At 42.4% G+C, this 72,089-nt stretch overlaps 2 protein-coding genes across 10 annotated transcripts; both read right to left on the bottom strand.

Moving 5' to 3' along the window:
* Positions 1-20,878: 20,878 nt before the first annotated feature.
* Positions 20,879-25,260, bottom strand: PHLDA1 (pleckstrin homology like domain family A member 1). Its single transcript, XM_056482157.1, has one exon. The coding sequence runs from the start codon at positions 25,082-25,084 to the stop codon at positions 24,632-24,634; it is 453 nt and encodes a 150-aa protein (XP_056338132.1). The 5' UTR covers positions 25,085-25,260; the 3' UTR covers positions 20,879-24,631.
* Positions 25,261-29,980: 4,720 nt separating this feature from the next.
* Positions 29,981-58,374, bottom strand: NAP1L1 (nucleosome assembly protein 1 like 1). 9 transcript variants are annotated; one of them, XM_056508929.1, is made up of 16 exons: positions 58,294-58,374; positions 44,543-44,577; positions 43,797-43,885; positions 42,585-42,687; positions 41,427-41,568; positions 40,882-40,962; positions 40,502-40,630; positions 39,934-40,005; positions 39,176-39,315; positions 37,428-37,573; positions 37,323-37,342; positions 36,056-36,178; positions 34,967-34,999; positions 34,480-34,530; positions 30,809-32,748; positions 29,981-30,708 (listed from the first exon to the last, which is right to left on the bottom strand). In XM_056508929.1, exons 2-15 carry the CDS (start codon positions 44,557-44,559, stop codon positions 32,713-32,715), a joined length of 1,182 nt encoding a protein of 393 aa, XP_056364904.1. In that variant the 5' UTR covers positions 44,560-44,577; positions 58,294-58,374; the 3' UTR covers positions 29,981-30,708; positions 30,809-32,712. The 9 variants fall into 9 exon arrangements, with proteins under 9 accessions (XP_056364904.1, XP_056364909.1, XP_056364938.1 ...); XM_056508934.1 differs by having other exon boundaries at positions 40,502-40,627; XM_056508963.1 differs by lacking the exon at positions 58,294-58,374 and adding an exon at positions 57,748-57,930.
* Between the last annotated feature and the right edge of the window lie 13,715 nt (positions 58,375-72,089).

Here is a 72,089-nt window from a genome sequence, read left to right as displayed (position 1 = left end):
AAAAATTAACTGTGGTCAATTAGAGATCCCTTTAAACAAAACCTGGGCAGGAATGGTAACCCTCAGTGAAAGCTGGGTGCAGGAGAAATGTTGGCAGGAGAGGCTAAGTTCTCACCACTGGACTTGGGTAAGCAGAGACAGGCTACCCATCAGCTTTGTTCAATCCCACTGAATCAAATTCAATCCTCATTACGGGCAGTCGTGCACAAATAAACCCAGCTGAAAGACAGCAGGCAGCAGATCTTTCCTGGAAACAAACACATCCTATTTTAGTGGGCCACTGTAGACACTGATGCCTGATGTACAAGGAAATGAGCATGAGATAACATTTTCAAAATAGCCCGTGACACTCCTGCATGGGGTCCGTGGCATTCTGATGAGTAACGTCCGTCCTTATCGAGGGGCGGCTCGCGGCCAGGAGCGGAGTGGGCTCCAAATGCCAGCCCCAGGGCTCCTAACACCAGCTCCAGTGCTCCAAACACCAGCTCCAGTGCTCCAAACACCAGCCCCAGGGCTCCAAACACTAGCCCCAGGGCTCCAAATGCCAGCTCCAGGGCTCCAAACACCAGCTCCAGTGCTCCAAACACCAGCTCCAGTGCTCCAAATGCCAGCTCCAGTGCTCCAAACACCAGCTCCATGGCTCCAAACACCAGCTCCAGTGCTCCAAACACCAGCTCCAGGGCTCCAAACACCAGCCCCAGGGCTCCAAACACCAGCTCCAGTGCTCCAAACACCAGCTCCAGGGCTCCAAACACCAGCTCCAGTGCTCCAAACACCAGCTCCAGGGCTCCAAACACCAGCCCCAGGGCTCCAAACACCAGCTCCAGTGCTCCAAACACCAGCTCCATGGCTCCAAACACCAGCTCCATGGCTCCAAACACCAGCTCCAGTGCTCCAAACACCAGCTCCAGTGCTCCAAACACCAGCTCCAGGGCTCCAAACACCACCTCCAGTGCTCCAAACACCAGCTCCAGTGCTCCAAACACCAGCTCCATGGCTCCAAACACCAGCCCCAGGGCTCCAAACACCAGCTCCAGGGCTCCAAACACCAGCTCCAGGGCTCCAAACACCAGCTCCATGGCTCCAAACACCAGCCCCAGGGCTCCAAACACCAGCCCCAGGGCTCCAAACACCAGCTCCATGGCTCCAAACACCAGCTCCAGGGCTCCAAACACCAGCTCCATGGCTCCAAACACCAGCTCCAGTGCTCCAAACACCAGCTCCAGGGCTCCAAATGCCAGCTCCAGGGCTCCAAACACCAGCTCCAGGGCTCCAAACACCATCCCCAGGGCTCCAAACACCACCTCCAGTGCTCCAAACACCAGTTCCAGTGCTCCATACACCAGCTCCATGGCTCCAAACACCAACTCCAGGGCTCCAAACACCAGCTCCATGGCTCCAAACACCAGCTCCAGGGCTCCAAACACCAGCTCCATGGCTCCAAACACCAGCTCCATGGCTCCAAACACCAGCTCCAGTGCTCCAAACACCAGCTCCAGTGCTCCAAACACCAGCTCCATGGCTCCAAACACCAGCTCCATGGCTCCAAACACCAGCTCCATGGCTCCAAACACCAGCTCCAGTGCTCCAAACACCAGCTCCAGTGCTCCAAACGCCAGCCCCAGGCTCCAAACACCAGCTCCATGGCTCCAAACACCACCTCCAGTGCTCCAAACACCAGCTCCAGTACTCCAAACACCACCTCCAGTGCTCCAAACACCAGCTCCAGGGCTCCAAACACCAGCTCCAGTGCTCCAAATGCCAGCTCCAGGGCTCCAAACGCCACCTCCAGTGCTCCAAACACCAGCTCCAGGGCTCCAAACACCAGCTCCATGGCTCCAAACACCAGCCCCAGGGCTCCAAACACCAGCTCCAGTGCTCCAAATGCCAGCTCCAGGGCTCCAAACACCACCTCCAGTGCTCCAAACACCAGCTCCAGGGCTCCAAACACCAGCTCCATGGCTCCAAACACCAGCTCCAGTGCTCCAAACACCAGCCCCAGGGCTCCAAACACCAGCTCCAGGGCTCCAAACACCAGCTCCAGTGCTCCAAATGCCAGCTCCAGGGCTCCAAACACCAGCTCCAGTGCTCCAAACACCAGCTCCATGGCTCCAAACACCAGCTCCAGGGCTCCAAACACCAGCTCCAGTGCTCCAAACACCAGCCCCAGGGCTCCAAACACCAGCCCCAGGGCTCCAAACACCAGCTCCATGGCTCCAAACACCAGCTCCAGTGCTCCAAACACCACCTCCAGTGCTCCAAACACCAGCCCCAGGGCTCCAAATGCCAGCTCCAGTGCTCCAAACACCAGCTCCAGTGCTCCAAACACCAGCTCCAGGGCTCCAAACACCAGCTCCAGTGCTCCAAACACCAGCTCCAGTGCTCCAAATGCCAGCTCCAGGGCTCCAAACACCACCTCCAGTGCTCCATACACCAGCTCCATGGCTCCAAACACCAACTCCAGGGCTCCAAACACCAGCTCCAGGGCTCCAAACACCAGCTCCAGTGCTCCAAACACCAACTCCAGGGCTCCAAACACCAGCTCCAGGGCTCCAAACACCAGCTCCAGGGCTCCAAACACCAGCTCCAGTGCTCCAAACACCAGCCCCAGGGCTCCAAACACCAGCTCCAGTGCTCCAAACACCAACTCCAGTGCTCCAAACACCAGCTCCAGTGCTCCAAACACCAGCTCCAGGGCTCCAAACACCAGCTCCAGTGCTCCAAACACCAGCTCCATGGCTCCAAACACCAGCCCCAGGGCTCCAAACACCAGCTCCATGGCTCCAAACACCACCTCCAGTGCTCCAAACACCAGCTCCAGTGCTCCAAACACCAGCTCCATGGCTCCAAACACCAGCCCCAGGGCTCCAAACACCAGCTCCAGTGCTCCAAACACCAGCTCCAGTGCTCCAAACACCAGCTCCAGTGCTCCAAACACCAGCTCCAGGGCTCCAAACACCAGCTCCAGTGCTCCAAACACCAGCTCCAGGGCTCCAAATGCCAGCCCCAGGGCTCCAAACACCAGCTCCATGGCTCCAAACACCAGCTCCAGTGCTCCAAACACCAGCTCCAGGGCTCCAAACACCAGCCCCAGGGCTCCAAACACCAGCTCCATGGCTCCAAACACCACCTCCAGTGCTCCAAACACCACCTCCAGTGCTCCAAACACCAGCTCCATGGCTCCAAACACCAGCTCCAGGGCTCCAAACACCAGCTCCAGTGCTCCAAACACCAGCTCCAGGGCTCCAAACACCAGCTCCAGTGCTCCAAATGCCAGCTCCAGGGCTCCAAACACCACCTCCAGTGCTCCAAACACCAGCTCCAGTGCTCCAAACACCAGCTCCAGTGCTCCAAACACCAGCTCCATGGCTCCAAACACCAGCTCCATGGCTCCAAACACCAGCTCCAGTGCTCCAAACACCAGCTCCAGTGCTCCAAACACCAGCTCCAGGGCTCCAAACACCAGCTCCAGTGCTCCAAACACCAGCTCCAGGGCTCCAAACACCAGCTCCAGGGCTCCAAACACCAGCTCCATGGCTCCAAACACCAGCTCCAGGGCTCCAAACACCAGCTCCAGTGCTCCAAACACCAGCCCCAGGGCTCCAAACACCAGCTCCATGGCTCCAAACACCAGCTCCAGGGCTCCAAACACCAGCTCCAGTGCTCCAAACACCAGCCCCAGGGCTCCAAACACCAGCTCCAGTGCTCCAAACACCACCTCCAGTGCTCCAAACACCACCTCCAGTGCTCCAAACACCAGCTCCATGGCTCCAAACACCAGCTCCATGGCTCCAAACACCAGCCCCAGTGCTCCAAACACCAGCTCCATGGCTCCAAACACCAGCCCCAGGGCTCCAAACACCAGCTCCAGGGCTCCAAACACCAGCTCCAGTGCTCCAAACACCAGCTCCAGGGCTCCAAACACCAGCTCCAGGGCTCCAAACACCAGCTCCATGGCTCCAAACACCAGCTCCAGTGCTCCAAACACCAGCTCCAGGGCTCCAAACACCAGCTCCAGGGCTCCAAACACCAGCTCCAGGGCTCCAAACACCAGCTCCATGGCTCCAAACACCAGCTCCATGGCTCCAAACACCAGCTCCAGGGCTCCAAACACCAGCAGAGCAGTGCCCATCCCTTCACACGGAGCAGCACTGGGGTCCCTTCATGGCTCCCCTGCCCCAGAGCTGTGTGCCCCTCCAGAGGGATGGATCCCCACACCACAGCTGTTGCTGCACAGGGACCAGGAGGGCACTCTTGTGCCAATGTAAAACCCTCTTCTTCTGGAGACACATCAGCTCTTCCACATTGCCAGGATGGTATGAGAGTATTGCTGCAGGGAGGGCACAGAGCAGAGGCCTGAGGAGAAGGGGAGCACAGCTGGAAGGGTGGAGGCCATACTCAGCAGGATTTTGTCATCTTTGCACTGATAAACTCCCTGAAAGGTCTGACACCAAACCCAGCTGGCCTGGTATGAAATAAGTCTTCACGGAAGGCAGAGTGATGCTGAAATACTCATAGCCACCCATAATCCATGTCACGAGGGGAAAGAAAATAAGATATGAGAAAAATCATGGCATCTTCTCATTAGAAAGACATGATTCATGTTTTCAGTGCCATAGTATAGGTGTTCTTATCAACAAAGTTTACAGTAGCAATAGCAAACTTTTTGGCACCAAAAAAAAATTAATAGCTTACATCAAAATAGTTATTTATTTTCTTATTAATTTCTTATTGATTTAATTTCTTATTAATTAATTTCTTATTAAATTAATTGATTATACACAACAGGAAAAAATCAACATCTTTTTTCTAAAAAAACCCTCAATTTTTCCTCACACAATCCTAGCCTTCTCTTCTTCCATTTCCCTCTAATTTTCCTATCCTCACAATAAAAAAATAATGTGAAAAGTAAGGAAAAAACAGATAATGTATCTAAAAAGATGGAAAATGGCTCAGGCCCTTTCACAACCCAGTCAGGATTTTGGAGTAGGGTGGAGGGGGATGGAAGCAATTCAGGTTACTTGTGTCACATTATGCTCAGGAATTATTATTTTTTACTTGAAAACATTTACTAGGTAAAAGGAATTTTAGGGTATACCCACAGCCTTTACAACCATATACTGTTCTTCATGAATCATTTCCTCTGAAGTTAAGGAGATGAGGTACACAATCGTATCATTGCACACGCTTGTATAAAAGGTACAAAAGGCCTTTTCTTTTGAAGTTAATAGCAGGAGAATGAAATAATCTCTTCTTTTTTTACAAGAGAATAGTTCCATTGTTCGGCCCACATACTTTATTTGTTGATCTGACATCTGTAATAGTGAAGTGGAAGAGGAAAGGGAAGCGGATGAGAGAAATAAGTGAATTAAAATATTTGGGATAAGCTTTTGGAGAACACTATACGACTATGCTTGAGTAAACTTGACGTGATCTAAGTAATAGCACAAATAATCAAACACTGAAGAAAAAAGTCCACTCTGATCTGGTTGCAAACATTGACCTCTCTCATACCATCATCCTTCCTACAGTGTGATTCTAATTTGCTTCTAGAGCTGTTCCCTGAAGACCTAATTCCCCTTTGTGCGTAGACAGAATTTCCACTGCTGCCTCTGAGAGTTGTTTCTTACTAAAATGTGTTTGTTTCTGACAGCAGCTCCTTGTGCTGAGTTAACTCTTTCAACTTCAATTTGGTTCCTCGGTTTGAGATGCCCCATGGGGTTCACACCATACTGCTGTGGATGGTGCTGAAAATATCAACTCCTTGGCAGGGCTAGGGAGTCTTGTCCTTATCTCCAGCCCAGAGTCCAGGTGAGGGGCAGCCCCATGGCCTTGCAAGGTGTGAACTAAAATGTGGCTGGAGGGAGCCTTTACATGTCACTTCTGCCAGAGAACAACAGTGCTGGCATCTCCAAACCACCACAGCCAGGGGCTGAGCACCTTCCTTCAGGGGAATAACTCACACAGAATGGGGCTGTCTGGAGGGCTAGCAGCCACCTGGCTTAGTGGCCCTACTCCTGTCACCAGGCAGTGGAATTTGTGCTGGAGAGGAGGAGGAGACTGAACTACATAGGAAAAAGCATACCCCAAGATTTGCAAAGTTCTGCTGATGAAGGCAACACTCCTAGCATTCTTTCCTTCTGCCAGGGACTTGTTGCTGAACCAACAAGACTTAGGACCTTGAATAGCAAGTTAGAAGAATTTGGCACCATGCAAGGAAGCCCCTCAAATTTTGCCAGTATTCCTCAGCAATGTCTCTGCTTGTTAAATATTTTCTGGGTGTCATGCAAGGGATAGGTTAATTACCATGTACATTTTTATGTGGACCAGCTGTCTACTCTGACTGCTGTCAGAAATGAAACATCCTCTGGGAATCCCTCTGAGAAAACACATTTTGTCTTCTAGGAATAGAATAGTTTTCTTTTAATATCCCCTTCAAATATAACTCATTTAGCTTATAAATCTTGACAACAGATTCTGGCCACTGATGTACTGTTTTCTTATCCTAAGCCTTTTTTTCTCTTCTTCCTCCTTGGACACCTTATACTCTAATGTGAGACACAGCTGTCTCTGCCAGCAGGAGTTCACATTCTAAAAATCACCAAGATTTATGCAACAGGTGTTCTGCTAACCCACTGTGATAACATTTTCTTCATGCAATGAAACAATATATTGGTCTGGGATAAAAAACAAATCAAAATAAAAGAAGAAAAGATTTGCTGGCTGGATATTGGCGCAACTTCAGCTTAAGAGCCGAGTTTTTATTTTTGTTTTACAGGAAACCTAAATAGCTTCCATATAAGTGGATGGGTGAAAATAGGCAGGTAGAGTATGAGTAAAGGATTGACAACCATGGGACAAGGCTTAGTAGCAGGAGGACAATTGGGAAGAATCTTCTTTTAAATATATGTGCCAGTTGCCCCAGCTCCACTCATTGAATACTCCTGGTACATTTACTAACAGAAACAAAGCCACAGACCAATGCACTTCAACATCTTGCAACTTTCAGTCCCATCATATTTTTCCAGTCCATGATATGTAGAGCCATGTGTAGAAACTTTTAAGTTTAGTTTAAGTTTGAAACTAAGTTTAGTTTACTTTTGCTTTTTTCTTGTAGTCTCATTTTGAAGATCCTTCTCATGGACCACGAGTTTAAAACCATTGCTTGAGTCAAACAAGCTTTGTGGCTGACAGAAGCTCCTCACATTGCCAAAAAGCTGAAAACAGCAACAAGTAGTTTTAAAATACATGCTCTATGTGTACAGTATGTGTATATATAATGTAGAATATCATTATATTTTGACATGTGATAAATATTATTATAGCAAAAATGCCCCTGCTGTTGCAAAGAGAGGAGCACTTTGAGTGTTTTATTCAGTGCTGTAAAAAAGCATTCAGAATTTCATTCAGTATGTATGTAAGAGACAGAATGGCACTTGGTACTCAAGCTTTTGAATGGATCAGATTAGCTGTCCCTCAGGAGGCAGAATTATGAGCTCAGGAAACGCTGGAGCACTTATCTGTGTGCTTTCTCCTGACAATGTGTTGGAAGGCAGAAAGTGGGGACAGCAAGTAAAGCAAGCATTTCACAAGGGGAAATACACAGTACAGAAAATGGCACTCGAGTTCTGGGAGTGGGATTCTGCTCTTCATACCTAAAAGAAAGACAGATTTGATAGCTCAAAACCCTTTGCAAAGAGGACTTTCAGTCTGGGCACATCTACCCATCTCCTGCCTCCCCCCAAGGCAAATGCCAAGTGTTTGAATGGCCTTAATTCACACTCGGGGTAATGACCATGCATGTGTCTCCTCAATGCTAGTAACATATTTGAGTACAAAGTCTTGAATAATTTGTTTAAATCACAGGATTCACTATCAAGGCATGTAAAGAAAAATGTGCCAAAAAGCTGTGACTAGGGCAAAAATGAAGGAAAGATTTTTGAAGTCCTGGCACTTCATGTTTCTGCCTTGTGGATACCCAGTGCAAGACTGTGGTGCCAAGAAACTGAGCACAGCCCAACCTGGAAAAGCACTGTGCAACTTCAAAATTATCTCATATCCCTTCCTTGATTACAGCTGATCAGTCAGTAAGACAAACCTGCTGCCTTTCAGGAGGCACAAAGGAAGCAAAACCTCCAAAGGTCACTGTGTACCTGTACAACAGTATCAATAAGCTCCTGAGGGACATAAAAAGAGCCAGCCAAATGTTGACTGTGAGGATTTAAAACTCTGCTGAAACATGTGTTTCACATTCAGGCTTTTCCTGTGAATTAGCTAGCTGTTCTGGGGGTACTGAAGACACATGAGAAAGACTTCAAGTCCTGAACTGAATGGAGGGATTGTATTTGTTGATACTGTTCCACAGTGCCCTGAATCCCTGAGAAAGAACAATACCTGCCTGCATATGTGACAATTAATTACCGTGTCCATTTGGGATTGACAGCTGACAATTCCTGTGCCTCTCTGCTAATCACGGTGCAGCCAGCAGCACTAAAAGCATTCAGCACTGCATGTTGCATTGTTAAGACAGCCTCTGTGTTTCTGTGATGATCAGAGGTGGCTGTGGATTGCTCTCAGGGAAAACTGGCCTTCAGATGTGTGAAATGCTGAGATCTTGTGCTGCCAGTGTCAGTCACAACCAGCACGGTGGCAGCAAGACCAGCGCAGCTGCCCCAGCCACAGCAGCATCACTTGCCACAGGTGGGCACTGAATTTTGTGCTTTCTGTTCTTAGATAAAGCCCCCTTTCCCACTACATGCCAGACTCTGGCACAGGCAAGGCTGCAGTGCCAACAGCCCTGTGGCCATGCTGGGTCGGTGGGCACTGTCCCTGCACAGGGATGTGCTGCAGAGGACACAGCCAAGCCCTGCTGCAGTGGGAAGGCCATGATTCACAAGCACAGCTGTTTCCTGGCAGCCTTCAGCACTGCCAGCCAAGGCAGAGAGGATGCCCAAGCAGGTTCAGCTCATGGCATCCCATCAGTAGCAGCGCAGACCCTCAGCTGTCAGGGTCCTCCCCCTGCCTGAGAGCACTCAGGGTCCTGTAAATGGAAGCTCTTTGGCCAAAGATAAGTAATTCCTGCAAGGAATGTGTTCCTTCCCTGTGCAAGGGCAGCCAAGGTGCCAGAGGTTCTTTATGCTCAATGCAGCAAGCACTGTGCTTGGAAATAGCTTGGCAGGAGGTCAGAGCCTCCCAGCCCTTCCTCACCTCAGACCAAGCCATCCCCTGGCCTGCCTGTTCTGCCTTCAGAGAGGGACCACACCATATGTAGCTCATCTCCCTTCTAATTAGATTTCCTGTCTTCAGCTAACAATTATTGCTGTAGGGCCATGGCCTTATAGTGGCAGTGCAAAATGCTGAGCAGAAAGTCCCATGTGGCTCCAGGATGATGTTCAGATGGATGCCCTGTCAGGGAAACAGCTGGGAATATTATTTGGAAGTGGCTCACCCAGGAACTACCACCAGCTGACATGCTCCCCTTCTACTTTTAGCTCCTCAAACCTCTGCCCTCTGAATGGACAAGCAGGGAGATACTGATTGCAGCTTCTGCAGGAGCACTCCCACACCAGGGTGGGGATGGCATGGACATGCTTCCCTCTCAGATGTCTGACAGCCAAGAGGGACCAGAAGGGACAGTTCTAGCACAGGCCAGACTCTGTTCCACCAAATGTGTCTAGGCTCTGATGGACACTGGAGAAAACTCAGCCCTGCCCTCTCCACCTGTCCTGGCACTGCCAGTCCCAAGTGCCAAGACAAAAGGGCAGGCTGGAAATCTCTAAAGGATCTGGTAAAAAAGGAGCCTGACTCACCACTGCAGCTCCTAATAGCCTTAATGGCAGCAATAGAGAGCATGGGGGAAACAGGGCAGCAAAAATAAATAGCTCTACTCTGGAGGAAGTTCTGAACATTTAGAGCTTGCAGCTGGGCAGCTCTTCTGGAAAAAAAATTTATTACAGGGAACTAAATGTTTTCCCTGGAAGTCTGCACTAAAACTGGATCTCTTGAGTGAGAGGATGCATCCTTTTGCTGGTAATTTGCTGATGCTATTTCAAAAGTGTTGAGGTGGATCATGTACAACTTCTCTCAGCATCTCAGTCATTTTAGTTTTTATGCTCTGCATTGTAGGGATGGGCTTGTTCCAAGTTTTTGCAGCTCATAACACAGCCGTACTACACTGGTTTCTCAATGTTAATACAAAGACAAAGTCCTTCAGCAGAATCACTTCTGCACTAACCTGGAAACTTCATTCCAAGGGGTAATCAATCCAGCCTCAACTACTCAGTTTTATCAGATCATTTCCCTTTGGGAAGCCTCTCTGTCTCCATAACAAACAGGCATTTCAAACACAAGTCCATAACACATAGGCTTCCTAAATGATAGGCTTCCCTCTGTCTTTTTGCCATGTGATAATTGATTAGCCATCAGGCTGTCGTATCTTTGAGTCCTTGCAGTACTTCTGGAAGTACTCACAGACATGATAGATGATACCTACAGAGCCTACAGTTTCAAGTAACTAAAGATCTTTGTGACTGGGGATGTGAACTGATGATGGTCACTTGGCTGCAATGTCCAAGGGTCACTAAGGATATGAAGGTCTTTTGCTTGGAGATTGTTGCCTCTCCAGGCTGCTCTTCCATGACTCACTCCACAAACCAACCTCACTGCCACAGCCAGGAGGAAATGATTCATAAACAGTGACCTTTCCCCTTGCCACCCCTGCAAAATGAGGTCTGTGTATAAGCACTCAGAGCTGGAGCCATGGGAATTACAACTAGATAAACCATCCCCTGACGGCAACATCACGCAACCACTTCCCTGCCTGTGCTAATGGTGGAGATGTTTGCTGTAAGCCAGGCACACCCAGAACACAACTGGGGCAAAACAGACAAATTAGGCAAGGAGAAGGTGAGTCAGAATAGGGGAGTTGAAAAGGAAGGGTCAGAACTGGATGAAATCCCTTGGTCTCCTGTTTGCAGATATGTGAAGTCAATGTCTCACAGAGTTAATAAAACTGATATCCTTCATGCCACACACAGTCTATGGGATTCATAGTGTCAGGTCAGCAGTCATTAAAGAATAATATTGCTTTGTTATTATTTGCAGCTTCCTCAGGACACGGGATGCCCAGCCTTGGGTTTGCAGCCTGTCATCAACACGCTGCACAACCATGAGGTGATGAGGGGCTGGGAAACAATGCACTGTAAGCTCAAACTCCTGTCTCAAGTGTAAGTACAGCAGATGGGAGACAAATGCAAGAGGGAAGGATAGATACCTCTTTGTCTCCCTTGTGAATCATCCTCATGACCTAGTAGGTCCTCCCCATTTCTAGGCAAACTTCTCATTGAAAGACCAGTTTAAGCATCCCAGAATTTATTTCAGTCCAAATACAAAGACAACCAAAAGGACCAAGGCTTTTTATTTCTTTATCACACAATTTTGGGCTTCAAATCTATTCAGCAGAGCAGTATTCCGAGGTCTTGCAGCATTCCTCATACAGCTATCACTAGAAATGCCTAATTAAACTAGCAGGAATGTCACCAGGACCTGGCAGAAGAGACTTGCTCCTTAATTTTAAGCCCATACTTCTGTGAGGAGTCGCCACAGAAGAAGAGAGTAATGGCAAACTGTTCACTCTCCTTTAGTGAGAGTTGCCTCTAATGATTTGGCATCTAGGTACAAGCTGCTCTTCAGGTACCAGATACACCAGATCCTCCAGCTTTGGACACAGTGAGTGTGGATAGAGGATCTAACAGCCTGTGTGTACTCACAGGGAAAGCCACAGTCTCTAGAGGTGGGACTTTTCTCCAAGTTGAAGCACTAGGGTGGCCCAGCTGCAGCACACAGCTGTGGGTCAGCAGCCAGTCCCCAGTGTGGCAGGCTGCCATGGGCACTGCTCTGCTGGAATTTGGGGTGGCAGCCCCCCAGCATTGCCCTGGCTTGCCCCCAGGCAGCCAGCTCCCTGACCAGCCAGTCCTACAGGTGACAGCATGAGGGCACAGCCAGGGTAGGGCATGTAGGACCATGCAAAGGCAGATTAAGGACCTGCCCCTGCTCCCAGCACCCTGTGACAAATTTGGACTTCCATGTTTTTCCCCCAGCAGCGACAAGGTTTTTGCAAAGGAGGCAGCAGCTGTGAATCCAAGTGTGGGGTGCACAGGGTGCTGGCTGCCAGGAGCAGGCAGAGCATCCTCAGGCAGCCATGCAGGTGGGACAGTGCCACCTCCTCCTGTCCCTCCTCCCTGGCCAGCAGCCCCTGCACAGCTTTCCTCACAGCGTGTCAGGGCTCTCAGGCACACTCAGCAACAGCACAAACACAGCCCTGGCTGCAAGGCTGCCTCAGAGGCAGGGTGAGCAACTCAGGGGAAGACAGCTCAGTAATTAATGATGCTGCACAGAGGAAAGAATTATTAGGCAGCTGTTGGCAAGCAGGCAGAGGTACAGAGATAAGCCAGGCTTCATGCTCTAAGGGTTCTGGGGAATTAGTGACCAAGAGCAGCTTTTCAGCCACTTGGTGCCATACAGACCCATCTCTGCCAGCATGACAGAGGTTTAGCTTCCTTCTGATGTCCTCAAAGCACATTCTCAACTCCAGCATCCTGCAGAGAAATGTAAGCAAATAGAAAAGTAGCAAACTTTCATCATTATTGAACAATACCATTTTGTTGCAAGTGATAAATTTTGAATTCCCAGAGACAATTGGGAAAGTGGAACTGTGTTGAAATGGTTGCTAAACACTTAGACCCTCTTACACTTAGGCCCTCTTCAAGGGTGCACAGCTGGGTACCATGTGCCAATGAAACTCTTTCTTCATTATCTAAACAGGCACTGGAGCTTCTTCTGGGACCAAGAGGACTAATTCCTCAGAAATCAGCCTATCAGAGGGTGAAAACCCAAATATCTGGTACTTTTCCCTTTGGGCGCCTAAATCTCCTCCCAGTAAATGAGCAGCTAAAGCAAACAATGACAAATGTGACTGATGGTTTTTTTAAAATGTCCTTTTCATATCAAATATAAATTAAGTAGGATCCCAAGCTTCCTATTTTGATCACAGATTTCCTAAAGGGGCAAGTCCTTCAGTGAAGTCAGTGAAAATCCGTCACAAGTTTCAGCAGTGCCATAATTACACCTCTAGATATTTATTCCTTATTTTCCTGAATGCCCCATTCACTTATGCTGCTCTAAATTTTTGGGCAGGTTTAATCACTGCTGTTAGCATGGCAAAGGGGGCTGCACCAGGAACACATTCACCTGGGGTGGAAGGGATCTCCATGGGTGGTGCCTATCTGAGGAAAGCCAGGTCTGCTCTCCACTAAAGCTTCACCAGCATGTTTGGAAGTCTCTTAGAGAGACTCCCTCAGATCTGGGCACTATCTGATTACAGGCCAGGGAGGGGCAGGGAGAGCCCTGGTGTCCCATATCCTCAAGACCTTTCATGGAGCTGCTGTGTTTGAGGTGCTGTTTCTTAAGCCATTTCACTAATGTGTCGCTCCCACCAAAGGACCGAGGCTCTCCCTGTGCCCCTGGCTAATGCTTAGCCTGAAGGGCAAATGCTGAAGTGTGGTGTGTCCCTCCCTCTGGGCCAGCCTGAGATCAAATTGCCAAGGAGGTGAAGCTGTGAGTCAGAGGGAGGGGGGTGAGTTATGCAGCCCCCTGCACCATCCACTTTCCATCAACATCAAGTCCACCAACAAATCCATCCTCTGCAGAAGAGCCTTGCAGGGTGCCAGGGGGCAGCGAGGAGGAATCTCGATGTGTCTATCAGGGATTCACCTCCTTTGTGGATAGCTGGGCTTGGCACCTGCCCTGGAGCCCCCTGTGCTCCATCACACCCATGGGGTGCACACAGCTCCACTCCTGTGCCCTCCTCCATGCACACTGGAGTACAGGCGTTAATTTCTCCAGCAGAGTAGACCCAAGAGCTTTCAAATCATCCAATATGAAAAATTCAAACACTTCCTATGTCCTGAGCTGCAAGATGTAGAAATATGACAGCTTGTCAAGGGTGGGCAGCTACTGAACATCTCTGGCTGCTGATGATTTTATCCTCAATCCTAGCACTGCACTTGTACGTGTTCTGTGAACATGAAGGGACTGGACACCCTGAGTAGGTTGTGTGCAGACCTGGGGGACTAGAGAGCTCTTTGAAGCTGCTGACAAACTTAACTGAAGGGAGGCAAAATATACAAAAAACTGAGCTTTCCTCTTCAAAAAGCCAGTAAAGGATGTAAAGGGCTGGAGAAAAAGAGATAGAGTCTATAAAAGCTGAGGATTTTATTTGAGAGTGGACAGCAATTAGTATAGCTCACTGCAGCTCTGAGCTATTCAGCCCACTGACATTGTAGCATCCATAGCAACACTAAGTAGACCAGCAATAGCAAACTTCAGATACAGCTTTCCAGCATCATGTAGTCAACATCTGGGAGCTGAAAACAGCTGTATCCTGGTGTGCCTTTGTGCACAGGAACAGGGGTGGCCCTGATGAGTGGCCCTAAATCTGGGCTAACCCTGCCAGCTCCAGAGAATGCTGTGCTATTTATTAGGAGTTAGGCACCTGCATAAGAATCATACTGAAGAAAACTGGCTTGCATTGCATCACAAACTGGGAATTCTATGTTATAAAAGCATTTTTCTTTTCCAAGTGGTACATACAAACCTTGCCACCCTGACCTCTCCCAGGCTACAGGTCAGTGAGATACTGGATTTTACAGCAGTTCTGTCAGGTCTAGGCTAAAGAAAGGCCACACACACAGTATTGGAAGACCCATTAAGAGTATCACATAGATACCCTGTGCTTTTAGACCCTTCCTGCCTTTCAGTGCACCTAAACTCTTGCCTGCAGCAGAAGGACAGCAGTGGTAGCAGGAAAGGCAAACCAGCTTTCACCTTAATCAATCACATGTGGAGAGCAATGTTAGCAGCTGTGAGGGGGAGCACCATCTCCTTAATGTCTGTGAATGCTTTTCAGTGACTGCAACAAAGGTGTGGCAATAAAAAGGACCTTCCTGAAGGACACTGGTGCAGCAGTGCTACTGTAGGGCTTTGCCTACCAAGTACCCCTGGGCCAGCTTGGTGCAGACTGTGACAGCTGAACTAACAGGCTCCAGCTATTTATTTTTTATTTAATTTTACAAGGGCAAATCTAATAGAGGATGGCTGCATACAGACTGAGCAGAGGATGTAGCTGTGGCTGCTCCAGGGCTACCATACCTTTAGGAGACAGGAGCCTCATCAGTAAGGCACACAGGATGAAGCATATCCAGAGCTCAGCAGAAGTAAATTACTGCTCCCAAATTCAGCTTGATTTAAGGTTTCAACTTTGAGTGAAAAAAAAACCCTTAAGTGAATAATCTGAAAATTAACAATTAAATCCGCTTTCATACAGTTAAATTAAAACATTAGGAAATCAAAGGCAACAAAATGATCTTTGCAGCCATGACAGATTCGCAAATACAGTTTATTCTTTATTTTATTTTATAATTTTATTATTTATTCTTTACTTTTATGCAAGCTTTGCATTGTGTTAGATCTCTGCCATTGCCTAGAGCCAAAATGAAATATTACATTAAGATTACCTGTAAAAGCATTCACCCTTTTGCATTGTGTTTCAGCAGCAAAAGAGATTGCTGAGGATTTTCTACTGACCAAGTTACTTAGAATTACTTTTGAGAAGAAAATACCCTTTGGTAGATGGCTCTATGGCTGAAACCAGAACCTGGTGAAGCTGCCAGCAGGGCAGTGGCATGACCCAGCCCAGGGGGGCTAGTGATGCCTTCAGTGGCATTTGTGACAAAGCTTGTTCCTCTCCTGTGGGGCAGAATCCTTTGGAGCAAGTGGCCCAGGCAGGTTTCTGTAATCAGACACACCTAGCAGAAGGAAGAGGGGCGTGCAGAGCCCACCCATGCGGCTGCCCAGCCACTCCTGTCTGGAGCCCTGCCTCCCTCCCGGATGAGTAAGGATGACAGCCAGGGTGGCAGGCAGCTGATTGCCCCATGGCTGCAGTTTCACAACTCTAGCCATCTGTGGGCTGCAAGCTTCTTAAGCCCTCAGGAAAACACTTTCCAAATTGCTTGGGAGTGATTGTAGCAGCTTCCCCGGGGCAGCAGGAGCTGAGTGCTCCTGTGCAGCTGCTGCTCCCAACTGTCTGGGCTGAATCTCCAGCACAGCAACAGGCCCACCTGTCATCCTCTCACTTATGCAAGCTACGCTTTTCTCTCAGTCAGGAGGGGGGTGGAAGGGGAAAATGGCAATTGTTCATGATGATCATTGTGTTATGATGTCTTACTGCCATCTCAGCCATCAGATACCCCTCTCTCTGTGCACCCAACAACCCAGCTTGTGCCTGCAGAATCCTAGTGTTTGCTTTGTGTTCTGCAGATGCATAGGTCTGACTCTCCCTCTGACCAAAGGGGTCACCCGACCATCCCTCCCCATCTTCCTCGGTTCTGGAAGGACAGTCAGTTTATTTTAGAGCCCCAACCCCCACCCCCAGAACAGCAGCCTTTTCCCAGGCCAGCTGGGTGCCCTGGTGAGGAATGCTGACAATCTGCCGTCCTGGAGCAGAGCTGTCAGCGTTACTTCCCCACTGCTGAGCCCTCAGTCATCACTCACATGAAGGATAAGTATGCAGCCCGCTGCCTTGTGACAAGAGCTGTGACTTTGTTTAGGAGCCAAGCACTAGGAAAGAGTACCAGGGAAACGTGGCTTAGTAGAACAGGAAATATTAACAATCTGTGATAAAAATGAAAAAAGCAGCCAGAACACATTTAACTCAGCTGGAGGCACAGCTCTATGACTGGCTGCAAGTACAGCAGCCTCTGAAAAAACAATAAAGAAATAGCTTTTCCAGTTCAAGGCTGACTTTTATAAGAATAGCAATTTTTCATGTGTTCATCTGCGTACAAGAAAAAGCCCCTAAGCAAAGTCATCTGCATATTGCAGTAGCTGCTGGCACAGGAAAGGACACAGGGTTTTCAGCTCCCCAGATGGTTGAAGGAGCTGTTGTGAAAGCCCACAAAGATAAACTCACACAGCCCCATCACAGTCCAGCAGCAAGTTAGGATAAGTAGGTTGGCTACTACAGCTTTATCCACCAGTCAGTTTTGGTTTATTTCTACTACAAAAATAAGATTTGGGTAAATGTCTCTGACTAAAAGGATCTCTCTCAAAGCTCCTTGTTTCTGACTGAAATGGTTAAATGACAACAGAATAGTAGGGAGAAGAAAATTCCCCCCTCCTCTATTTCCCTTTGTGTGTTTCAGTCAAAGCAGGTATCAGGCTGGAAAAGCTGAATTAACAGTGGATTCACATCTGGAGAGTCTTTTCAAGTTATTATGGGGCTGATAACCTCTCTTTGTCCTTGTAATCCACAGTAAATAGAGGAGCTTAATCTCTCAGGAAATAGGGAACAACTCGCAGATCCCTTCGTTCCTAGTACGCTGTTTGCACAATGCCTAGTGCTGGGGATAGCCAGAAGCTGATTTAATAATCTGAAGTCATCCAAGCCTCTGCTAAATGCCAAGTGAAGCCCAAGTGTGTCTGCCTTGCTCTTGCCTCCAAGGAGCAAGTAACAGCAGCACAATGAATCTTTAAGGCTGGTACTTAAATGGCCAGGCAGTCACTCATTCAGGTCTCCATCCAAGGAGCTCACTGTGTGTGCAGGTGACTGTAAGGAAGGTCTTAGCAAGCACAGAAGATGCAGCAGGCTCTGCTGTGAGAGGCAGCACTTCTCACACAAGGGACAGGGACTGTGTGGCTGGAACACTGCTCTCTGGCTGCCCAGGCATGACCTTGGGCAGGCAGCACGGGCTCTCCGGTCCCGAGTTTCCTCTTCTCTAAAACTGAGATATGATATACAAGTGGGCTGAGAGCCTTGCAGAGAGGTGCTATCTGTGGTACAGAGAATTATCATCCCAGGCCCAGGTCCAAAGCACACTGCTACATGGAGCCATTCCCTCAAAGGACCCTGGCTCTGGCACCCAACCCAAGAACAGGCTGGATGTGTTCTCTGAGCTGCAGGTTCACTGATGCATTTTCACCTTTGTAAATGACAGTAGGTGCAAAAGATCCTAAAGACTGAGCCTCAAAACCCAACAAAAATTACCAATAATGAAACAATCTCCTCCTAGATGGTATATGACCCAGTTCTTGAGCCTCCTACGAGCTAGAATCGAAGCCATATGTACAGTCATAGATATCAGAAATATTTACAAAACAGACAAGATCTTAAAAACAAAAGCAGTGATTTCTTCATCTCACTGGAAGCCTTACAAAACATGGGGTAAATTGTCTCAATTGAAATAGTCAGCTGACCACAGAGGGCTGTATGCTTCATTGTAATGGTTAGTCATTCTATACATATTTACTGGCTCAGTTAACCTACTAGGGCTGCTCACAAACTATTGCAAGGCAAAGATTAGGAAGCAGGGTCATTAGAAACTTAGTTTATGCAAAATCCACTGTGGTCATAGCACAATACAACACATCTGAACAATGATTTCCCCTGCAGTGGTGGCTGGCATAGCCAGAGACATCTAGAGAAGATCAGGAAAGGCTGTAAAAGTGGCTAATTTAAAGTTCCCATGGTGAGTCTGTACTGGGATACTATCTCTGCTTTGATGTTTCTTCCAAAGGCCTAAACAAAACCAAAAAACCCCAAGCACTTAAGCACAGAAACCTCACCTCTGTCTTTTCCTACAAGACTTTTAAGGAAAACTTGTAGGTCCTGCAATCCAACCAGGCTGTTGAAGCAGAGCACAAGCCTCATGCAGATGCCAGCTGGTAGTAAACCTCACTTCCCAGTGCTTCATTCAGGAGCTGATGTCCCTGTCCTTGTAAATTCAGTGTGTACCATTAGGCCAAGGCTCCACAGGTAACCTCAGCCCCATGCTGAGGTCCCAAGCAGCTCCCAGGTCCTTTGGGTGCCAGGACACCTTGAGGATGTTCAGCTCTTAGCAGGCCCAAGGCACCTCTGCTCATCTTCAGCACACAAGGCACAAAGCAACACTGAGAGAAGTCTACACCAGGGTCCTTACCTTACACACCAAAAATTCCACATTGGAAAGACAGCAAAAACATAAACACCCATGGTATTGTTTACAACATTTTTTTTAAGCTTATTTCAAATTTATAAAAGACCTGAGTGGAAGGTATTTATGATGGTTGATTTTATTAAAAAAAAATACAGATAGGTGTGGAAAGTAATTTGGCACTTCCTACAAAGGACTGAGATGTTCCTGCTAGAAACAAGCAATCAGAGGAGTAAAGGCTTTCATTTAATTCTGGTTTGAGTTCAATTACAAAGAAAATTGTTCAGTTTCAGCTGTGCTGTGAATTCAGTGAAATTGCATTCAGGTCTAGATTTCATTTGGGGGAAGGGGGATTCACACATTTAGATTGGTCTTCTTTTGTATCTTGTTTAGCTCAAAAAGTATAGGCACTGTTTCATCTTCCTCTTCCTCTCCCCGTCATTTAATTGGGAAATATGAAAGGCCAGAATATCAGAGTTACCCTAACCACATCAATACTGACATAGATCATCTGCAAAGGTCTTCCTTCTGGGGGGTTTCATTCTGGGTTTTCTAAATCAAAAGAGAAGCAGCCATCATTTGTGAAAAAGGTCAACATCTGTCCCAGTCTGGAAAAATTCTGGTTGATGTCAATGAACTTTGAATCAGATCCAGATCTTCTCTCTGCACCCCACATTGTACTTCAGCTGAGAGAAAATGCTAGTAAAGCAATATTCCCCATTAGGAAAATAATGCACCTATTTCCAGGACCATTTCATATGTACCATAAACATGTAAGCAGTCTTATTTCACATCCTCTGAATCAAAAGTTAAAGCAGAGAAGCATGTATTCATGCACAGCAGAAACAACCACAAATTATAAAACTCTTGTTCTAGTATATTTATGTCCTTACAGAGACACTTACCACTATTATTAAAAGCTTACAAGGGATACATACCTCTAACAGCTGTAAGAACAGTGGGTCCTTGAATAGGCAATAGAGATGCTTAACTGACTTTTCAAAGCTGCTGAGCACCAGCACTTGTGAGAGGTCAGATCTTTAAGCCATAATTTGCATATCAATATTAGGTTCAAATGCCTATATTTTGGTGTTTACTATTGAAAAGAGAGCTTGTACTTGTTATAGCAAAAGCCTTTTTATGGAAGAGGTTACTGACACCTCCCCAGTGAAGGCAAACAGCACCAACATGTCTAGGTCAATGCACTGAAAGTAATACACCTTCAGGAGATGCTTGAAAATGAGGACCTGCTGCAATACAAACACGTATCAGGGGAGTTCAAGGCATCTGAGCAGCTGCAGCTCTACAGAGAGCCCAAAGCAACACTTTCTTCTTGTCACACCTCACTTCTTTTCCCATGAAGCTAGAAAAGAACAGGTTGGAGTTTATGCCAGATGGAAGTGGTTTTCTTTCCTGGATTAATTTCAGGTTAGTTGAAATTCAACCATAGTGTTTAAGATACATAAAGAAAAGAGAAACAAGGCACATTTAATGCTTCAGTTTAGACTCCTAATGTCACACAGAGCAAGGTTAACAGTGATGAGCCTGAATTCTGTCTCCCAAAGACCTGCTGTACATGACCTGTGACACTGAGTATTACAGAAAGCAGCTACACTTGGTATGGATGCTCACACACCACACACTGCAAGAAGTAAAACTGAGGACTCTGAGTATCATAATTGTGCTATATATATAAAGATTAATTGGAGCATCTGAGTGGTTCTTCAAGAGTACCTACCCAGGTTCAAAGAGTTCCTCTTTAGGCTCTTAGATTGAGCTTAAGACAAAGCAAAAGCTTAGACCAAGCTTTAACCATCACAAATAGCCCATCAAACAACCATTCTTCCAACATATTGAGAGCTCTTTCAATAGATACCTCTTTATTTGAAATGGAATGTATCTTGAAAAATATGAAAAATAAATCACATCTCTCAGAAATCATTTATGAGTCATATTTACACACAATTTTTTTTTGACGACACTGGTATTTCTGCTCACGAGAGGATATGCTAGAAAACATTTTGTACATCACTGCAGCCATAATTCAGAAGCTGGCATTTGAAAATCATGAACCTTAAAAAAGAGGAATTATTTCAGGATGTCACAGAAAGAACATCCACCTGATCTTCCTTTCCCCCCCAGTTCCTAAATTGTCTTGGTCACCACAGCCTGCTGAATCTGTCCCTTGATTACTTTTTAAAATTACAACAAGTAATTTTGACCTCTTTATGAACAGACTGTCCCCACTTTTGCTATCTATACCAAACATTTGCCTGTATATGTTTTACCAGCATTTTTGTTTATTCTCTAATGAAATTACTTCAGCCATCTGCTGTCAGACTTTTCTTTTTTGGAAGAGGAAGGACAACTTGATTTATTTACTTGCAAAGCTCCAATAAGATGGAGAATGATGTGCTGAACCTATTTTCATGGCCATTGCTTACAAGGCAGTAATAGACATTATTAAATCCAGACATTCAAATGAAGACTATGCAGTAATAGAGGGGCAAGATGGAAAAAAAAACCCAGAAGTACCCTTTACAACATCAAACAATTCCTTGGTCTAAAATTACTATCAGTCAAGGAAAAAAAACAAGAAACAAAAAAAGCCCAAACAAAAACCCCCCAAAACCCAAAAAACCCCACACGCTGCGGAATTCAGAGCGTGAGAAAGTTGTCAGACTGTCCCCATCAGACAATTTAGCCTTATTTATACTGACAGTTCATGAGCCACATGGTCCAACTGTCCCCAGGAGACCCCAGCCAATTTGTTCCCATTCAGTTTCCAGGAGACAGTTGGGAGACACAAGTTTGATCCTTACACCCATCCCAGGCACTCGGGCTGGAGGTATCAAGATAGATTTTGGGATGTGACCACCTCTCATACTAGGAGGCTGGCTGACACCAGTTTTTAAACAGGTAACACAGCAGGCAATGACACACAACAAAAGTTTGTTGAATTACATTAGTTCAAAAGGTTTTCAGATCATCCTTCAGACCAATTTAAAACAAGAAACATAAAAGTGGGGTATTGACCTTGAACCAGTGAAAAAGAACAGCAAATTCAAATTGAGAGTTGTTTCTCCAAACCTTCATGTCAATTTCCTCACTAAAACAATCATCTTTAGCTTTCAAGTACAAGTACTTCCAGAAGAACAGTAAAATTTCAGCTTTAGACTACATCCATGGACTTCTGTGGCATTCAGAGGTTTGCATCCACCAAGGACAAGAATAACTGCCTCTCTCAGAGAAATACACGTGTCTATGATCAAATAGGAATTAATTCTCATCAGTTACATTTATCCTTCAGTAGGCTAAAATACATTTTAGTAGGTGAGATCAGCAATACATCTGTACACCTGAAAAGGTGGATTAGTTTCTCAGTAACCTGTACTTAATCACTCGAAAGAGAAGAGCCAAATTACAAATTACAGTCTATTTTGTGAGTCTTTGACTAGCTCATTAGAGAACCCCCTTGCAGCTCTAACATCCAAGCGTTAGCAGAATGACAATGGCAGATGTACAGAGATGTGGAAATTGAGAATTATGACTGCCAAGCCAGCGAACCTAATCCTCGAAGATGTGGGGCACCTTCGATTTCAATTAATGGCAAAGTAATGACTCTGTTAGGACAGCTGTAATCCACCACCACAGGTTCATCACCGTGCCAAGGGCCAGGTCAAAGAGAAGTGCTCACAGTAACTACAGAGGGCTTTGATTCTGCACCATGACATGTCTTGCTTGTCTAGGTATGTGACCCTGACACCTGGGGAAGGAACAAAAGACAAGGGCTAACACGGACCTCAACTGACTCCTCACAGAGTGCAGAAGAAGGGACCAATGTACACAGCAGCGAATTCTAGAACCTTCCTTTGAGTATCACTCCAGCTTTTTGCTTTAAATACTTAGCGAAATAAGCTTGCATCAAGAATGTAAGGCTCTTGCTGTCAAGTTACACCTCATTTACACAAAAAGAAAAGCCTTGGATGTGTAGCTTTAAAAGACTCTGTCTATATTAGTGTAAATTGTAAAGGGGCCAAAAGCCATTTTCCTCACCACACTAGCTAAAATAAATATCTCCGTGGCTTTGACATTTTATCTTGGAGCAGAAATAATGGGTCTCATTGCTCTGTCCCACTTGCAGCCTCCCCATTTCATCCAAACCAGAGAAGCTGGGTGGTTGAGCACCCAATGTGAAGCTACCCATGGTCAGAAGGGCCCTGTCCTAAAGCTCACTGCTCACACCCAACTCCCTCCTCTGCACTGGCCAAGGAGCTCCCACCCACTCCCACCACCATCGACAGCCAAACTCCCACTGACTTCTAAGAGGCAGCGAAACACACACCAGCTGTGCAATTAGCCCTTTGTTTTCCAACTTCATGGCTTCATCAATGTTTTTAGAGGAAGATGGCATGCCTCTCTCAACATCTGACAGTGCTGAACACCAAAATTAATCTAGTTCATCTCAGCTAGAGAGCAACTTTCAGCTTATGAAAACTGTGACCAAACTAATCCATTTGCACACTGAAACATACATAAAATGGATTTTAAACTATGGACTGCTTTAATGCAAGACATTAAAAAACTGCCATGAAAATGCAACAGAGCGTGAGAGTCCAGATCCCATAAAAACTGAGCGTGCAGAGGGAGCCCTGAACTGGAACACTAAGAAATGTTCATGAACACTTCCCAGCTCTGGCCCACCAGCCTAGGAGCAAGCACACCACACAGACAGCTGGAACCCAACTCAGACTCCTGCAGCACAAAAGAAGTTGGTCAGATTCTTTCCGCTCGTACACTAAACAGATTGGTTTTAATCTCAGAATGACAAGCAACGTTGCTTTTTTGAATAGCCAAGCATGAATAACTTTTTATCATCTTCCACCACGTTTAATATTTAAAAAAATCATTTAAGCCCCAGATTCTAATTGTTGCTCTCATTAGAGAAAATAGGTTTTGTATGCAGTACGGGTTTCAGCCAAATTTTGAAACACATATCACATTTTCCATGCTGGTGGAATATAGTGTATTTTGGGTAAAAAATGAATAACGTTTTTGTCAAACTGCACACAGTCGAAGTACCCAGAACTTTTCCATTCTTTCAGGGAGTTAACATGCATATTGTCTTCTCCTTTACTTTTCTTTGCTACGGCCTACATTCAGAAATGTCTTGCAAATAAGCCTTAAAAAAAATAAAAAGGAAAACAAAACCAAAAGAAATCAACCCTAATAAATAAAATAAAATACATTAAAATAAAGTTACAGAACATCATGTCTCCTAGAAGTCCCATCGCACCAAAGGATCTTTTCCAAGGTTCATAAATAATGGATTTGAAATGCTTCTCGGCACCGAGGGCGGCGAAGCAGCAGCAGCAGCAGCGGCAGGCTGAAGTTCAGGCTATTGAGCCGCTTCTCTCCGGTGTACCTGCAGCTCGGGCGTTCGCCCAGTTTCTGAGCCCGGGCGCAGGTCCGCCGCCAACGCGCTCTGTCCCTGCTCTCCGAAGCGCTCCGAGCCCGTCCCCTGCAGCGGACGGAGAGCACAGAGCAGGCAGGGCAGCGGCAGGGGCCGAGCGGAGCGGCGGGGCCGGGGCCGTACCTGTACCAGCCTAGGCGGAGTTGGAGGCGCCGCGGAGGCGCGGCCCGTGCGGGGCCGCCAGGTGCTGCTGCTTCTGCCGGGTGGAGCGCACGGCCAGGATGGCCTGGCGGTTCTTGTACTGCACCATCTGCAGCGTGATCGCCGCGTTCCAGCCCTGCTCCTGCGCGCACCGAAAGTCGATCTCCTTCCCCTCGGCCATCACCACCGTGAAGTACACGTACTTGCCCTTCCGCTCCACGCAGTCCACCGTCTTCATGTTGGAGAAGTGAAGCTCCTTGATCTTGGCCGCCGGCTCGGCCGGTTGCTGCTGCTGCTGCGGCGGCGGCGGGGGATGCTTGGGGGGGATGAGGAGCAGCCCCTCCTCGGTGAGGATACAGCGCTTCTTCTTCCAGAGCTGCAGCAGCCCGTCGCTCCTCTTCTCCAGCATGCCCTCCTTCACCGCCTTACAGCCGCTCTCCAGCATCCTTCTGGCAGGGTTAGCCGGCCTCCGCCCGCCGGGGCTGGGCTCGGGGTGCAGGCGGCACCAGCCGAGCACTCTGCGCCGGGCGCCGGCTCCGAGGCGGAGGGCCGGGAGCGCCCCGGCCCGCGGGAAGCGGAGCGGCTGCCGCCCGTGCCGCGGCGTGGCGAGCGGCGGGCGCTGCCGGTGCGGGCGGCCGGGGCTGTCGGCGGGCTTTTCCCTCCCCTCCGCTTTTGAACGCGCCTCTCCCAGCCCAGAGTGACACCCAGCGGAAGCCGCGGCTCCTCCCGCCCGGCGGCCGCGGGGAAGCCCAGCGCACAGGAGCGGAGCGGGGCGGGCTGCGCTCCCGCGGCGGCGGGACGGCACGGCTCCCGCCCCTCGCCACTACGGCACGGCGCGGCGGGGCTAACACAGATTAGCGGCACACGGCAAATGCCCGACAGCGCTGCTTTGCCTTCCTCGGGGTGTTCCCGCATTATTTACTTGAAACGTATTTCCTCAGCCTGCCTCTTTGGCAAAAGCAGTAAAGGGCCCTCTTCTGCGTGTCGTTGATTCAAGCCCAGTAAAACGGTGCCAGTTTTCAGCGGAACCCTGATATTTCAGCGGTCACCGCTCCATTAAACAAAAGAAAGCCTGAAAGAACCTGGTACAAGAGCTTGATCCCTACGCTGGCTTGGGGAGAAGCCGCTTCAACTGCTAATATAAAATCTTTACTTTCTGCAGCAGCTTGACTAATGTCTAAAGAGAGACATCCGTAACACTTCCCTACGGAAAACTGAAAAGCAGACTAGGGGAAACAAAAACCCCAACAAAACCAAACTGGCAAGCAGCTAGCAGCGATTTTATCATTCTGGTTTGCAGCCACACATTTGCTTATTGTTTGGATTCTCCCCCGAGGTTAGCTTTTGAATAAATTTGAGTAGAAAAGTAAAGTGACCTAAGGTTAATATGAAACTATTTAATTCTTAATCCTCTGATGTGTTAGATGCAAATCAAAATTCCACATAGCTGAATCTGGCTGACAAAGCCAATGTAAACTGAATGCTAGAAGTTTCATACTATGTCTGGGAGCACTGGTTTTAGGCATACATTTATCCTGGCCATAAAAAAACCCTCCTCACATCAATCTTGGCAGCTAGGAAGAGATCATGCTGTAGCATGTGCTATATTCTAACAGATTAGAGGAAAAAAAATCAACAATAATGATAGCTTCAATGGAGTACATCTCTGATAACATTTTAAAAAGGATTTCCTCTTATAATCTTTCCCTCTTGAAGTTTAAAGTTAATTTTGATAAATTGTTGAGGGGTAAACAATTTAGGACAATAAAAGCAATTAAAATTTAGCTGATTTACCCTTCCCGAGGTAACTGGAAAACATTCAGTAACCAAGGTAACTTGACTAGCCATAAATTAGACAAAAAACAAAATCAATATCCTAAAACATCCATTTATAAAGAATAGTCCCTTCTCCTTAGAACTGAAAAGATATGCTGTAAGACACGTCATTCTCTCAACCAGCCTATTTTAACAGAAGCACACACTAATTTTCAAAAAATATGAACACCATTCACCAATTGACTCCACCAGCAGTTCACCGCCATTTGAACCTAAATTTCCTCGCAAATATCTGCATCTCCAGCTGATTGTGCAAATACAAGGTGTCTCAAAAACAGCTTGAGCAACATAAGAAAATTCCTGCCTTTGCACCTGTGTTTTGCACCTACTTCTTTGCTCCTGATGAGGTCTCTGTTCATGTGACAATTTTGACACTCTCCTACTAAAGCATACTGGTTAAAATGCATTCACCTATACAGAGCAGCTTAATAAAATACTGAGTTTATGTAAGGCACAGGACACTAGACTAAACTTACAGAAGACCAATTTCTAACAATTCACCTGTTCAGTTTTGGTAGCTGCTCCACTGCTGTAAGCAAACAGCCATTTGATTCCAGGTAAATGCACTCATCAGTAGTACGGGCATTAGATTTTAGAGTGCCACATGTTACACTGTAACGGCATTCAAAAAACTGCCCTCGCCCCACAACACTGCACTGTTAAGGACATTAACACACAACCTGTATCTATATAATTTAATGTGAGCTTTATCTCTTCTTCTCAGTACTGACAGTAAACTACAATGAATCAAATGAAAAAATGGAGACTTAGTGTGGAAGGCCAAATATTTTCATCAAACATACAGGAAAAAGAGACTCATTTCTTTCTACTTCGCCCTTCCATGACAAAGCATCGAATGTCAGATTTTTGACCCATTTCCAAACACTGATGAACATACTCTGCTAATATACAGACTCACAGCACTCTTTATTCCTGGTGAAATTCACCTAAGCATGTGGTCAGAAGCAAACATGCAAAACATCCATTTAAATTTGTACTCTATAAGCCAACAAATATTAAAAGCCATTTAAAACACACTATGACTAAAAAAACCAGATCAGTCAAAGGTTACAAGACTAGTGCAAGATGAAACACTGACAATTCTATGATAAAAGAACAAAATATTGTGCAGAACTTGCCAGTAAAGGATAACAAACTTTGTTTTCCTAGATGAAGTCAAAACTGAACTTTTGTAAATGTTTGGCATTACTATTTTGAAAAACCACATTCAACACAGGCACACTACAATATCCCACTGAGATTTTACTTTACTTTTCTTGAAATATATATTTAATCCACTGCATTTATAGCAAATGTTTCACATGTACTACCGCTATTGAAGTTTCAGTAAATACTAGGCAGGTCTGCAGCCATTCCTCCAGAAATAACTGATGTCAAGATGCCTCCTACTGTCAAACCTGAAATACTACAGTGTGAAAATGTGACTTTGGGTGCAGACTTTTCCTTTCAGGAACTCCATCTCACAGATATCTGCATATACCCCTCAGTAAACAAAGCATAAATGAAACATTTACCATAACTAACATAACATTTACCCCAGGCCTTAGCATTCCCCAAAACCCACTGTGGGCAATTCACCAGCTATTGGCATAGCAGCTTCTTCAGCCCAGCTTTTTAAAAGTTCTTTGCACTTTCAAGACAGTTGTTTTCCAAAAATATTCCAACTTAAGCACACACACTGTAGAGAAAAACTTGGCTGTAAGGAAGCTTTTAAGCTTCTTAGATTTGACCACTGCAGTAAAACATGGTATGAGTTAAGAACAGTTTCTCCACTACGAGGTAAATGTAAATCTAAATCTGAGCAATTACTTGCCAATACTTGAGCACACAGAAGCAAAGCTCATAACAGCAAGTCCAGAACTCAAGCCCCTCCTGCAGCTGCAGAGCCAACTTGTCAATTCACAAGCTTTAGTTAGATACCTGCAAACACAAGATCCCTTCTGCCATAGCCTCTCATGCCTTGTGTGCCCATCCCTGGTATACACCAGGCACAGACAAATATGGAATAGCTTATCTGTGCTTGGTGTACCCTGTCTTGTCTGCTGTACTCTCTGATTTTCCTACAAAAGCTGAAAAACAGGCCACACATGGAAGACTACCAGGCCTGAGCAAAGAGGATTTTAAGAGCAATGAGACAAATGCCATGTGGACACACTTGTATCTCCCTCTTGCTAGTGTATAGAAGTAAAACTTTATTATTTTCAGTAGAAAATTGATACTCAATTTAGGCAAGCATTGGCAATTAAAAGTCATTATTTCAACACCCTCTTGAAATCCTGTGGGGAATCTCAAACAAGTTACTGAGCAGCTATTAAGAAATGAAAATGGAGATGTAGTTGCAACAACTGTGACCTGTGAAAGTCTTGGATTAGAGAAGACCACATCTGTACAGAAAAAAAGGAGAAAACACTGTAGAGCTCAGTCTACCTACTCCAACATCCATGCAGCTCTAGACCCAATCTAGCCACCATCAAGTATTCATGCTTTCATTATCAGGTTGTCCCTTTTGTACTGAGGGCTGTGCTTCCTCTTAAGCTGCTGAGTGTCCCAGCACAATCCTCTGCCCAACAGAAGGCATTTGATAAACAATTGCTGCATAGACACCTTTGGAAATAGGAAACCTTTAGCAGAAAGGTTACTCATTCATCCACATGTAAGTTTCCTATCAACTTCCAAATCAAGACAAGAATGGGCCCTGAAATACAGGGAAAGTTTTGACTACCAGCTTGAAGGCAAAGATGAACACAGTAATTTTCTGCATTTTTCTATATTCTTCTGGTTTTTTCCACTTAAAAAGCAAAACATGTCAGAATTACAGTATGTGCTATTAGTTTCAGAAATATCAATTTCAATATCAAGAACCCAGAACAGAATCTAAGTTAATAAAGCTAGGAGACACCGGTAAGCAGTGTTGTTATGCCCAGTGTTCAAATAACACAAGGTAACACTTCTAACTGCACCTGACATCACTCTTCTCCAAAAATTAAAACTTTAGAATGCAAAGCTTAAATCTGGGCTCCTTTATTTCAGAAAGCTGTAATTTTATTTTTTTTAATATGAAAAAAGTTATATCTAATAGGCAAACTCTTAAGTGCTAATCTAATCTTGATTGCTAAAAGCAATTATGAAAGAATTGCAAAGAAGCCTCCCTCTGCATCATGCATAAGCCCCAAACACCCTTCCCTGTCATTCAAAGTCTCACTTTATTCTCCTCTTTCCTCACAAACCTCCTATTTTTTCCCCCCAAAATAATTCTCCCTTTAATACAGCAAACAAAACTGGACAGAAGACACAATTTACAACAGATGTTAAATTATGGTGCATTTCTGCAACTGCTGCCAAAGACAGCACTTTCTATTTCAGTGACACATTTTCCAGCCTGAACCTGTTAACAAGGTAACTTACCCTACTCAAATACTAAATGAGGAGATTCTCTATAGCTGGTATAAATGAAAAGTGAAAAGAATGAGTCACAACACTCCAATCAATCTTGAAAGTTTAATGTTCCTGCTACATACTGCCTTTCAGAACTGCTAAACAAGAGTGTCATTGATAACAAAACTACAGTAAGCACCAGAACAGTTTTAATTTAACCAATGCCATAAGAACTGGCACCTCATTTATATTCTTCTTCTTTTTGCTGCAGTCTGGAGAGCACAAGAACTGCTGATTTAGAACTAGCATGTCAATCCGGAGAGAAGCTTACCAAAATCTGTCAATAGCATATATTCATGACCCTGGATCTTGCAGGCTGCAGGTGCACTTTGACATCTAACAAATCCACTTTTCATATATTGTATCCCATTTTATTTTATAAAGTATTAAATGAGAAAGTAATCAAAGAGCAAGCCAAATTTGTTAAATAGTGAGTTTTGAAACTTACAATTTTGAACAGTTCCTTTTCTTTTTAAAATACAACTACCAGATGCTGTTAGCAAAAATGGGCTAGATCTAAGTAAGGACTTCAGAGACTTCCCATATTCAGAAGTATGAACCCCAAAGCCCCATCTTCACAACTTCTCAAGCTCAGAACATACCATCAGTTTGGTCTCTACATGCCCTCAAGTTTAAACTTTACTCTGGGAGATGCTTAGAGAAGAGACCATGTGAAACTCAAACACTTGGCAGGGTCAGTGCCTCGTAGGATAAGCATACCACAAAAAAAACAACCATATATACTTCAACACATAGCTACTCAGAGTGGTTGTTCACCTTTTGTAACTGCTTTTTCTATGCTATGATCTGTGACCACCCAAGATCACAGCTTCAGTACATATAGCTATATGTAACAGCTACAGATAACCAAATCCACAGATACAGAAGAGGAGACAGATGATACCTGACAGATATTCTCAAAAAGGAAGCAGTGTGGTATTTAAACCTTCAAGGAGTTAAAAAGAAAAATCAGTAACAAAACTAAAACAAGTTTAGTCAGAGGACACTAGACCCACATCTTCTTGAGGGGGGCTGAGGATTTAGAAGGGCACTTGTGATAAGCTTCATTCTATATTACTTACCCTCCAGGCAAGAGACATGCTACAGAAACTCTTCCACCAGCCCTATCCTCATGTGGTTGCTGCCTCCTGCATGCCCTGCACTTTTCAAACCTTTATGGCTAAAGGTGTAAGTGGCACAAAAAAGCCACAGCTACTGCAGAAATAGATCCATGGCTAGCTGGACATTTCTTTCCAACACTTACAGGACCCTTCCATCCCTGAAAAAGCTATCTACTTGCTTAGAAGATCAGAACTTACATAGCTGCATGAAGGACAAGACACAGAGTACAGTAGCATGCTACTGACTGGAAAAACTCAGAATACATCAGTTAATAGCCTCTTTCAGTTCAGTATGTTTAAATCCCATCTCATCAAGCACTTCCACTGCTAAGCCAGAGGCAAGGTCAGAACAAGACAAGAACGATCTTCTAGCCCACGTGTTTCAACTGACAAAAATATCCAATATGGACAAAGTATGAACCAGAACGTGCAAACACAAGCACAGTGAACAGAACATTAGGTGAAGAAAACAGAATTTCTTTGGGTTTGTTTCCTCGTAGATGCTTAATACAGTGAGGACAAATGAGAACACAGCCATGTGTTTCCAGCACTCTCTTTGGCTGCAGGGCATGTTCTCTTCAGGACCACCTAGCTCTGCCTACACAGACTGAAAATCCAAGGCACTTTGCTCCAGATTTCATACTAATAGGCAAATGCCTTAGAGTCAGGCACGGCAATAGCGAAGTCCTTTATCAGATCTAGCCCCACTTCTAAGAACTTGTCTTCTCTAAAATGGCAGTGTGGACCAATCACTGAAACACTGAGCTCAGATTCACAAGTATCACACTGCAAGTACAAAGTATGGATCAAACTTTCCAAACTATTGTGTTTGTTTTTCAAATGCTATATAATTTACTTTTCAGTAATTACCAGCTTTTATGTCTAGTAAAACATGAACTGCAGCATGTAAGATATGCATTACCAGTTTACACATGCAGATACACAAGTAATAAAACAAGACTAGCTTCTTAAAATACTAGGTTTTATTCACACCCCTGCGGTAAACAATAACCTTAATATGATGACTAGGCTTCTTTTGTAGATCACTATGTCACATAAAATACAAAACATAAAATAGCATAAACAAGCTGACAGTTATGAATGCTTAATGTGGTCTCGTTGGGAAATTAAACAAGTTATACTAGTCTTCTCAAGTAGTCAAATTTAAAATGCATCATCATCTTCTAGTTAGTACAAGTCACTGCCATTTCTATAACAAAGTAATGAAGGCACAGCTAGTGCAAGCAGACTTAAACCCGTTCAGACTACTGGGCTGAAAAAATACTTTGGTTGGTTCTTCAGGAGAGAGTTTTCTCTAAACAAATATTGGTCTCAGTTAACAGTTCTGATCATCTTCACAGCTGCAGTCTAATAGCTACATGACAAAGACTTCACAAGAACCAAACTATGTAGCAATGAATTAACATTCATGCTTTAGGGCATTTACTGCATTCTACATATTGGCAGAAAATTATACTGTTAAAATGCTAGGTAGATTGAACCTACATTTTAAACTGGTTCTTAAGTGTTCAATTTCTTTTTTTTTAACAAATTGGTTACTTAATTCTACCAAGATACAAAACATAAGGCTGTAAGTAACTAATAGTTGTGTTTAGGCTATTACAGTGCAGGTAATCCTCAAGGCCACAGACACACTGCTTCACTGCTGCTTGCATTCTGCTGGGTTTTGATCCTTCTGTTGAGAAAAAAGGAAATACCATTTTACATAAATCAGTATTTTAAAAGAACTATCAGTATTGCTAAGCATGCTTTCTCAAGCTGCAATATTCAAGTTCTTTTATCTTTTCCCTTGCACTTATTGTCCAGCATTAGCAACACTACCATCTTTGGATGCAGCAATATCCACACTGCATTGATTCTGGCTTTGTTAACACATCAGGATACAAAAACCTGTTCAGAACTAAGTGCAGTGAAATATTCTAAAATACACTGTAACTGGAAAAAGGAGAAGAGAGATGTGCAGTAACCAACAAGCCAGCTCAGAAGAAGCATGCAGGCCCTCTTCTCAGTTTGAGACAAAAGAAACTTCCTATGGGCGGTAACAAGAGCGTGGCCTTATGCCAAAAGACGCTGTAGAACAATGCAATGAAATGCAAAATCACAGTTCCTAATGCTCTGGAAGCATCTTTTGCAATAAATTCCAGTTGTTAAAAAATTCCAACGTGGAAAATGTATTCTGTTCTTGAAACAGAGAACCTGTAATACGTCACAGTAATATGGGAATTCAAGAAAGTTTTTGGGAGGGCAGAGTTCAGCTGCAGGTTTTACTCTACTATCTTCCTTGGTCTGGACAGCTATTCCAGGACCACAGCACTTTAATAAATTCAGCTGGCTTACAGCCTGAGATCAGCTTGCAACACCGTAGTATCACTACTATCTCTGGCCCTTGAGCAGCTCTCTGAAACTGAACATAGTCTTGCCCTTTCTCAGTTCCATTTCACTGAGAAAAATCAATCTGAAATGGTGGAAATAAGTTCAACTTGCAGCTGTTTCATTTGGATTCCAAAACTTTCTTGACTAGGAAGCAATTTGAATACACTATAGCAGATCAAACATCACCAAGACTGCTGTACATTTTGATTAAAAGTTTGTATTCTGCCTTTCTATGTACAATGCTAAGATTATGTAATTTTCTTAACAGTACTTTGATAGTAGCTCAAACTATTCCTACTGAAAAACATTCATTTGAAATGACAAGCCCTTCAAACAGCAGGCATTTTGGAGCACTTCACAGACTTCACGACTGCAACTTTCTCCTACCACATCAGATGCTTTCAGGTGGCCAGATGAACCTTTCCCTCAGCTATTAGAAAGCTATGAATTGAGTGGCTCACAATCTTTTTTCCAGCCTGATTAGTGATTTTCCCTTCCCATGGAATAAGAAAGCTACCAGTTGCTCTTGGCTGTTCACATTTTAGGACTTGGCTGTAGATGCATTCCTGAACTTTGACTTCTGCTGCCTCAAACAATGAAAGACTTGCCATTTACCTAACATGAAAGAGCCTACTTTGTATTCTGCTGGGAAAACCTGTGCCAGAGCCAGCTTGTAGCAAGTTCCCAAAAACTGAAGCTGGATGACACAGTTCTTTCCGTGTCCTTATAACCATTTGCAATTTTCATCATTAGGCAGCAACTTGGTGCAAGACAAGTTTACAGAAAACCAAGCCTGACTAACCTCAGCACTCAAAGCCAGAAGTTACTTTTACAAAATGACTCCTGGAGAAAGAACTTTGTAAAAAATTCTCTGTCAATTTTAGTCTGTCAGAATTAGGCCCGAAAAACAAAGCATGCTCACCCAAAGCAATTATTGGTTTAATACTTATACTAAAATCACGATTCAACATACATTAGATTTTAAATGTCTGTAGGCATACACAAACTTTAAACATTCATTTTAATTCCTTACTTTTGGGTCATAATCAGGATCATTTTCTTCATCTGCTTCTTCTTCTCCCTCCTGAAAGAAAACACTTAATATTTCTCTAGCTTATCCACATTCAGCTTCCTGAGCCGTTCTCATGAAAATTAATATTGAATTGTACTCAGAAACACATTCATTACCACTTTGTGTTACACATATTGTATTAGTTCATCCTCCATAAAGCATATCTTTTGACATCAGTGGCACCTTAATTTTTAAGATACCTCAAGGGTTGTCTTAGCTTGGTTTGTTGGGTTTTGTTGCTGTCTTGCTGGTTGTTTACTTTGGTTTGGTTTTTTTTTTTTTTTTAACTTATTCATCTGAGATCAACAAAACAATATATGTTCTATCTTATTTCAGAAGTAATTCTTAAAATTAATGTCCAGAGCACTCAAAAACTAAAGAAACTCTTATTCCATATAACAAACTACAAGAGGGAAACTATTTGAATCAAGGGCATCTGTCATCTTACCTCATCATCTGCCTCTTCACCTTCTTCATCATACTAGAAGAGAAAATAAATAGTTTTGATAGCATCATAAATGCAGCCACTTACAGCTCAGCGAGATGTCAGAGATCACTCAGTATTGTGATCTTAAGAGAATCACAGAATGGTTTGGGTTGGAAGGGACCTTGAGGGTCATCTAGTTCCAACCACCCTGCCATGGGCAGGGAAACTTCCACTAGACCAGGCTGCTCAGAGTCTCATCCAATCCTCTCCATCCAATCTGGCCTTGAATATCTGCAAGGATGGGACATCCAGTTTTTCTGGGCAACCTGTTCCAGTGTCTCATAACCCTCACAGTAAAGAATTTCTTCCTAGTATCTAATCTAAACATAGTCTCTTTCAATTTGAACCCAGAAGCTCCTGTGTCTGCAGATTTAAAAATACTTTTTTAAAAGCATCTGCACGAGCAATGCTCAACCTTCCTTGGTGAGCTCTGGCAGAGCAGACATTCCCCCATCCATGCAGCCCGGGAGGAGCTGATTACATTGTGCTACCACTTGGGGACAGCAGGGGACAGTGAAGCCCAAGGCAACCCATCCTGCCAGTACCTTCCTCCTCCATAGCCCCAGCCAAGCCTTTGCAACAAGGGCCAACACTTTAGATTCCAAAAATTATTTTAAGACAGGATGTATCTAAGCCACCTTAACAGTCAAACTGTCCTTGTTTGAGCAGAGGCAGTGACATAAAAATGTTTTACACCTGTATAATGTTCTGAGACTTTGTGGTTTGCCAACTTCAAGCTTAGCTCTTTTTTAAGACAGCACTTACAACACTTTAAGCTTTTGCAGAACTTGCTTTGAACATTTTGGCATGCTTTGAATGTGCTTAAAAACATTCTATGAGATCCTTTAGATGATCAACTTTTACACTGCTTTTGCCACAAAACTCTGAAGTCACTGCTTCAAAGATTTTTTTCTGCTGCTTACTCCTGAGCAATCTAGGAATCAACGTTGGTAGATCCCATTCTAAAGATACTAATGTAAGAAATTACCCAAGATCTTTAAACAGCATTATTTCACGTTTTTTAGTGTTCTGAATGAACATTATACTTACATCATCGTCATCATCTTCAATAGCTTCTCCAGTGAAGTAGAGCACTGACCGAGGGACTATACGTTCACGCAAGAAATGGCCTATTTCAAAGTCTGCAGCAAGGATTGCCTCGGAATCATCATCCTGCATGAAGCAATATTATTTCCTAAACTATCAGATGGTAACTACTTCTGACACATACACACAAGTTAAATGGATTTTGATACGGCCAGATTTACACAAATGCCATAACTGATTTTTTTGTTCCAGGAGCTGTTTTACAGAACTGAAACTAAGGGGCCAAGTTTGACACTTTCAGCAGCCCACCTACTTTGTACAGTGAGGAGCTGCTGCTTCAGTAAGCCTAGTTATATACAATTCTTGATTTTCTTTTGTTCCAAGTATAAAGATTATTTAGTAACTCCCTTTGACTTTCAGTTCATATCCACGATATTCTTAAAGAACTGAACAATAGCCAGGTGAGCAAATCACATTAAAGATTTTACAACCTACTTCTGATTCCTACAGTGCATTTCCTTGATTCCCATTAGACAAAACCACTATTGAAGCACCTGAACACCTAAAAACACTCTCTGATCCAAACTAGACTTTCAGTCCTCTTGTTTTCATATCAAGTGTTCTTCTGTCTCCCACCTGAGCAATTATTTTCAATTCAAAAGATTTAGTTTTGGGTTTTGTTTTTCTAAATGTTAAGAACATACAGCTTTTGGGCCAACTAGAGTTCTAACAGCATGCTTCTGGAAGCTTTAATTTTGTATTTCTCACTCAAACTGCATAATATATTCCCCAGTGCTAAGTATTTATGGTAGTTTTTCTCCTTACAAACACATGGCTTATTGCCATAGTGTGCACACAGAAAAGAAGGCTCTTGCAGTTTTCTGTTCTTATTACTTTCTTCAAGACTTAACAGCTTGAGAAATTTTTAACAGAAAAAAACCACAAACTGGATACATTCAGCCACTGGATAAAATCATCCAAAGAACACCTGAGAGACTTACACCATCCATTAAACTGAAGACTAATAATGTAGATCACTACATTTCTACAACTGTTAACAATTCACAACACAGCTTTCAGGAAGCATAAACTGTTAAAGTTGACTAAACTAAATTCTGCCTTTCAACTCAAACATTCCTCCTAAAAAAGAAAACTCCAATTCATACTAGTTTTCTCAGTTAAAGACAGAAGCAGTTAAGGATGAGGCTGTTTAACAGATTTTAAAATTCCATAAACACTTCATCATCATTTTTTAAATAAGCTCACTTACCAGTTCTCCACTTTCAGGAACTGTAGAAAAAAGAACAGAAGGAACAAGTGAGTGAGATGCATTCTACATTTAAAGTTAATACACATAAACTAGTGTTCAGCTTACCTTCAGGAGGACTAAAGAAGTTGAAGAAAGAGTCATTGGAAACAGTTTTTGTCACTGTCCTGACTGTTCCACGGCCCTTATGTTTTTGCTTCTTCTTAATGGTTTTCAGAGTAACATTCTTTCCTTTTTTCCAGTCTATTTGGCAACTAAAGAGTAAATAAAAAACAAATGACACTAAAAAACCCAAAACCACCTGCAGCTTAATGACCATTCCCCTGGTTACAAGTATCTGAGACTATCACACCTGCAAGAGAAAACACTATGGTAGTATTTATTCAGTGCTATCTTTTTATTAGTTTATTGGTTGAGAACAAGAGTAACAGGTTCATTTTAGGATTATTTCCATCCAGAAACTCGTCCTTCCCCACTCTATCTCTGAAATGCTAATTTTCATTAGCTAACAAGTACTGCCTAGTTTTCTATCAACAACTACTATTGCATCGTTTTTAAAGGCACCCATCCATTATAAAGTAACATGGATTTGGGCACATTAGTAACATGGCAAAGTTCACCACATCTATCACTATAACCAGTAAGTCCTTAAAACAATGCATCAAGCAGGCATGTAGTTTTTGGCTGATTTTAAGTTGTTTGTGAGGATCTTGTCTTCTTGAGTTGTATTAGTTTGTTTGCATTTTGTTGTTTTGGGATTTTTTAACTCTATCCTGCTTACAGAGCAAAATCATGCCTACATGTTTCTCTAACAGTCAAAGCATTCTGGTGACACATGAATGAAAGTTACATCAATGAAACTAACTGCATTTGCAGAAGTTTCTGATGAGATTCTTTTACAGACTCAGTTGCTTTGGGACAAGAAGGGGCTCTCTTAGCTAAAAGAGAAAACAAGGACTAGGAGTTAATAATTTTACAGAAGCAGTCACATCTCACACCAAACTCCACCAAGATTCATGATTTTCAAATCAGTCCAAACTGGCTGAGGAAGACAAAACACTTTAATCAAAGCCACCCAAGCACTTAAAACTAAATCTTACAGAACTTGGCAAAATATGTTAAACTGACTGGGAAATTAAGAGATAAATAAGTCAGCATGAACAACTGGAAATTAATTTAAGAGTAAAGCCAACACTGACTATGCAGTGATAGGCTGTAACTTAGTTGTTATCACTCAGAAAAGCAGTCAGAACATTGGAGACCTGAACACAAAAACTACTGAACAGGCTCAAGTGTACTCATACAGATAATTATGTAAAACAGTTTTCTCTCATCCCTCTGTTCACAAAAAAAGGGACACATAGAAAAAAAAAATTACTTAACTAATTTAAAACAGAAAATTTCACTGAAAAAGGAGTGTGACAGCTTTTTAAAATGAGTAACCTGGAACTATGATGACTATTCTCCATTTCTCAAACAGACATTCAAAGGCAAACATTAAATGCTTAAAAACAAAATGGATAACTGCAATGTAAGAAGTAAATCTGGAATACACTCCCCCAAAGTGCTACGTGTCAGAAATACAAAAAGATTAAGAGAAGCAGTACAACAAACTCTAGCAAAAGCTATCCAGGCCTACTATAGACTTATAAATAATGCAATACAAATCATGTGTTTTTCTATATTGTATTGAAGTTATTGATAACTAAAAAACTCATGTCAAACCTAGTTATTCACAAGTTACTAGGGGAAGTATCTTTTCCAGCACCTCCCCAAGGTGCTGGAAAATTCAACAACTGGATAATGCTAAGGAAAAGAACTGTTATATTGCCTTAAAGCTATCCATTAGCACTTACCCTGTACAACCCATGATTTCTGGTCCATCGAAGGAAAAGGGATCAGAATCATCTGGCTCTGACCTCATTCTATACGTCTTTGTCAACACTTCATTTGTGAAGTAGTCATTTGGTTCAAAATGAAATTCTAACGTAAAACTCTTAAAAAGAATTCCAGAACAGTAACTTTAGTTATTTACAAACACTTTTAACTTCTTAACACCTAAATCCAAACAATACACGTGGTGCACAACAGAATGCACTCCTCCCCAGTACGTCCATAACTTAATCTAGAATTTGCTACCCAAGTTATACAGTAAATCTTCAAATCTTTTCATTTACTTGATCTTTCACTTCCTAGTTATTATACTGCTTGCAGTAATGACAGATCCTCCCAGCAAACAATTTTCCTGGTATTAAAATAGGGAGAATTTAAAAATACTAGAACTTAGAAAACTGTCTGATTTCTGCCAGGGAAATATATGAAATTAGAGCAGTTAGACAAAAATTGCCCTAAGGTATCAAAGTGCAATGGTGAAACTTAAGTTATCAGATATTAAGGCCAGTCTCATCAGAAGCTAAAGGTTAAATTTAGTATACATTCATGCACAGGGTGTTGCAAGACTAGCATTAGTCCTTGTACTGCTTTCCCCGAAGCAGCAGCTGTGTATTTTCTCATGATTTCCACAAGACACTTGGCTATCACAGACCATGTTGCTAAAATACAAATAATTCTTAAGATAACACAAAAGTAATCTTGTTTAATAAGTCAAACTAACCATAGGCTGTCCAACTTCTGAAAATTTCACTTTTATATCTTTTAAGTATTTCAGGATAGGTTCATCATGTTCCTGTAGAGAAAACACAGTGTATTTAATTTTCATAACATTCAATTATACACAGATTTAAGGTCTTGCAGAGATAAAAACCTGTGCTTAGAACAAGTTTTCCTTAGGAAAAAAAACCTTGTTACAACACTGAAATGCTTCCATGAATATGACCAGCAGATGGCAACAATGGCTGTGTACAGAGTCCCCAACAGTAGACAACCAAAATCCAGGCAAACACCATGTACAGTTTTTAGTAATGTCTAATACACTTTCCACACACACTTCTTTAAGCACCGAAAGTTTATTAGTATTGCAGAATAGGTTCAAAGAAAACACAGCAGGAAGATATTTCAGTGCTCTGTACTCCCACTTGAAGTTACCAGAGATGATATCCAAGTAACAGTTCCATTATTGCTCTCCAATAGACTTATCAAGCATCATAGTGTTTCCACTGTTTCTTGAAGACACTTGAATTAGCTACCAATGCAACTTTAAACAAGGCTAGACCACCACCTACCTGAACCAAATCACTGAGCAAGTCCACATTCTTGAATACTGTCAGCCAAAACTCAGGGATTCCTTTAGGGTCTTCTTTTTCTTCATCTTTTTTTTCTTCTTCAAGCTTAGCTTTCTCTTTCATTTCCTCCTTGAGAAAATAAAAATATTGGGTTTCCTTAAATTTAAGAGAGCTCATAAGGTTCATCAGTTCTTTGTTGATACCAGTGCAATTAAGATGTAATCTTAATCATGTGGATGCTTGAAGGAACCATTAAGTATTAGCATCATTACTAATAGCAAGTAATCATTACAAACCTGCTTTTTAAAAAATTTCAGCTTATTGAATCTTGTTTCATGCTAAAGCTTGAGATATTGATAAGAACCAAGTAAGATACTCACTGAAATTTCTTCATCAGCATCTGCTTTCCATTCACATTCTTCTTCTGTAGGTTCATAAATGGCATTGATGATTTCACTTCGCTGGAAGATGAAACAAAGAATGTCTTCAAACTTCCTTGTCATTGCAATCAGCAATGCCCTAACCAGTAAATTCCTAATCCGAAATTACACAATTAGTAACACATTAACTACTTATCAAAACTTTTTCTTCTGGCTCTAGAAGATAGATTCAGCATTTAGGAGGTTTTCAACACACTAAAATAAACACTAAAGTCCCAGAAAAGTTACGGTATCATCTGACATTTGCTCAATTAAAATGAGGTCTGATATACTGAAGTCATTTTGGTAACTATGGAACAGACTTAACTTTTCGCTCTCTTAATCTTAGTTGATAATTCACTTGGACAGCAAAATTGTATCAACTGAATTGAAGAGGCACATATGAGACCAAAGCAATTTGGAACATCAGCAGGTTTTCTGGTTTTAATATTCCCTTTTATTTTAGATGAAGCATTAAAGTACAAATTAGAATAGCATTAAAATACCTTGTCAAATAAGGGCTGATAGAGAGCAGCATACTTTCTTTCCAGCTCATGAACTTCCTCATAGAACTTTGCTTCTATCTGTGCACACTGAACTTGAAGGTTCTTGAGAGCATTCACACGTCTTTTAACAACTTTAGGCAAGCTGAAATATTCAGTGACAGAACTGTTAGTAACACTGCATTTTTAAGAATATATTGATCTCTCCTTAACCAGACCCCTTGCAAATCAACCAACACATTTTACACTCTATTTTAAGCTTTAGAAAGTCGAAATCAAAGCTGCAACCAGTTTCACCAATAAGACTGAAATCCTTAGCACAACCTCTTAAACTGAGGCTCAAGCACAGTTGGAACCAAACACCTGGGTAAATCATGAGAGAAATTTGTGCAACAAATCTTCATTCTAAAAACAAGTTCTACAAGTTCATCAATGAACAACAAAGTAAAATCATAGTATCTAAGAAAGGTCTTACCATTAATTTGTTTGGTTTTATGGAAAAGTTCAGGACAGTTTAGTTATTCTTTGTCAAGAAATTTAATCTTCAGAATTTGCTGCTTTGTTTCACTGAGAACAGCAGCTGGTAGCACTGTCTTCAAACACATTGTCTGACCCAAAGTGAGCCAGAACTGTTTGCTAAATGAGCCACTGTATTACAAAACTACACTGTATTACAAGGAAAGCAATTACTGCATGCCTCAAATGCAGATCAACTACAGAAAATTTTGGCAAGAATTTACAGCAAGTTTTGATACATGAGAAAACCACATGAAGTACTGCTAATAACATTCCTGTATCAGCTAATGGTTACAGTCTAAGCATAAAATTACTGTATTAGAGATACCACTATAGTTTAAATAACAGATGTTTCATGACCAAGACAAAGCTACAAAGAGATTTGAAAGAGCAGGAAAGTTTCCTAACAAGCGTGCCATACTGTAACTACAGAGGAAAACATTAGCCACTGTAGATATTAGCATTCTTTTCTTCATGAAGCCTCAAAAACTCTTCAATTCTGAGATGCATAAGAGACAGACTATATTGAGTTTTTTTGCTATCTGAGCAGCACAGTGGTTTATGACAACTAATGTCATAGACAACACTGTTCAGAAAACAAAAGAACCATTTTAACACTCTGCTCATACTAAACAAATGCTATACCTTTCTACATATCCTGCAGATGATCCTACCAGACCATCAAGTCTTTCCTGAAGGGCTGCAAGAATCTGAGGATTTTGCATCATCTGCACAGTCAACTGCCGAGCTAAATTAAAAAAGAAAATCATGTAAGCACAAAGTGCATCTTTTGGACCAATCTTAAAAGAAACAAAGAAGCATAAAAAAACACATTAGACAAGAATTACAAATGCAGAAGAGCCATCTAAAACTGTGGCCAAGTTCCCCTATTACCAAAACATGTTTCTGATTTATAAAATCCAATTTCCCTCCAGGATTCCTAGAGTAGAATTTCCCCTCTGTTTCTCACCTATAATAGCTGGGAAATAACTGAAAATAGACATCATTCATCTCTAGCTTCCTGTGGGACACCTGAGTACTTACCATTTAATTACTGTATGCCATTTAATTACTTCAGCTAGTCAAAGTGTTCCCCAAAATTCTGCCATTCAGTTCTGAAAATGCTTTTTAATTAATAGACTAGCAAAAGCATAACATCTTGAGCAAAATATTCTACTTTGCTGTTACTATTCTGTTCAAGCAAGCATGTAACATGTATTATTAGCAGTCCAAGTAATTTTATTGCAGAGATTATTAGTTATTTCTCTTTTGGCTAATTGCTCTTTACATTCCATCTGTGTCCCCACACTTTAAGTACAAAGCATGAGTAAGACTGTTCAGCAGTAACAAAATGGAAGTATTTTGATATGTGCTTATGTTTCTTTTCGGGGGGGAAAAAAAGGATTTATTAATTTCAAGAGTGGTAACACTAAGCATGATTTGTTCTGTTCACTGTCAACTCAGCAGCAAATTATTAGCAACTAATCAAAAGTAAGAGATATACACACACATATATATGCACATTAATTTTTTATACCCAGAATTTCACGTGTGAAGTTTTAAAATGTTTTCAGTTTTGAAATAATTTAGTCACATATCCACAATAATCCTGTCTTTTCCAGTTATACAGGGGGCCAGTGCTGCCTGAACCTGGTATTAACCATGACTAAAATGAGTAATTGCAGACAACTAATAAAAATCAGACCATTTGAAAAAATAGTCCTTGCTTCAGAATTTAAATACAATTGTACATCTGAAATTGTTTTACCACTTTCTATTTTTTTGCAGTAAAAGCCTTTTAACACACTAATTAGAAAGCACATATGCTTAGAGCTTTAGAAACAGCTTCAACATTACCTTTGCTGTTGGCATCTTCACCAGTTTCTTCTTCTTCTACTTCTTCAACATCTTCCATATCCTGCTGATCAAGTTCAGACTGTTCTTTGCTTTTAGAAATATTCAATAACAGCATCAAGAAATTAATTTTATAATATACTATAATGATATAAAAGATCTCAAACTACAGATTATGTGGGTAGAAACAAACTGTTGCATCTTTTGATCTATGACAAACAAGTCTTAATAGCCAAACAAAGCCAAATTTGTCTGCACAGAAGTTTCCCTTTTGACAATCCCAGAACAGTTTTAAAGAATCAGTAACTTTCCAGAATTACAAAGTTTCCTTTAATATAAAAAATTCCATCTCCTGTTCTTATCAACCAGCCAAAGCCTCCTTCTGGCTCCACATATCTTCCTTAAGATGAGCAGGCCTTGACAACTGTGGGTAAGATCACCTAAACTATACTTCAAATGCCACAAAATACGAGCACCAGAAGTATAGAAAAACCCCTACATAGACTGACACAACAGGAATGGGCAATATTATCTGTTTTTCCCATCCAGAATTCCAACTAACACAGGAAGTTGACTTATGTCTTCTACTACTTTTATATTTACTTAAAATTACAAACCCATTTATGCATAAGCAAAATAAGCTTTTCTCCCACATGCAATAAATCTCAGGTCGACTATCCAGTATCTGGAGACTCCAGCCATGTAAAGTACAGCACAGGACACACACAGAGCCTACAGATTTTACTTACTTGTCTATGTCTGCCATTCTGCTAGATTTCAAACACTAGGAAAAAAAAACAACAAAAAAAAAACATATAAGAATGGCAGCACAAGATTCCAGTTATAAACTCTAGTCATGTTCCATAATACTAAAAGAAACACAAACCAGATTTATGAAACATGATAAATACATATTACAGAGTGGCACATCTCCCTTGCACATCTTGAGCTCTCAGTCTAAAACATACAGAAACATTGAAAAACTTTGTTCTGGTTTAGAACCTATAGATCTACTCACAAAAGTTGAAGTACCAAGTACCAGCAAAATGCCATGTTGAGTTTTGGATCTTAGGACTGTACTAGTATGAAAATTAGTCCTAAGTATAAAACTGGAATATAACCTTAGAAAAACTAAAGCAAAAAGAGTACTGCTAACAGTTTGCTCATTTCCAGCATGTGACTGCAGACAGAGCATACTTACAGCTAAAGCAGTTTAAGAATGAAGATGCCTTTTTGTGGCTTTACTTTTAATCCCAGCTTTACAAAACCAATGCAAGAAGTTCCTCAGAACCGCCACAATATTGCAACATTCTACCAAAAAAAGTGATGCCAGGTGCTAGGCTATTTAACATGACTAATTCCTGTGTTCAGAATGATCACAATTTTCTTAAATATCTCAGTATAATAATAAACCTATTCTATATACAGTAACTAGAAACATTTAATATTAAGAATATTGCAAATCTTGCACACCATGAAAAACCTACGTTGTCAAATATATTATACAACGAGCAGCATTTTCTACCAGCAAAACAGTACCTTGGAGCCTAGTCTCCAAAGAGATGTTTTAGATAACTTCAAGTCTAATACATAACTATGCACAAGAAAACACTGTCCTCTTACTACCATCCTCCAGTAATTCAGGAGGCTCCAACTACCAGGAATAATTCACTGGCCCAGAAAGCCAGGAAACTAATGCTTTAGAGTCTCCATTTTACCTGCTGTCCTGTAAGCGAAACAAATTCAAATTTCCTTCAGGAATCTCAATTCCTTACAATGCATTCAAACAGGAATTTAATTAAAGTGTTGGATGGATGTGTTCCAGAAAAAAGTGAAAACTGCATTTGATTTGTCCAAGGTGTAACACAAAAACACAATCCCAATAAAATCAGGATATTAACAGTCAATATGGAGAAACACTTTAGAATCTAAACACTTACATTTTATGTAAATATAATCTAAATATTTTTTTCTGGTGTCATAACTACTTCCCAACAATTACATGGAAACTAAGTATCTGATGTCCTCATTTAGGACCACAATTACATGGTGCCAAATACAGATCTAGAATGCAATCAAAAAGACTGCATTTCCTAATATGCAGAAAAACTAGGGAACCAAGTACTTGTCCATCTATTTCAGAAAAATACAGTATTTGCTAATAAATAGAATGGCAGCACTGCTATAAACTGAAGAACATCTAAAAATGCAGTACGAGGAATTACAGCAATATTTCTGACTCATTTTATTCAGATCACATTTGCTTGTCTTGTGATTTCAGTTTTACACATATAACAATTCCCTGCAACAATTCCAAAGACTCTCCTTTGAACAGCATTCTCAAAGACAGCATGGACTGAAGACCTACAGAAACTGAAAGCATACTGCAATTACAACTGTTACATAGGGGCACCTGTTTTACTTGAGCAATGTAACAATTAGCATTATTTTTGATGTACACAACATTGTATCCATGAAAAACATACAACTTTTTCCTTACACACTTCCTATTAACTTGTTTTTAATGCAGGATCATTTCAAGGGGACCGATAGTATTGCTGTGCAAAAGAACACAAGATGCACAGCTCACCAGCCTTTCATACATTTTTTGCAAATGCGACACTGATGCTCCTTGCAGAGACCAGCATTTCCTTTCTCTGTTCTCCCTGTCAAAAAAACCCTTAAATTTCCATAAAACAAAAGGTAGTTCTTTCAACAAAGGTGTGACCAGTGGCAGCACAAACCCTGTGGTCTCTCCAAGTCAGTGGGCTATATGAAACACCTTAGAGGTTTTCTGAGAGACCAACTTCCACAGTTCATTTAAACATTTTTTCCTAAACAAAGACAAGATTGGCTATGAATGATGCCTAAAATCTTTAAGAAGCATGGGATGGATATCCCGTCTCCAACAAGGGCCATTAGCCAGTACCTTGGAAAAAAGCAATAACATGATAAGAATTCCCCCAGAAAGACTTATAGCTTTCAATTACATTCAGAAAAAACACACTGGATCAGAAGTGCAGCTATTTGACAATGTCATAACACATTTTTATTTCAGAAGCTAGTCCTCATTTTCTCCAAAACCATGCAGGTAAGCTGATGATATAATTTAAGTTTTTGAGTTGCAATATTCAGCTCAGAGACCAGTTTTCATATTTTCCTACACTATGCAACTGTGTAGCAGAAGAAGTTTCACCAGCAGTCTCATGTTACTGAATTCCTCACTGGGCCCTTGTTTTCCACTCTGAACAACTGTACTTGTCATCACAAACTTTCATCCATCCTTTCAGTGCTCATCCTCTTTCCAAGATCACTTCTGACCATACTAAAGGCATTCATCTCATTACAGCACCCTGTGGGACTCCAGCATCTGCCTCTCTCTGGTCATTGCAATAGGCAGTTATCATCCTCTGCTTTCTGGCTCTTAAACAATTCATGCAAGCACTGTGTTTTCAAATTATGGCACAGTTTACTCAAAGACTTTGAATAACATTCTTCAAAGATTTTTTAAATTAAAATAGACTGTATCAAGCTGCTGTCAACTTCAGAGCCTCCCTCTAGTGTGCTTCACTCTCTCATCCAATTTTTCCTATTCTCCTTGCAGCAGCCTTTTTCATGTCCCATCCTTTAATCTTCCCTCCACAACTTTAATCTACCCTTACACAACTCAGTATCAAAATGCATACAGTTGGAAGAGTTCTTCTGCAAACTGAGGAGATACTAGTGTCTGTCACGACAATTATCTGCCAGCTCTAGACAACTGTTCTTGAGTAAGGAGACTTAAGGCACTGCCAAGAAAACTATGCTGGCAGACATTTAGGCTAATCTGTGCAACCCACTAGCATGGAAGAGATGTAGCTGCATCACGCTTTGTTTACTGTCATTTACTTAAACAGCCATAAGTTTCTCTGCAAACACAGTTCTAATGACTAAAAAAAACCCAAACAGAAACAAAAACACTGCAGAAACACACTGAGAAAATGCAGACTTTAAGAGCAAACAACCTCCACTATCTCTGCACAATGTCCTGGTCTAGGTCTAGTCAGAGTTTCAAATACACTATATACCACAATCAATAACATTAGAATATATCACTGCAGTATTTACTTTGCAGTATCTACCCAACAGTAAATATTCAAATATAGAACTCTTATCACTCTACTTTCCATAAGACACAGCTGTCCTTCCCATTTCATTCATAAGTGCATTTACGTTCGTAAACAGCAGCTGCACCTTGGCATGTGAGCAACAAAACCACTAGCATCACTTCCTGAAGCAATGCCAGGGAGATATCAGTCCACCAGTTGTCAGTGCAGCATTATAACAAACCTGGATACACCTGGTGTATTGCTTCAAGCCTCAGTGCCTAGGTGACTACTATGGATAAGATACTGCTTGGAATCTAGGCCTCCTGTCTGTATGAAGAGGCTTATGAGCACAAATGAAGGGTAGTCTACACCCCTGTATAAAGCCAGGTGCAAAAAACCTTACTAGTAAAATATTTTATTTCCCTGTTAGTCGAACAGCTACAGCCACTAACTGTTTTAATGCAGTAGATTGCATTATGGTCAAATACAGAGGTGCCCACAGTCTTCATTTACAATGTTTTGTTGCTCATTGTAAATATTTGCAGAAGAAAAGTAGCAGTTATCTTTTCAGAGCTTGAAAGAGAATGTGTAGGAAGTTCATGCTACAAAAAGAAAGCAAAAGTACAGAAAAGCAAGCTACAGTGCAAGTGTCCTAAAAGTTCAAATTTAAAACCTCTTTCATAGAGGTACCTTAAGCCTGCATGCCACCACAAGAAAGCATGCTCCTTATCAAAATGGGAAGGTTAGAGGACTTAATCCAGCACTAGCTTACCCACAGTTTTAAGTGCATCCTGCAAAATTACTAAAAATTAACAAAACCTCTGCTAAAATTTAAAACTTATCAAAACTGTGTGATAATTTGCTAAATGATTTTGCATAAGTGAAGACAGAAATACAAACTCTACGTGTTCAGCAGTTCCTAATCTTTCCTTTTTCCACACAGGAACTAACCTGAATCTGCAGAGGCACCAGCCACGTTACAGCTAGGACGCAGGCTTTGGTGAGAAGCCTTTTTTTCAGCTCAGCTTTACGTGCCCCAAGTAAGCACAGCACTATTAGATTACCCGGACATCCGCGCGCCCTCAGGAAGACAGGTCACAGCGAGGTGAACTGCGAGTCAGCTGAGGCAGCAAGACATTCCTGAGACACAGTTTCTCCAGCAAAAAATGGCAGTTTTGCACAAGCCCCAGGGCTGGCAGGGTGACAACACATGCTCAGCTGAGCATACCACACCACACACAGTAGCCATACCCTCCCTTCCAGGAAACACCTTTTCCCCTTCTCTAGACAAATGGTTCACACAATTACCTTGGAATAGCAATTGAAAGAAATTTTTCAAGTTGTTCAAGAGTCACAAATAGGCTTTTTGAGGCTATCAGACCCCAACGACAGCCAAACTTATTAAGTCACATTTTTAAAAGAAATTATCCTTTTGTCCTAACTGATTTCCTAAGAAGTCAGTAGTTGAGAGCACTATAAATAAGTCAACTCATCCACAGAACAGCATATCAGCCTCTTCCCGTCCCTGGTAAGCCTTGGGCAACTGGAAGCAATACATTAACAGAAAACAAGTAAAACAAATGAGCACTATGTGGGATTCAGAACCTGCAACACAAGGTAACAAAGTAAGTGGTGGACTAAGTCAGATGACAGTGAAGAAAACACAGATCCAGCTGGAAGACAGCTAGCTGTATTTAAAAAAAATCATCAGGATTAAGTCTGGTAAATTATTTGCAATGCGTGCAGAAACCAAAGGTGCCAGACAAACTACATCATACCAGCCAAGTTCAACTCTCACTAAAGACTGGGAAACTCAAGAGCAATACATTCATTAGAAGTTATTTTTAACTTATGTTCTTGCCTAGAATTTCAGGACAACTTGTAAGATTCCTCCTTACATCATCACTAAATACAGAAAACAAAAATTAGAATAGTGAAGAGATGCATTAGAAAACACTCTTTTTGACTGCAGATGTTCAAAGTAATTGTTCAGGGTAATTTGCTCAAAACCTCTAACAGAGTAACTTTAAAGAGTTCAGATGCTCTGCAGAGGGGTCTTAAAGGTCCTTCCCAACCTAAACAATTCTGTGAGAACTGAGTGAACTGTTTAAAAAGCGCACAGTACATGGTATAGTTTGACACTTCAAATGGCTTGGTACTACAACCAAAAAATGCATCGCTCATTCTGAAACTGTTAGTAGAAGCTATGGTAGCAATCACTGAATTTGATCTCTCAAGTATAAAGGAAACACTCCATCTTCTACTTTATTCCCTTTTAAAATGACATTTTTAACCCAATGCATTATTCTATTGCTTCTTTTTTTGAAGAGCTAAATATTCTCTAGTTACTACTGAACTGTACGATCTTTTCTCTCATAACAATTTCACTGGAATTGCATCTTTTATTTGTTACTCCAGATTTCAATACTATTTATTTTGCCTCACTTGGGTCACCCTTTTAAGCATTTAAGTCATGATACTACAGTTTTGGAAATTACTCATCTTTGAATGTTTAAGTGGGAGCTGGTATAGTGCTTTACGCTGTTCCTTGTACACACGAGGTGGCTTTATCAGAAACATGCTTGCTATGTTTGAACTGGTGAGATCTTCATGACACAGCCTCTTGATTCTTTTCCCAACATCTTCAGTGTTTTGGAGGTATCACATACTTCTATATTGATGCCAAAGTTAAGACTGAGTGAAATTCACAAGAGAGTATTTCTGAAGATACAATTGCTTTTTAAACTGTACCTGTATTTATTTGAAAGTGACTGGCTGAAACCATAACCATAGACATTCTTCTTTTGGGTCTTTACTGCCAGTTGTAACATCTCATCCCAACAGACTCCAAAATGTGTTAAAGTCGTGGTTGTGTTCTTTTTTTAAGTGTACACTAACTTGTTAGTTGAAAACTGGATGTTTTAAATATGGCAGTTTAGTAGTGGCCTAGCTGCCACAGAAAAAAAATACTGGATGGAAGCTAACAAAGAAGTTGCTAAGTACCTTTTAGGAATTTCAGTGTATTCTTGGTTAGTGAATTAATTTAAAATTTCATTCATCAGATGTTCTAGCAAAAAGTGAACTTCTGAAACCTGTACATATTTTTCAGTATTTTTAAACTTTCTTTTCACATAAGGATGCTTAGATGTTTTTGAAATCAAATTGGATAAAAATTTGAATTATGCACAATGTGAACTATGCAGATAGCAATGTAAATGCCAATATGGTTGTTTGATTATGTGGTGATCTAGGCAGCAAATTAATGCTCTCTTTCCCATTGTTTCATGTTGTGGCATGTACAAGTTTGTGGTTTGTTTTTTTTTTTAAGCTGTTAAGAGTGCACCCTGCTACCAGAAGAACTCTGGCAAAAGACTTTTTTTTTTAATTATTTTGCCACTTTTTAATAAATTGAATACCTGTACCAACATGAGCTATATTGAGAAATACTGTCTTAGGAAATTTCAAATACTTCTTTATACAAGAAGACTTTGATTTCAACCCTCTAGGATGGCTGTTGTTTGTCCCATTACCCGTGATGGGAAGTAAAACTGTAAAAAAAGCTATAGTGAGTAGTTTGTTTTATAAAGAAACAAAGACCGTCGTTATTTTTTTCCTGGTTTGGGTTTAAACTTGCTACTTTTGTAATAATGAAATATTGTTCTAAACAGAAATTGTTAGGTTTTCTGCTACAAAATCTTGGCATTCAGAACAAAAGCATCATTGTGTGCTAATTACCCTATTTTTAGAACATGATCAGGAAGCTCAGGTCAGTAGCATAGACAAACATGCAGATATAAGTTAGTCCTGATTTCAATTTGTAATCTTGTAGTCCATCTCCTTCTCAGTATGGAGGCTCTCTTCTGCTGAAAGAGTTGACAGGCACTATCTAAAATGCACTAAAAACACTACAAAGGGAGGAGTTCAGTATTTGTTGAGCAAATCCTCAGCTCCTGAGTGAAAGATTAGTTCAGGGGAAAGCTTAGAATGAGCTTCCACCTGAATGAAAACAAATGCTGCAGTTACTAATAGCTGAGTAATAATATTACTTATATATATATATCATTCCTCTATTTTGCAAAACTTGATTTTTTCCCATCAACTGGCATTTTCGTACAAGTGTAGAGCACTTTAAAGTTGAAATGAGGAAAATGTTTTTGTGCTGTAACACATTAGTGAAACAGTTGTATTGGCAAAAGGCTGAAGTTGATGCCTTTATCTCAGGAGTTATTAGGAAGTGCAAAAAAAATACCACTTGAAGGGGAGAGAACAGTTTTCAATTGTGTTGCATTACTTGGTTCAGCATTATCACGTTTTAGTGTTTCTTTGTTCTCTACAGCCAGATTCTGAATTTTGCCATATTACCCTAAGCGAGATGTAGCAGTAGCTTCACAGTAACTTCAAACTTGCCTAATCCTTTTTGTGACTTGTTATAAAAGGTACTTGCCTGTAACACCCTCTGTCTCTTGACCCTGCTGTTATTCGTGTAACTGAAGATCTTAACACTGTACAAAGAAATGCTTTGAAAATATTTTTACCTTACTGTCATTCAGACATTGATGAAAAGAAGGGGGTATGGGGTTTTGCAATAGCTAAGGAAGACCTACAATAAGCTTTTCCAGCAGGGATTACTTTCTCTGACTTGAAGATCATTCAGAAGAGAAACTGGGTGTTCTGTTTATGAAAGGAATGTATCTCTCACACGGTGATATGAGTACTTCCTATCTCAGACATTTAAGCCCACATGCATAGCTAAAAGTTCTGAGTGTGTTTTGAGAAACAGCGCTTGTCCATGTTCCTTGCCCTTTTCTGCTTTGTCAAGACACCTTACTTTATCTTCTGGTAAAGATTCCCATATATTGCCATGCCAGTTAGCATTTGTACTTAACAGCTGGACCCAGTGCTTAACTATGTCCCTAAGTGCCACATCAACATATCTTTTGACCGCTTCCAAGGATAGTGATTGCAGCACTTCCCTAGGCTAGCTTCAATGCCTGGCAACCTTTTCAGTGAAGAAAGTTTTCCTAATATCCAATCTAAACACGACCTGGCATAACTTGAGGTTATTTCCTCTCATCCTGTTGCTTGCTAACATGGGAGGGGAGACCACTCCCCATCTGGTTACAGCCTCCTTTTGGGTTGTAGTAGGGAGTGATGAGCTCTCCCCTCAGGATAATAATAGATACAATATCCCCCTGTTTCATGACCAGTTTTCATGCTAGTGGTAATGGATGCATGAATTTGATCTCACAAGTATAAAGGAAACGCTATGTCATTCCCTTCTAAACTTCAAAAAGTGAAAAAGACTTATATAATGGCACGCAGCCCACTGAAGACTTGCAGAAGTGGCAAGATCTGAAATGAATGCAGTGACTAAAACACACTACAAAACACAATCATGGTGCACTTCAGTAATACATTCTTAATGAAAATACTGCATCCACTGCTCAACACTGAAGAGAGGAACTAGCTCAGTTAAGGGCCTAGCAACATGAATACCTGAGCAACAGAAGCAGCTCACATTTTATATTAATAGTATTTGATAGGAGAGCAACAAGAAATGACACAAAAATATGTACATTAACAAGAAGTTCAAAAAGAACTGACTCAAACTTGGTTTCAATATGAACAATTCTGTATCCTCCCTGTGTTCCTCAACTTAACTTTTCAATGCCTGTCAGGTTTTTAACTGGGGCCTTAACTAAACCAAAACTTTCCCTCATGGGCAAGTCATCCCATAAGAAATCTGAAAGAACTGTTCTCCTTCCTTTGAAACACTGCATATTTAACAATACATAAAGTAGTGGATTGAACCAATCACAGTGCAGATGGTCAGAAAAGATAACAAGCATTTATGTTTCTGACCTGGGTCTTAGAAGTCTAGAGGTTTGTCCATTCCAGATTACAGGCACCTACTTGGTCAAATCTCTTAACAAGAATCTCCAATACTTGGCTAATTCTAGTATCTCTCATGTTTTGGGTAAAGATTTCTTCATTATTTGTTTGTTAATTGGGCAGTAGTAGTTTTTTAAAGAATAAATGTAAAATCGTCAGTTGAATGCTTCAAAGCTACAGGTACGTCCAAAACTCACTGTTTTTGTACCTAAAATTTGCTTTCACCTTTTGAATATAAAAATCTACCAAGAAGAAACTGGCAGTACTTTGTTCTATAGTCCTCAATGACCAGGTGAAACAGATGATGTGCAAACCCTCTATTCATTATGGCAAATTAAGATTTAAACTGAGACATCACCATTGCAAGTCATGTCTGTGCAGATGTACATCTAAACACACAGCCCCCAAATGTATCTGTATTTTCCAGTACTAAAATCTAAATAGCTTTCCATCTAGAAAAGACCTGCAGTTTAACCTTTGACAAGTAGTTAAGATGCAGATAATGTCTTCATTTAAGCAGATGATGCAAATTCATTTAAAAGATTAATCTTTTGGGAAAATACAAGTCACTTCATATCTCAAATTATTTATATTTTTAAGTAATACTAGAGTATCAAATATATATTAGAAAGCTCTTTTTTTTTTTTAATGCGACTGAAGCTTTAATCTAAGATATGTGAAGTCTCCCTGAAAGCTTAAGGTCAAAAGTTATGACTAAATACAAAAGGCCACATCAGTAATCAGGATTTTTCCTTGTGCATTAACTTTGCTGATCCAGAAAATAATAAAATCATTTAGTATAGGAAGGCCTCAAAGCCCACATACATTGCTTTTAAAAAGCCTAATTTTTCAGAAGGTCGTCGGATGAATCCCCAAGCAACTTCTGTGATGCCTTCCAGGCATGCCTGGTTTTCTAGACAAATACATTATGACACCAGACCTCCACACACTCTCCAGATTAACAATGTTGGGTGATGAGGAAATGCACTAACCTCTGAGCTGAGTGAGAATCAGCTAGATTGAATTAGCTTTAATTACAATCACTTTTGAATGCTAAGTAATTTACAAATGAAAACTGACCTATAAGCATTAAACCCATCATCACAACCCTTCCTCAGATTAAACACGTATTATGAAATTCCACTCCATTATTTACCAGCCACTTCCCTAAGGAGAAGCTCCATGGAATGCAGTTGCCCAGACTCCTCAGCTGTACTGAAATAAAACCAGCATTAAATAGTCTCATTTCTCTCTGCAAAGTTCTGTGTAAATGGCTGTTAGTACCTCACAAATACCAAAGCACTCCCAGCTCATGGAAAATCAGAGCTGAAGTTCCACTGAATGTGTATATGGATGCAGAGAAACAAACAGGCATTGAAAGAACACCTGCATTTCCATTTTCTGTAACCTGTCCAATTCCTGCAGTTCCCTTTAGTTAGAGATATGTCATATGCAGCTGCTTCACAAGAACCTGAAGATGAACTGCATTATAACTACATTAGCAAAAAAGCATGAAGTTGCCAGAGACAAGCCCATTATACCTGTTGTTCTACTGGAATAAACTGCTTTCACCAAAGGATTGAACAAAAATTCAAAATAGAAGATTCTTGTCTTATTCCCCCCTAATATTTTTCCCTATTGAAATTAATATCCTCAAGCTATTTTACTCCCTGAAGGAATACCATTTCTGCCATGATAAGTTGAGCTCTTCATGTTACAATTCCTTTAACTTTTAGAGGCCTAGTGAAAACAGTTTTTTATCAAATGTACAGGGTAAGCCAAAGTTTCTTCATAGACATGGAGTTCTGTATTATAGCTTTAGCCTGGAAGATCCAGGTCTCATTCAGAGTTATGAAAACTCATGTTAACAAAGGTTCAAAACACCATGCCCACAACATCTTGGTTTCAGTTTCGCTTGCGCACACATGCTCAAAGCTAAGGAAAAAACCACACCACCCCTTTCCAGTGGTGCTCAGTAAGCAGGTCACCCTAACAAGTCCCCCACCTGCTCCCAGGAATAGTTTCTGAGTGAAGCAGGGGCTAGATGATGCACAAGGATGGTGGGAGCATTACTGTGTGTATGTAAACAGACAGCACTGCAGCAGATCTGGTACTTTTGGCACTTCTTGCAACACTGGGCCGGCAGCACAGATGCAGCAATGTACTTCTGTGTGCTTCCAACACTCACTGCCTAGTCTTGTCAAAGTCAGAGAAAGACCAGGAGCTCTGAAAAACACCAATCTACCACCTGTGCACAGGACCAACATTCTACAATACCCCATCCTCAAAAACCAAGAGTACATGATTGTCACGAAACACAGAAAAAGTGGAAGGCAGTAAGACTGCTAACACGTATCACTCACAGGACTAAGTGGGACACACACACACACAAGCTCAGGTGTCAGTGGCCTGTTCTAAGGACTTTATGTCAATGTTTCAGGTACCCAAAGCATGAGACGCCTCAATTTCTGCCTGGTACAGAAGAATCCAAGTCACTTAAATTTCCATGTATGTATATTTTAAATGCTGTCTTCCCCTAAGGATTAATATAATTTCTGGATTTACAAGAGACTGGAAACCAGTCAGCCTACTTCAATCAAAGTACAGTGCTTCTCTCATTCTTTAAAGAGTACCATTGTAAAACGGGCACAGCAGGAAGGCTGCTAAAAAAAGCTACTAACATTTTTGTCAAAAACTACCTTCAGCAGTTCACAGCCTTAGGCCTTAACTCTTCTCTCAAGTTTCATTTCATGACTGTAATTAAAGTTATCAGGCACTATCTCCTGCCTGATTAATGCAGCATCTAACAGCAGATGTTAAACTCCCAAGAGAAGAGTATTTGTCATACCTTCTAGACATCATGCCCACTTCTCTTACCCCCCACAGATGAGTTAGAATATGAAATGTTAAGTGTATCTCAACAGACCTTCAAACATATACCTAACTGCAGTGAGCTTGGATATAAACCGTGCAAGGTCCTGCTTTACTAGTCCTATACCAGTTGCTTGAAAAAATGTTTGTTTTTTTCTGTAAGCAAATGAGCTGGGTTTTTTACTCAATATTTAAAGTTTCACAAGTACTGGCAGTGTAAGGCCCCTAAACATTCAATACGGAACAGACAAAAGTATGTTTTATACGTATACAGATCTAGATGAACAAGATAACTTGCAGTTACTAAACCTTCCAGGTAGTTTCTCAGCCTTCCTTGGGGATACTAATTTGGGTGACACCAGCTAACAGGCACTCGGAGAAGCGACATGTTGCACTCGCGGACACCGTTCTACCCCGAGGCAGGACGCGGGAGCAGCCCGTCCCCTGGCTGAGTCGCGGGGTCCCCCTGCCAGCAGCACGGCACAGCACACCCGCGCCGCGGCTCCGCACGGAGCGGGAACGGGGCGGGAGGCGGCTCCAGGCCCGGCCGCTGCCATCCGCGCTCCCCGCTCCGCCATGTGCGCACCCACCGCGCGGGCCCCCGCGCCCGGCCGGCACCGAGCCCCTCCCGCGCCCTCCCCGCGCCCGGCCGGACGCTCACCCGCTCCTCCCCGCGCCGCTTTCCGGCCCCGCCGCCCTCCCGCTCCCCGGCCCCGCCGGGCGCGGCCCCGCTCGGGCGCCCACGTGTTGCGGGGCCGACCCGCCTCCCCCCAGCGCCGGCCACGCCACGGGCCCCGGCCTAGCGCGGCCCGGGCGCTCCGCGGGCGCGGCGGAGGGACGCGCGGGAGGCGGCGAGCAGCGCTGCCCGCCGCGGGCCCGGAGACGAGCAGCGGCGCGGCCGCCCCGCGGCGGGGGGTCACTCGGCGTGGCACGGGCACCGCCGGCCCCCCGCGTCCCGCCGGCCACCGGCGGGGCCCCGCTAGGCCGGGCGGGCATCCGCGGCCTCCCCGCGAGTGAGCGCGGACCCGGCGCCCCCCGCCCGCCCCCCGTGCCCCCCGCACCCCCGGCCCGGGGCGGCGGCGGCGGCCGCGCTGCGGCGGTACCTGCGCGGCCCGCGGGCGGCGGTGACTCAGGAGCAGCGAGGCGGAGGCGCCGCGCGGCCGGCGGTGAAAGGACCCGCGCTCCCGCCGCTCGCGCTCATATAGAATTAACGTCACCACGTAACCCCCCTCCCCCGCCGCCCGCGTCCCATGGCAACGCGTGCGCGCGCCCTCGCGCCGCCCGCCCCGGGAGCGCGCGCCGGCCGTTGGCCGAGGGCCGTTGGGCCCGAGCGGCGGCGCGCGCCGAGCCGGGGCCGCCCTCAGTGCCGCCCCCACCCCCCGGGCCGCGTGCCCCCCGTGTCACCCCCGGGCCGCGTGCCCCCCGTGTCACCCCCTCACCCCGGGCCGCGTGCCCCCCGTGTCACCCCCTCACCCCGCCAGCCCACCCGCCGGGCGCTGCCCCGCAGGACCCGCCCGCAGTCAGGGTGTGATGCTCCCCCCGCCGCTCCGGTGCTGCCTTGAGCCCCAACGCGGGGGTTTCTGGAGGCACCTGAGCATAAACAAGTTACTCGGGCAGGTACCACGAAACCACAGTCAGCGCTAGCTTACCTTGAAAGACCGAGCTGGGCACCGTGGTGGTTCAGCAGAGTTTCGACCATTTCTGCCTTGGCTGGGATGAACACCCAAAGGCAGCAACAGCTCCAGCCTTCCCCATTTTAACTTGCTGTACTTGCCTGCCAGAGGCTTGGTTTCCTGCAAATAAATGCCTTTCATGCCTGGCTTCGAGTTCCTAACAAAGCCCTTCCTAAAACTGATTCCTTTCTAGAGTTTCTTTCCCATGCTCATGGTCTTGAGTAATAGCATGGAGCACGCTTGGAGGAGACATCTGTGATCTACACTAAACTTACAGAAATGTAAGTATCTTTGAGACTTTTACCTCCCCTTGGCTGGAATGAGCCAGTGATCCCAAATATAATTAGGTGGGATGGCCAGACACATGGTGTGGTGGCACAAGAGCTGTTTGCTGAGGATATATTGCCAAATACTTACTATATATTCTTTGGAATTTACCAAATTCTTCCATCTACTTGTCTAAGCAATGTGCAGCCTAAATGTATCTATTTAAGTAATGGAAATGACAACAGAAAGCAAAAGAAGAAGAAAATGTGGTGGATCTGCCAAGTATCTGCAACACATTCTATATTAAGAACAAGGAAACTATACAGGATTCTAGTCTGTATGGTGCCACACCAGCTTTGTTCCAGTGTTTGGCAGTAAAATCTCAGCCCCCAAAAGCAGATGTCTTTGTGGCAAATAAATCCCATCTGCAAGACAGAAGTTTATGGAGAGAACTTAAGGATGCCCTCCTATTCCCCAGCACACTAAATTTTTGAAGGTGGGCTTCCTTATGCAGTTTTAAATAGTGTAAAACCACAAAGCTGTAAGGAGGAAAAAGAAGGATCCAGGACAAGGGTTGCACAGCATAGTCCAAGTGATAGGAATTAGGGAGAAACAGAGTTGGAGATGCCACATGAGTCTAAAATTAAAATGCCTGTACCCCCACTTGCAGCCCTTTAAAAAGTGTACTGGATACTAATGTCTTATTTATCTGATGTGTCTGGTGCTTGGGAATATGAAGAGGGCAGATATGTACAGAAGGCATTTGGTAAAAATGAACAATCGATTGCTATTATTGTAACAACAATTATATGCCATTGCAGGCGTTCCCTTTATTCAATCAGCTGAAGTGGCAATCAACTGTAAACAAGTGATTCACACGGCAGTGGCTCGCCTTGCTTGTCTTTCTGAGATCTACCACCTCGTGACATGCAGAGCCCTGAGGTGACACCCAGTGGCCCCTGCGAAGGGGTGTAGAAGAAATGAGACACACAGAAAGCCAGCACTGTGGAGTAGAGAGCACAAGGTAGTCAACAGCCACACTGACTGGGCACAGATCTAAGCATGTCTAAGCTGGAAACTTACCTCTAGGTTGGAGGGAAATGCCTTTTCAACGAGAATTTAGAAATGTCTTTTGGGGTTTGAATTAGGTGTCCTGGTTTGGGGACAGGAAAATGGTATCCTTGACAGTCAGGGGAAACTGAACATTCTCAAAAAAGGACAACAGATTCAAAGGAGAAGAAGGAAAGGAAAGCTTGAAAAGCCTCATTCCTTGCTCCTCTTCTAACAAACGGGGTGAAATTACTAATAAACCCCCAAAACCTGCTATTGGAACTGGGACGCAGGGTAGGACAAAGAAACCATAAGCCAAACATACCTGGAACAAGCTCCAGCAGCTTTATAAACTTTCTATAAATCACTATCACCGAGGCCAGCACAACAGCTACTCTAATCCATGCTCCTCTACTCACTGTGTACACAGAGACACACTGTTTTCTCCCAGCTGGGACAAAGAGCCTTGATAAGAGATGCTAGGAGAACTGCCCTGTGGCATAAAAACTGAGATATATCTTCTGGGAACAGTGGCTTGAGGTCAAACCGCTGCTCCAAATCAGCAGAAGAGTTTGAATCAGGTCCCTCACGTGCTAGTGGAGTGTCTTACACATGGAGCTGCACAATACCAGGGAATCTGACCTCTCCCTCAGTGCCTAGCACTTAGGGAATGCTCCCTCCTGCATCCTGCCCCGGAGCTTGCATCGCTGGCTCAGTCACTGCCTCTGCAAGGGGCTCAAGCAGAGGCTGTCTCCAGAAGCCAGGAGGGACAGAGCACAGCTCTGGGTTTGTGCATGGAGGGTCCTAAAGAAGGTCAAGCACTGATGCTGTTGCAGGAGGCTAAAGCAGCATTTCTATAACAGCCTGTTGCAACAGATGAGTTTGGCACTGAGATCCAGGCTCAGTCTTGCTAAGCACAGCCTCCAGCATGCTTGTGCTACATTCAAGTTACAGCCAAACTAAAACAGCTGTGTGTTAGCTTAGAAAAGTGTGTTGGTCTTGAAGCTTAGTATGCTTACTTCAAGAACTCCACTGTGTCAGGTGATTCATTGAACATTAACGTTGCTTTTATTCTCTTTTGTATTACTAGAAAATGCAGAAGGTCCTTAGCATGAACCTGGATGTGATTACCTGGACACCTAGACACTCATTCAGACTACTAGGCACAGGTTTGGCACCTAACAAAGGCTCAGTTTTAAGATATTCACACCCTGCTCGTCACTGCAAACCTGTGAAAACCTGCAAACCTTATGAAAAGCTGTGACTACACATTCTCTTCTGATCATGGCTGATGTCAGAGCAGCTCACCTTGATTGTTTTCCAAAGGACCAATTGCCCAAGGTTACCCTCTCCTGGAATCTGTTGGCACATGTGAGCACTGAGTTACAGCAATGGATAGTACAAGCACTCCTTGTCTACTTGTGTCTCTGGTAGCTGGCTGAACTTACAATCACCATGGAAGATATCTGTCACAGCTAGGTCAAGATGGATAGGGATGGCAACACCATCAGCCCTTTCACTGGCATTTCTTACCAGTCTCCATTTGCAAACTCTACACATTTTCTTCTAAGACCTTATTCTCGTACAACTCTGTCTCCTTTTCTTATAGAGCACTCTGTTAATTCTGACTCCTTTCTCTTATTGGCAGCTTGTACTGATTCCTTTTCTCATGGGCAGTTTCACATAGCTCTGACTCTTCCTTTCATTCTGCATAGCTGGCTAACCCCAAGCTGTCCCTTTCCCAGCCACCTAACCCTGACTGTTCCTCATACAACATCTTCATACCTTATCTGTCTCTTGCACAACCACACATCCCTTGGCTCCTCACGGCTAGCAGTCTTTCATCCTGCCTGCATCTGCAAGCACCTATATGTGATGGAAGGCTAACCTACTCCTTTATATCCTGTTTGGCCAGGCACAGATGTATCCACTCCTTGGTAATCAGTACAGCTGCAAGTCATAGGGGAGGATGCCCTCCTGCACTATCCTAGCTCTCCACAGATATCACCAGAAATGAGAACACTCACTGAACTATTTACAAAGCAAAAACTACAAGTGTCACAAAGCGATGCCTTTTGCTCTGTACAATTTCAAACAGCACTGAAACCCTGCTAGGTTTATGAGTACACAGTGAAAACAGAGAATCCAGAGTATTCCTTTAAAAAGACTAGATTGTTTTCTTGTGGCTAAAAGCACATCTTTCAGCTCTTACTGGATGATAATTCCAAATTACATGGCTAGACAATGAATGACACAGCACAGAGCTGGTTAGTTTTTCCATGTATTGTTTACTTTTTGAGAAGCTACTTGTTTTATAAAGGAAAACACCATCCCAGAAAGCAACTCATCGTTTAGAAACAGTGCCACAGGCAGCATAGAAAGTTCTGCTGAACTAACACATGGCAATTCATGCAAATCCCCATGCAGAGCTGAGTGAACAGCTCTCATAGGTTTCTGGTTTGCACTTACTTCTGCTTTTGTGAATCACTGCAAATTTTCCCTCAGGGAACACAGGGGTAGCAGCAAACTAAAGAAATACAGTGTATGTAACCTTTGACATACTGTAATAAAAGACAAAGAAAAATTACATGGTTTGAAAAAAGGTGAAACACTGAAATAACACTTTTATTAAATTTTTACTTTTTGATACAATAAACCTTTAACATCTTTCATTTTTTGATTTTTTTTACTGTCCAAGGACTAAATTATGACTCTTTCTTACATTAGAGGGATTGCTCATTGATGCAGAAGGTATAAATTAAAACTAACAGAAAGGGAAAAAAACCCAAAAAAGACCCAGACCTAGAGGAGAAATAGAGAATACAGCGATACAGTGTGTAGTGATAAACGGGGGAGGGAAATTATTCAGGTATGTTGAAAACAATGAAGAAATATAAGTAGAATTACTTTAGAAGTAGTACAGAAGTTAAAAATCCCAGGTATGGCACACTTGGTGTTTTTAGGGTCATTGCTGGGAGCTAGCACTCACTGCAAGATTTTTTTAATATTGTACTTACTGTGAAATAATTTTATTGGGAAAAAATCAACAGTGCTAACTGAAATGTCACTGTAGAATAAAGTTTTTATAGAAGCTGTATGTGAAAACTGATGAATTATTAAATAATTACATTAGAAAACTATTTTTATAATATATGTAAATTAGTTGAGTAATAAGAGGAAAAGAAGCTGTGTCTCTTGTATTGCCTGTGATTGGTGCTAATGTATCTAACAATAAGACAGTATCTAACACTAATGTATCTAACACTAACAGTAAAACTATGTCCAGAGGAGATCTTGTTTCTAGTATTATTGGTCACTTCACTTGATAAAATAAATGCCATGAAATGGATATTATAGTCAAGGGGTTTACTTTGATCTCATAAGGATGTAAGTAATATATTGCTTAAAGGGTGTCCAATACCTCATGCATAAAAGGAGGAAGCTCACTCCCTTAACCTACTCTGGTTCTCTGACCTTCTCAGGTTTAATGGTTTGGAGTTGGGTTTGATTTAGTTTAGTTTTTTTCATGGTACGAGAGTATACTAGCCATGCCAGAACTCTCTGTTGTTGTTCAAGTGGCCACAGTAGCACCCCTGGATATATACTTAGCCTCACAGTGAGGCAAAAAATATGTAAAAAAAATAACAAATCCCAAATAAGGGGGAAAAAACAATAACACATTCTTGTGGGCAGAATTCCCCCCCTGCTTTTTCCCCTCTGAAAAAAAAAAAAAAAAAATTACAGATGGAGCAATTACTAACATTCCATTTAGATTATCATCAATTGTTTAGTTTTATTCTTACTATTTCACTCTTTATTAGCATTAATTCCGATGTTTTCAATTAAAAATCATAATAAAGCCAAATCTTACATTTTATAGTCTAAAAATATCAAAATAAAACTTTGACAGTATTAGCACTTTTGTCCTATACACACCTCAGGTTGAGCCCTTTTGGAAAAGCAATTTATTTTCAGTGAATTGACAATTACAAATTTGATCTATGACCTTGACCTTTAAAATAAAAATTCTCAGTATCTCTCGTCAGAATATGACCTGGCACAGGAGAGCTACTTCCTTCCCCTTCTGATTTCTCAGAAGATGATGAACCTTCAATGAGCAGAGACACAGATGCTACTTGCTTTTCTCAGTGCATTTTTCTAAATCATTTTTTTCTTCACAGCATGAGCAAAACTTTTTCTTTTTCCCTGAAGGCAGGTGCCTTGGCACCACATAGCAGTACAGGATACATGTGGAAAGAATTGTACATACTCCAGTCAGCAAAAATATTAAGGGTGCCTCTAAATTACAGTTCAAAACACAGCACTTCAAGTAGATGACATTCAAAGGCTCATTAGCTGCGTGGCAAAAGCTACCTGAAGGGATATGAACAAGCTTTATTAAGTAAATTTGTAAGAAATGCTGCATATTTGAAACTTTTGTGTAAGGCTCATTTTCTCTCTTTGCTCCTGTACTGCTTCCTCTGTGGCTTTGACTTGGGGCTAGAGCTGAGAGGAATCAAAAGGAAAGGTAAGGATATTCCACTGAGATATTTGAGTTTGGCTCAATGGCTGCATTGTGTCTTGCATTTAGATTCTTAGGACAGTCTGTCAGGGGCTGACACCAGTCCTGTCCAGGAGAGTGTCTGGAAGAGTTTGTACCAATGGGGTTCTCAGATGCTTAAATCCTGTTTACTGCAACCAAAGCACACTTTTGACTGGAGAATTGTGCTGGATATTGACATTGCTCAAAGCCTCCCTCTACCAACCTGAACTGGTTTCTAGGGAGGTTTGTTACTTGCTAGGGGCTTGGTCTGGGACATTGTGGAGACACTGATATGGCTTGCCTTGTCCTCAGATTATTGACCCCAGCTGCGCTGCCAGGTGGACACCAAATCTGCTACCAGGGAAGACATGAAGTGTATAGAGTGTGTCTACATGACTGTGGGAGAGAGCATCGAGGCCAAAGGGGTTTGTTCTTGATCCTCCTGGGGAGAGGGAAAGGCTTGATGTGGAATGAATGAACCCTTTGGATCAATAAGTGCTTTGTGCAGGTCATGTCAATGACAGGGATTGTTTTAAATGAGCCTGGGTCCTTTGTGAGGATCAAAGATCATTGGGGAAGAGATGGGATCCCACCATATTAGGCAAACCAAAAGCATTTTTCTCAATAGGCTGGCCAACATGGTAAAAACATTTTTAAAATGGGGAAGATGGGAGATGGAAAGGACAACTATAGTCAAGTGAGGAAGGGATGGGCTGGGCTGACAAGTAAAAGATGTAGGGTGAACAGGAGAGACCTTGAAACCAGCAGTGCAGGAGTGAAGGGGACCTCAAGCGTATACACCCAAATAAGAAAGTGCTAAGATAACAACATTATGAGGGAAGATCTCACACTTTTCATAGTAAAAGACCTGCTCATGGACCTACTTAGATGAATCCCATAGAAGATGGGCCTGCAGAGAAGAGAGGTTCAGGTGAGTTCAGTAATTTTTCAAAGATTAAGAGCAGTCCATTCTGATTTGCAGAAAGCCAAACAAAGGTGGCAGGAGGTCTTCATGGACAATGAACTCCTGAAAAAAACACTGTCATATAAAGGAAACATCACTAGATGTGGCAGTGAGAATATATAGAAAATCTCCTTTCCCTTGCATGCTGTCTGAGCATGCAAGAATAGCATTAGAAAGGGCAAAGCCTCCCAGGACTTCAAATCTGTTAAGGGACATGAAAGGCCACCAGTCTTCTACAAGTGTGTCTTGGTTTGCAATACAGGATGTGAGAAGAAATGTATATTCTATCACCACCTGTTGAAGCTGGGTGGGGCAGTGACACTTATCTCAGTGGCACATACCATCTGCTAATGGGCCATCTTTAAGACCAGGTGGGGCAATCATCTTTATCTATTCTACAATCCATCCTCCCTCCAGGAAGATATCATCTGCTGCTGAGCCATTAAGTCCCACTGTATGACTGATAAAATTACATCATCCCATTAAAAAATGCTTCAGCCAGGAGGAGGAGCCAAGCCTTTCTTACCTAGATGAAAACTGGGATTTTGAACTTCAAGGAAACCTTCTTTCCACTGGATTCCAGAGGAAAGCTGAACCTTTCCACATCATCCCTGGACCTTCAGAGGAAAACTGCACCTTCTTACAGGAGCACTGCTCCAGCTGAACCACATCTGCCACTGCAGGAGCATGCAGCCACCATTTAATGGGACTGCTACCAGCACCCTGACTGACAGGGTGTTAGGTTGTCTTCTGACTCTGTCAGGGTTTTTGGGGTTGTTCTTTGTAATACTGCATTTCTATTTTAATTTTTCTAGTAAAGAACTGTTATTCCGTATTCCCATATCTTTGCCTGAGAGCCCCTTAATTTCAAAATTGTAATAATTTGGAAGGAGGAGGTTTACATTCTCTATTTCAAAGAGAAGCTCCTGCCTTTATTTGCAGACACCTGCCCTCCAAGCCAGGACAAAGTGTCTCAGCAGAAAGGGCCCTGTGTTGAATAGGACAAACAAATGACACAAAAAATGGCCATGATGCACAATGCCACCTTTGTCTCAATTTGCACAGATAAGATTTGCCTTCAGGACATCCAAGTCCCTAAAGACAAGGTGAAAGTTTGCACCCAACTGCCTCCTGGGTTTCATCAGGTCTAGGGAGGTGCTCCTTCCCCTCTGGTCTGCCCTGCTGAGATGTATCTGTGGTGCTGAGTCCTGTCCCGGGCTCTTCAGTAAGACATGGATATCCATACCAGCTCTGGAAAAGAGCTGTCCTGATTAGGAGGCTGGGGCATCTCTCCTATGAGAAAAGGCTGAGAGAGCTGAGACTGTTTAGTCTTGAGAAAGGAAGGCTAAGGGCAATTTTATCAATATTTATGATCACTTTCCTGGGGGTAATAAAGAAGACAGAGCCAGACTGTTCTCAGTGGTACCCAGTGTAAAGACAACAGGCAACAGACACAAATTGAACTATGGTAAATTTCGTTAAACATAAGAGAAAACTTACTCACTCTGAGAGGGAATGGCACAGGACACCAATTTGAATCCTTGGAGATACTCAAACCCCAACCGAGAACAGCCCTCAGCAACCTGCTCTAGATGTTTAGACTAGATGACTATTCTATGATATTTGCATAAAAGCCTTGTTGACATTTGATGTTCAAGGATGTGAGATGGAAAAGCTGCAAAAAAACTCTCAGCTGAAGTTTTCATTATGGAAAATGCAGTGTAATACCATTAGTTTAAAACCACCAGAACAGTAGCACAGCATGCCTAACATACACAGTGCTCACATGTCATCTTATTAATTCAAAAAAGTCCATGAAGAAATCAAAATCAAAATTGTTCGCTATGATTTGCATGACAGGTTTGCATGGGGAAAGAAAGCATTCACACTTGGGGAAATTGAAATTGGCTATATTCTCTGTTATTTATTAGATATTTTCTAGAAAGCCACTCTGAGTCCCAGTTATAAATATAGCATTTTAGTGTTCTGCAGGAGAGCAGACTGCTTCTGCATCATTTGGCCTTATAATCTCTATACATTTCAAATAATATCTGTAGCCTAATTTAGGCTGTTTTCATATAAAATATACTAGTATTTAAAAGTTGATGGTACTGCTAAAACTGCTTTGACTTTTTTGCTTGTTATTCTGTTTTGTTGCTTTATTTTGATGCTTTTGCTTTTCATCTTTCTCTATCTCCCGCTGCAATAAGCAGTCTTGGGGTTCTTAAGAACTCTGTGGTATTGCTACATCAGCTGAAAAAGGATACAGGGCAGATACTAGGCAGAAAAATAAAGGGAAGTTGCAAAGTATGAGAGAAGAGCAAAGGAGAGGAAGTTTGGTGACTGAAGTAACCAAAACCTTTAAAAATGAGGTGAAATTAATTCTACCTGACTTCAGGTGTTCTGAGTTTCAAAATCTCCACTTTCCTGATATGTTTCTCCTTTCCCTTAGCACAGCTTTGTTGTTTTGGGGCAGATGTGGTGTCTGTCCTCAAGATACCTTTTCTCATTAATTTCCTACTCCAGGAAGCAAGGTATCTTAGTATTATTGCTGATGCCAGAAGGACAAGGAAGATAGTCAAGATTCCTGAAAGGTCTAGATGATAGCTTAGAACTGCTATGAACAAATATTGGATGAACAAATCTGCATTGAGCTAGAAATACCTGGTTATGAAGCAGCATTTAAGTCTGGGGAATTCATCCCAAAAAGATACCATACAGGTAAAGAAGCAATCTGATGCAGCAGTCAAGCTATGCAGAGAGAAAAGACAGAAAGCAGATTTGTTAATCCAAAAGTGCATCCGTTACATAACAACTTCTTGAAAAAAACATCACTGTTGAATAGTTTTTTTTTTTTTTTCAGCTCAAAAGGAATAATAAATGGTAGGTAAAATAGCAAGGAACTCAGAAGACCCAGTGAAAAGAGCCTTTCTGCAAAATCCCTTAAGGGATTCTAAAAAAAAGTTTCCCCACATGTCAAAGGCCAGATTCTCCAATTTCTTAATAGCTGATCATCCAGTCATTAATTCACTGTTAATGGACAATGAAAAATAATATGATTACAACATATATAATTTATAAGCATTAGCCATCACTGGAAATACAGACATAGTTTAAAAAGATTCCTACCTTTTATTTAGGAATGGATAAACACAATTACATTTGTTCTGTAAAAATCAGATGTCCTGTGTAAATTCAAGAGTATAACTTTTATGACAAGTCTTCGGTAAATTCCAGAATTCAGAAATTTCTAGGGAAGATTTATCTGTTCACAAAATAAATTGTACCCTGGAGCTCTTGAGATTTCTTTACCAAACCAGTTTTACATTTAGGGTAACATATTGGTTTTAAATTATCCATAGCTACCCAAGTAATGGCATTTCACACATCAATATATTAGGTACCATAAAATACTAATATAAACATTTACTATTATAAACATTTTATTATGTAGTTTATCAATAAAGTGTTTTGTTTTTTTTTTTAATATTGTTTCCTATTAGATATTCAGACATGAATATATTCATTAGAATGTAATGGTATTTAAAATACCTGACATATTACACAGCATTTTATAATGTTAAAGTGGAATTACTTGTATTAGAAGAATAGGAATACAATAATTAAGTAATTCGTAAATGAGATATAAATTCATAGGCAATCAGAGCTCCAAATATTTATGAATCTCTAGCATGCTCACAGCCCTGGGTTTTTTAAATGTTTTTTTAAATCATAAAAAATATGAGTTGATTAAATACTGCTTTGCAGATATATGCTTTTGACAGTCAATGAACTGGAGGAATCCTTCTTCATTAAAATGATTGCTTACTCCAAAAATATCTCCATCTACAGCTATTCCTCCTAAATCCCATGAGGCAGACAGCAACAGCCACCTGAATGCTTTTCAGCCTTGCAGGATCTCATTAGATGCTGAGTATTCCAGCCATGCTTCTGTTCCTGCTGCCCTCTTTCCTGCTGCTAAACAATCTAATCCCAGTCCTGACTGCTTGTCCTGTGCCCAAATGGGCAGCATTGCTGTGCTGCCCTCTGAGCTCAGCCTCTTGCTGTGTTCTTGTGTTTCTCATTCTGGAGTGTGTGTCCTGCAGGCAGCTCAGCTGTCCCTCCTGTGTGGTTCCCCTTGCTGCTGTTACTGCAGCTCTGTGGAGTCTCTGCCCCTGGCTCCAGTTTTAGCCTTCAGGTCCTGTAGTCAATAACTAGGGCTGATAGTTGTTATCTAAGGTCTCACTGGATTTACACCTATTTGTTTCTATACTCCTACCAAGGAATGAAAACATCTCCTAGGTGGTGGCTGGGAAAGCAGGTACAGCCAAGTGCAGCTGCATGGACCTGAGGGTCCTGGGAGGAAAGATGTACAAGTTTATCAAACCATTAAAACAATAGCTATCTTCTATTTGAACTTTGGCACCTTAATAAAAGGCACTTTTGACAAAGGTGAAATGAAAGAACACCTTTGAAGGAAATATGAGTGTGTGGCCTGCTGAATTTGAATTCATTTGCTTCAGCTAATTAACTACTTGCACTGTCTATGTGCATAAACGTGATCTTTACTTTGACTAGTTTGTTTTCCACTGTGGTTTTTGAGGGTTTTGTTTGTTGTTTTTGTTCTAGGGTGGGGTGTTTTTTTTTTTGTTTTTGTGTTTTTTTTTTTTCTGTCAGAGCATTCTGGAAAAAAATTGAAACAGATTCAATGATAGGTGATTACAGGCTGCATCTCCTTCATGCATTACTCAGCATCAAATATTATGAAGTTGGTCTATAAAATACTCACTTGTGGCTTTGGATTTAGATGGATATTGTCAAGACTGGTTGAAGTGTTTGGGTAAGACTCTGTACACTGCAGGAAGTCTGTGGAAAAAAGCAAGTATTGAAAGCCCTGCCTAGCCATTGGAAAAGGAATAAAAATCCTACAGGATTAAGCAGCAGGCAGGGCATGCATCAGCAAAGGAGAGAGCTACACATCTTTGCCCTGGTCCTTGGAAGCACTCCTGCACAGATCCCAGCCTGAACAGCCCAGCATCTTTCAGCCATACCTAAAATTGCTCCTTGCTTTGATTTTTCATCCTCTTGGTGTGCAACTTTTGTGTAATGGGATTATTGCACTGGAGCAGTATAATTGAAGTTATTTTCTTCCTTAGCATGAGCATGTGTATTTCATCTGCCTCGTCTGCATTAGTCATGTTTGCTGGGAATGTGCAGCTGTACAGTGGGTCGCTTGGAGCTGGATGGCATGGCATCAACCACACACAGTCCTTCCCACATGCTGCTTTGCCCTCATGGATAGGACAGACCCCTTACTACTCTATTGCAGTGCTCCTGATAACAGAGAGACATTATTCTGTACTATTTCTTATCTTGACAAATTAGGTTCGTCCTCCTGAAAGCAGAAAATTCTGCTTGCAGCCCTGCAAACTGCAGCTTGATTCTCCTCTTTCTGTTCCCTCCTCCTTTCCACAGGAGCCCAGTGCACTTCACAAGTTCCTCCAATAGGCTACTAATATGCTCTGTTTAATTTTAGGGAGAATTCTTAGATTTGCAGGCTGTATCCCTTTCTTAACTTCATTCAGAACACCTTCCAGGGCTCTAGACGTTCCATTTGATCTGCGTGTTGCATTCAGAATAATTCCTGTCAACCACAGGTGGCATTTTGTAGGTGCCATAAATAAAATGTAGAGTTGTGGAAAAACAAAAAAAAACCATGCAAATTCTAATTTTAAGGATCTATGATAAAGCCCCAAAGTCATTTTATGCAGGAAGAATGTAATTTTGAAATTATTTTACAGAGGGAAGAGATGAGGCAGCTGGGAAAATGAGGCTACTTACTTTTCTTGCTTCTCCTTTGCCCTATCATTCCTTATCCAGCACTTAACCAACAAGACACTCTGAGGACAGCTTTTTCTGTTCCCTGCAGAGTTATCTGAGAGGCAGGAGCTCCCCTGTGCAGCACAGTCATTTCATTAAGACACCATCCAGCCCAGGGCCTTCAGCAGAGCAAAACCATTAAGAGCATCAGCCTGAGCATCCAGCAAGGATTTCCTGGATTACAGCTCAAGCTGATTTTAAATCAGAAATGGCAGATAAACCTAGAGATTAAGATTTTCCTCTGTTTCTGGTGGATTTTACCAGAGGCCATGCTAGCACTGTGGAGGACCTAACCAGGTAGGATTGCTCATCCTGAAGGGTGAAGAAAGGCATGTACAGGGAATGTGCAATCATCCACCCCTCCTTGATGATCTGCATATTTGACAGATAAAGTAATATACAGAACAAAGATAATATCATGTCCCTAAATTAATGGACTACATGGAACTTCAAAGGAGAAGCAGGAAAACTGCTGGGGGAAACTCAGGCAGGATTTTAATGGCCAGGAATTTACTTGCAGTCATAGCATCATCAAAGAGAATTCCATGTATAAAGGATGGTCAGGCCTTATAAGGAGCCAAACTCCATTCTTTGCTCAGCACATGATGTAAAAGGATCAAAAAGAGGCAAAAATACTACGAGTAAGAAATGAGTAAGAAATTTCTGACTCTGCTGACTTCATCAATGCGCTCATTAGCACCTCTTCAATTATTAATTGCTCTGGCTGCTGCCATTATTTCTGCTCCACATTAATCCTCCAAGGAAGACAGGATGACAACACCAAGTCATGATGACCTTGTCTTTCCATATGCTGCTGCTGGTCAGGAATTTTCCAGCGAAACAGCTGTTCACTGGAAAGTCTGAATTTTCAAAAGATATTTGTTTTTGTTGGAAATAAACACATTTCATTGATTTCTGTTGGGAAAGTGGATTTCGATCTGACATGGCCTTTCCACAGCTGATATTTAGGAAGAGGGTTTTTCTTGAGGAGGTTTGATAAATAGGCTCTCTTTCTTCCTGGCATTTCATACAAAGTGAATGAGAGGAGACTGAGGAACACCTAATGCA

The sequence above is a fragment of the Oenanthe melanoleuca genome, chromosome 1A (genome assembly GCF_029582105.1).
Source record: "Oenanthe melanoleuca isolate GR-GAL-2019-014 chromosome 1A, OMel1.0, whole genome shotgun sequence".
Lineage (NCBI taxonomy): Eukaryota > Metazoa > Chordata > Aves > Passeriformes > Muscicapidae > Oenanthe > Oenanthe melanoleuca.
Note: the sequence above shows the minus strand (reverse complement) of the source record. Positions and strands in the feature narration are given on the sequence as shown.

Coding starts and splice junctions, on each gene's coding strand:
- PHLDA1 (XM_056482157.1), bottom strand. CDS start 25,084: ATGCTGGAGAGCGGCTGTAAGGCGGTGAAGGAGGGCATGCTGGAGAAG.
- NAP1L1 (XM_056508929.1), bottom strand. Junction 40,963..41,426: donor ATCAGCCCTTATTTGACAAG/GTATTTTAATGC, acceptor TTCATCTTCCAG/CGAAGTGAAATCATCAATGC. Junction 34,531..34,966: donor GTGAAGAGGCAGATGATGAG/GTAAGATGACAG, acceptor GTTTTCTTTCAG/GAGGGAGAAGAAGAAGCAGA.